The sequence below is a fragment of the Setaria viridis genome, chromosome 6, assembly GCF_005286985.2.
Source record: "Setaria viridis chromosome 6, Setaria_viridis_v4.0, whole genome shotgun sequence".
Classification (NCBI taxonomy): domain Eukaryota; kingdom Viridiplantae; phylum Streptophyta; class Magnoliopsida; order Poales; family Poaceae; genus Setaria; species Setaria viridis.
Window position 1 is genome coordinate 33,921,385 of NC_048268.2, and position 68,223 is coordinate 33,989,607.

The 68,223-nt window shown below is 46.4% G+C and overlaps 9 protein-coding genes and 1 pseudogene across 11 annotated transcripts in view; 4 read left to right on the plus strand and 6 right to left on the minus strand.

The window, feature by feature from the left end:
- Positions 1 to 1,158: 1,158 nt before the first annotated feature.
- On the plus strand, positions 1,159 to 3,695 carry LOC117861963 (uncharacterized; annotated as a pseudogene).
- A 9,139-nt stretch (positions 3,696 to 12,834) lies between these two features.
- Positions 12,835 to 14,769, minus strand: LOC117861511 (uncharacterized). The gene has a single exon (XM_072294532.1). It carries the CDS (start codon positions 14,516 to 14,518, stop codon positions 13,367 to 13,369), a length of 1,152 nt encoding a protein of 383 aa, XP_072150633.1. The 5' UTR covers positions 14,519 to 14,769; the 3' UTR covers positions 12,835 to 13,366.
- A 1,377-nt stretch (positions 14,770 to 16,146) lies between these two features.
- LOC117862220 (70 kDa peptidyl-prolyl isomerase) lies at positions 16,147 to 20,043 on the plus strand. Of its 2 annotated transcripts, none has more exons than XM_034745752.2 (13): positions 16,147 to 16,399; positions 16,851 to 16,937; positions 17,444 to 17,704; positions 17,784 to 17,858; positions 17,946 to 18,026; positions 18,127 to 18,321; positions 18,421 to 18,507; positions 18,606 to 18,781; positions 18,883 to 19,005; positions 19,127 to 19,273; positions 19,357 to 19,484; positions 19,574 to 19,692; positions 19,774 to 20,043. In XM_034745752.2, exons 1-12 carry the CDS (start codon positions 16,201 to 16,203, stop codon positions 19,674 to 19,676), a joined length of 1,662 nt encoding a protein of 553 aa, XP_034601643.1. In that variant the 5' UTR covers positions 16,147 to 16,200; the 3' UTR covers positions 19,677 to 19,692; positions 19,774 to 20,043. The 2 variants fall into 2 exon arrangements, with proteins under 2 accessions (XP_034601643.1, XP_034601642.1); XM_034745751.2 differs by having other exon boundaries at positions 16,149 to 16,399; positions 19,777 to 20,043.
- A 212-nt stretch (positions 20,044 to 20,255) lies between these two features.
- Positions 20,256 to 24,690, minus strand: LOC117862219 (uncharacterized). The gene is made up of 5 exons (XM_034745750.1): positions 24,525 to 24,690; positions 24,218 to 24,400; positions 24,008 to 24,124; positions 22,510 to 23,400; positions 20,256 to 22,008 (listed from the first exon to the last, which is right to left on the minus strand). The coding sequence occupies exons 1-5, from the start codon at positions 24,550 to 24,552 to the stop codon at positions 20,474 to 20,476; spliced, it is 2,754 nt and encodes a 917-aa protein (XP_034601641.1). The 5' UTR covers positions 24,553 to 24,690; the 3' UTR covers positions 20,256 to 20,473.
- Positions 24,691 to 28,443: 3,753 nt separating this feature from the next.
- LOC117861964 (MEIOTIC F-BOX protein MOF) lies at positions 28,444 to 31,763 on the minus strand. Its single transcript, XM_034745472.2, has 5 exons — positions 31,554 to 31,763; positions 30,898 to 31,371; positions 30,588 to 30,761; positions 28,969 to 29,110; positions 28,444 to 28,878 (listed from the first exon to the last, which is right to left on the minus strand). Exons 1-5 carry the CDS (start codon positions 31,761 to 31,763, stop codon positions 28,814 to 28,816), a joined length of 1,065 nt encoding a protein of 354 aa, XP_034601363.1. The 3' UTR covers positions 28,444 to 28,813.
- A 5,358-nt stretch (positions 31,764 to 37,121) lies between these two features.
- Positions 37,122 to 40,285, minus strand: LOC117862008 (MEIOTIC F-BOX protein MOF). Its single transcript, XM_034745519.2, has 4 exons — positions 40,142 to 40,285; positions 38,981 to 39,925; positions 37,359 to 37,538; positions 37,122 to 37,265 (listed from the first exon to the last, which is right to left on the minus strand). Exons 2-4 carry the CDS (start codon positions 39,881 to 39,883, stop codon positions 37,122 to 37,124), a joined length of 1,227 nt encoding a protein of 408 aa, XP_034601410.1. The 5' UTR covers positions 39,884 to 39,925; positions 40,142 to 40,285.
- Positions 40,286 to 42,451: 2,166 nt separating this feature from the next.
- On the plus strand, positions 42,452 to 44,203 carry LOC117861536 (probable glucan endo-1,3-beta-glucosidase A6). The gene is made up of 2 exons (XM_034745109.2): positions 42,452 to 43,598; positions 43,695 to 44,203. The coding sequence occupies exons 1-2, from the start codon at positions 42,467 to 42,469 to the stop codon at positions 43,730 to 43,732; spliced, it is 1,170 nt and encodes a 389-aa protein (XP_034601000.2). The 5' UTR covers positions 42,452 to 42,466; the 3' UTR covers positions 43,733 to 44,203.
- A 4,301-nt stretch (positions 44,204 to 48,504) lies between these two features.
- On the minus strand, positions 48,505 to 50,576 carry LOC117859696 (UDP-glucuronate 4-epimerase 6). The gene has a single exon (XM_034742862.2). The coding sequence runs from the start codon at positions 50,327 to 50,329 to the stop codon at positions 48,875 to 48,877; it is 1,455 nt and encodes a 484-aa protein (XP_034598753.1). The 5' UTR covers positions 50,330 to 50,576; the 3' UTR covers positions 48,505 to 48,874.
- Positions 50,577 to 56,544: 5,968 nt separating this feature from the next.
- On the minus strand, positions 56,545 to 59,423 carry LOC117859576 (RPM1-interacting protein 4). Of its 2 annotated transcripts, none has more exons than XM_034742707.2 (4): positions 59,007 to 59,423; positions 57,213 to 57,683; positions 56,941 to 57,135; positions 56,545 to 56,830 (listed from the first exon to the last, which is right to left on the minus strand). In XM_034742707.2, the coding sequence occupies exons 1-4, from the start codon at positions 59,010 to 59,012 to the stop codon at positions 56,801 to 56,803; spliced, it is 702 nt and encodes a 233-aa protein (XP_034598598.1). In that variant the 5' UTR covers positions 59,013 to 59,423; the 3' UTR covers positions 56,545 to 56,800. The 2 variants fall into 2 exon arrangements, with proteins under 2 accessions (XP_034598598.1, XP_034598597.1); XM_034742706.2 differs by having other exon boundaries at positions 57,213 to 57,686; positions 59,007 to 59,379.
- A 6,896-nt stretch (positions 59,424 to 66,319) lies between these two features.
- The window catches only part of LOC117859658 (uncharacterized), a 3,568-nt gene continuing 1,664 nt past the window's right edge, over positions 66,320 to 68,223 (plus strand). Inside the window, exons 1-4 of the mRNA XM_034742820.2 lie at positions 66,320 to 66,553; positions 67,288 to 67,355; positions 67,455 to 67,783; positions 68,193 to 68,223. The exon at positions 68,193 to 68,223 is cut by the window's right edge and continues 44 nt beyond it. Of these exons, the coding sequence (XP_034598711.1) occupies positions 66,459 to 66,553; positions 67,288 to 67,355; positions 67,455 to 67,783; positions 68,193 to 68,223 (523 nt within the window). The 5' untranslated portion in view covers positions 66,320 to 66,458. The remainder of the gene's footprint in view (positions 66,554 to 67,287; positions 67,356 to 67,454; positions 67,784 to 68,192) is intronic.

Consider the following 68,223-nt stretch of genomic DNA (forward strand, 5'->3'; position numbering starts at 1 on the left):
CCCGTTTGGTGGGGTTCTGGGAGCGGCTCCTCGAGCGGCTTCTCCTGAAACCCTGCCAAAGGGTGTGCTCCGGGCGAAACGGCTCCGGCTCCGGCGGCGGAGCCCCGCGAATCCCGCTGAGAGGAGCCCTTTCGGGGAGGCGGAGCCAAAAAAATGGCTCCCCCTGTATTCCACACTTAAGCACAGATCCACTTCACACCTAAACTATGTATTCCCTCTCTGTCCAAAAGAAACCCGGCCATCATATACAGCAAAAGATTAATGAGTGAATAAAGACAGACAATATGATATGCAAAAGTCCAATTGCTGGTGTTTGGTTGGGGAGGCGGGCAAGTGCTCAACAACCTGTTGGCGTGCACATGGTTGTTTCACGCATTCAAATGGAACATTCATGCCTCCAGTTGTAGTTCAAACACAAATGAGCCCAGCAGGGTGAGCGGGATCGCGGAGGGGCTCCGCTCCAGTTGTACAAGTGCAATCACCAGTTCACCACCGAGCGCGGCGTTGCACTGGCGCAGGTAGCAACTGAACAGGAGATGTACTCCGCTACTACTGACTACTGCCTACTGGTAGTCGATCTCTATATACTGGCGTGTACGAAGCACACGAGCAGATCAGCACAACACACACGAGCAGATAAGCACAACCACTGGCGGACGCACGGGGGGCTGGGGGGGGCTGCAGCCCCCCCCCCCTGGGCTGAAAAAATTTGTAACAGGTTTTCTTTTTAGCAAAAGCCTAGCCCAAAATAAATAACTATTGGCCTACATACTGCCCAGCACAACCATCGCACGGCACAGCAAGCGTCGCACTCCTGCGTTCCGCGCCGCCGCCCCCGACGTCTCGTCCCGTTTCGACTTCCACGATGGCGTCGCCCGCCCTCGTGGCCTCTCGCCTAATCGAGATCGGCGATCGCTGCTCTCCGGCCTCCACTGGACAGCGCCGGGCCGCCGCCCCTCCTGCCCTCCTCCAGTGAACGATAGCGCCGCCGGTCTCCAGTCCAGGAACTAGGACAACGTCCAGTGAGTGATCCTTCTTTATTTCGTTTTAGGTTTATCTTTTCGTTATTAGTCTTAGAAATTTAGTCAATGATTGGAATTCGATTGGTTTTATTTTGTAGAATGGAAAAATATTATGCTAAGAAAGATGTCGCTGCTTCTACTCAAGAGAGACAACTTGATCAAAAGAGACCCCGCATTGAGCTTGATATGAATGATATAGTTGCTGATCCAGGTCTTAGAAAGCCAATTGATGAATTCCATCATGATATTAGGGATGATGCTAGGAGAGCGTATCTACAGATGGGTCCATATCAACCAAATAGTGAGTATGAAAGAACATCGGGCAAAACTCAAACTAGAGGATTTGTTAAATCATGGTTTACTCAATTTGATTGGTTAGAGTACAGTCCTGCTAAGGATGCAGCCTATTGCTTTTATTGCTACCTCTTTAAGCCACCAGCTACAAGCAAGTTTGATAATGATGCATTCACCAGAGTAGGGTTTAGAAATTGGAAAAAGGGAAAGGATTCTTTGCTCAAGCATTCTCGATCAATTAATGGCTATCATAGTGTAGCAAGAAAATGGTCAATTGATTTCGAAAATCAAAGGCAAAGTGCAGAACATGTGTGGGCAGTAACAACTGCAGCAGAAGAGGAGGCATATAAAGCTCGTTTAACTATAATGTTAGGCATCGCTAGATTTCTCCTGTTGCAAGCTCTAGCATTTCGTGGGCATGATGAGTCTAAAACATCCAAAAATAAAGGGAACTTTTTGGAGATGCTTGATTGGTATAGAAAGAAGGATCCTAAGGCTGCACTTGTGACAGGTGAGAATGCCCCAGGGAATAATCAAATGAGTTGTCCGAAAATTCAAAAAGATTTGGTTAGGGCTTGTGCAGAGGAGACAAGTGAATTAATTAAGAATGAAATTGGAGACCGTTGGTTTGCAGTGCTTGTTGATGAGGCTCGTGATGCATCAATTAAGGAACAAATGGTTGTGGTTGTGAGGTATATATCATATATTTGTGTGTTTTATTTGTTTTGTTTTGTGTTTTCAATTGACCATTTGCCAATTTTTGTTTAATAGGTTTGTCAATGATAAAGGAAGTGTGATTGAGCGGTTCCTTGGCTTGCAACATGTTTCTGACACCACATCATCTTCACTGAAGGGAGCATTGGTTTCTATGCTTGCAAAATATGGGTTGTCTATTGCCAAGGTTAGAGGACAAGGTTATGATGGAGCTTCAAACATGAGAGGGCAGTTTCACGGGTTGCAAAGGCTGGTATTGAATGAAAACCCCTTTGCCTTTTACATCCACTGTTTTGCTCATCAATTGCAGCTTGTGGTAGTTGGTGTAGCCAGATGTTGTGCTTCAACGGATGATTTCTTCAATTATGTCACTTCAGTTGTCAATACTGTTAGTGTTTCTTGCAAGCGAAAAGATCAACTTCTGCAGAAACAACATGATATTCTTGTTCAGCAATTAGATAGTGGTGAAATATCTCCTGGCAGAGGGAAAAACCAAGAAACTAGTCTTGCTAGGCTTGGTGATACACGATGGGGTACACATCACAAAACATTAGTACGTCTTCTGCACATGTGGGGAACCTGTGCTTGAGGTGTTAGAGAATATTAGTGATGATGGAAGTGATGGGGAAAAGAAAACTATAGCATTTGGATTGATAGAAAAAATGGAGTCATTTCAATTTGTGTTCATATTGCATCTTATGATTAGAGTATTGGGGATAACTCAAGACCTATCACAATGTTTGCAAATGAAAAATCAAAACATTGTTCGTGCAATAGGATTGATTGGTTCTGTGATGAGAAATATAAATGCCATGAGGGAGAATGGTTGGGATAATCTTTTTGAGGAGGTAAAAGCCTTTGCTGTAAAACAAAAGATAGACATTCCTAATATGGAAGATATGATACCAGTCAGAGGTCGATCAAAATGTCGTGGAGCCAAATTAGTGACCTACTACCATCATTTTCATCATGGGATTTTCATTGTTGTCCTTGATCAAGTAATTTGTGAGTTGAGCAATAGATTTCCAGAAAGATCAACTCAACTATTGAGATGTGTTGCTTGTCTTGATCCGACAAATGAATTTCCAATTTTGAGATAGAGAAATTAGTTGAGCTTGCAAAGATTTATTATGCTAACTTCAATGATTATGAATGTGCGAAGCTAAGAACTGAGCTTGAAAATTTCATTGATGAAGTCAAACATGATGAAGAATTTTGCACTTGTATTGATCTTGGTAGCCTTGCCGAGAAGATGGTTCAAACTGATAGACATACACATTTCCCTTTGGTGTATCGCCTCATTGAGCTTGCACTGATATTACCAGTGACAACAGCAACAGTTGAAAGAGCCTTCTCTGCTATGAATATTATCAAGACCGACAGGAGGAATAAAATGAATGATGATTGGATGAATGATAGCATGTTATGCTATATCGAGCAGGATTTGTTTGCATCCATCGAAGATGATAAAATTTTGACGCGCTTTCAAGGCTTAAGAAATCGTAAGATGAACTTGCCACGTGAGGTCCCAAGGTGCGTATTATTTTAGTATTTTTCTTCTTGTTTGTTATCTTGATCATTGAAGAAGTGTATGACATTTAAAAATTATGTAGCATTGGGCGTGGCAGTTCAAGTGGTATTGGTTCAAGTGGTGTGAATTCTTGAAGATGCAAGACTCCATGTATTTGGTATTTTTCTATACTTATTATCATAATTCTATGTATCTTTACCTTTGAGCACTCTGAATCAATCTTAGCTATATCTATTAGTGTACTGGGTTGAGCGAGAAAAAAAAATTGGCCTATGATTTAGCCCCCCTCTGGTCCGTTTCTGGGTCCGCCAATGAGCACAACACACACACACACGCGATGGGGAAGAGGCCGAGTGTCCTGGAGTCGCTGCTGGGCCTGTTGGCCATCCTGGCCGTGCTTCTCGCGTTCCCCGGCAAGGTCGCCGGCGATGTGTAAGTACCTGCTGCCATTCCTTTCCATTCTGCATCTTAATTTTCGTCAATGCCATATTCGCTTCAAAGAATTATTAATGTTGATCTCGTTCACCGATACTGTGCTAGAAACTAAACGCATCTTTCTGCATGATGATCACTAGAATGCTCTGATATTGCTTGGACGATACTTACTGCCTCTGCATTCTTCTCTTGGCCCTCTGCAGAATGCCCTTAATTCAAATTTCATTTTATAAACATTGACTGATTACTGCATTAAATTAGTATGCGTCGTATGCCTACTGCGTAACGCATTAATTCAAATTTCGGGAGTCACTGCTTCATCCTTGCCGCCCCCTCGCAGGCCAACCTTGGAGGACTCTTTGGACGTGGAGGCCGCTCGAAAGCCCGACTACGTCTCCTTCCTGACGGCGTTCACCAACCACATCAACAGCACCACAAGCTACCGGATCGACGGCAACCCCACTACCGGATACAGGAGCTTTGCCAAGTGCCGGAGAACCCAAAAAACACTCAGCAAACGTTTTACTGAGTGTAACCCTAGGCAACCCGCACTCGGCAAAAAAACAATCGGCAAACGCGCTTTGCCGAGTGTTTTTTGTCGGACACTTGGTAAAGACTTTGCTGAGTGCCCAAAAAACACTCGGCAAACATTTTTCGAAAAAAATAAAAAAAACAATGAAGGAGGTCCTGGCAGGACCCTGCGCCTGCTCGACCGCCACCATGCCTCCCGCCGATGTCGCTGGCTCGCCACCCCCGATGCTACTCTCCCATTGCCGGTGGCGAAGCGCACCGCTTCCCTGCTCGAGCAACACGCCGCTGGCCTACTCCCAGCTCCGGCCCTCGGCTGCTCACCGCTGACCGACAGCTGCGCAGGGCCTTTCGTGACGCCGCTCAATCCCCTGCCGGCGTCCTCCTCGCCCCCGCGCAGATGTCGCCGGGCCTCTACGCCAGCTTCCTCTTGGGATCGCTAGAGAGCACCACCTGGACCAACGCCGGCAAGCTGTCGAGCTACACACGCAGAGGAGAAAAAAATTAGATCATCGCAGCGGATATGGGGAGGAGGGGAGGGGCGACGGCCGGATCCGGGGAGGAGGGGTAGGACGGCAGCCGGATCCGGGAAGGGAGGGAGGAGGCGGTGGCGGATCTGGGGAGGCCGGAGGGAGGAGGAGGCGGCGAATCCGGGGAGGGATGGAGGCGGCGACAACGGACCCGGGGAGGGAGGGAGGAGGGGGACGGCGCCGAAGAGGGAGGGGACGGGCGGGGCAGATCGGAGATGGAGGGGGCGGGCGGGGCGGCTCGGAGAAGGGAGGGGCCGAGGTGGCTCGGAGAGAAGGAGGGGGGGGCGCCGAAGAGGGAGGGGGCGGGCGGGGCAGATCGGAGATGGAGGGGGCGGGCGGGGCAGATCGGAAATGGAAGGGAGGGGCCGAGGTGGCTCAGAGAGAAGGAGGGGGAGAGCTGATGGGCACGACAGTTATATTAGAATAACTTCGCCGAATGTCCCGCATTGGACACTCGGCAAAAACAAAGTCTACCAAGTGTCCAACCTAGGACACTCAGCAAAGTTTTTTTTCCCTCCTCCTTCTTTTCAATAACGTGTTATTCTACATTTGTTTCGATGCACTTTGAGAAAAGTAGCTCATCACTCAACAATATATATTTGATTATTCTACTCATATTATTCCATTATTTTATGCGGTCATAGCTCAAATTTAATCTATATCAATTAAAATTCTATAATTGCACTTAATACATTAAAATTATCAAACGGTTCCAGAAAATTACCAAAATTTCACATGGCCCAATATATGTTCTCTATTGCCTATACAAAAAGTTTTGTAGTCAAACCACAATTCGACCGTCACTTTGACTCCAACTCTTATCAAATCCTTCTCAACGATACGATTTTGCTTCTGAGATGCTTCGATTTGTAAACATCGTACGTGATAAAATGTGCGAAACCTTCTCCATTTTTTACCATAACATCCACGTATGATACCATCACATCAAGAAAAATCTCATAATTTTTAGATTTTATTTGCTTTTTTTGGAATTTAAAAACCATTCGACCACACGTTCGTGGTCGTGTTTCCTGAACAAGATGTTCGAAATTTCTTTTCATTTCATGGGTAAGACCTTAAACTGGGCTAAATAACATGAATATCATTTTTCTACCCATTTTATTCTATTATTTGAATCACTAGTAGTTCAAAATTGACTTTATTCAAAAAATTGCTTGAAATGCAAATAATTAATTAAATATAGCAAACAAATATAAAAATATACTAAATTTTAACATGAAGTACCACATGTTGCATGTGGAGAGTAGAAAAAAAATTCAAGGTCGGAAGGGGAAAAAATTATTTTTTTGCCGAGTGCCAAAAAAACACTAGGCAAACAAGAGCGTTTGCCGAGCGTAAAAAAACACTCGGCAAATACCCTTGTTTGCCGAGTATTTTTTGACACTCGGCAAACTCCTTGTTTGTCAAGTGCTTTTATTTTGCCGAGTGTTTTTAGCTCAGCACTCGGCAAAGAGCTTGTTTGCCGAGTGTCCGAAAAAATACACTCGGCAAACTAAAAACACTCGGCAAATTTGAGGTTTCCGGTAGTGCCGGTGCTTGGGGAGCAGATCCTGTGGAGGCCCCCGGCTGTTTGGCTCCAGAACGTCCTCCACGACACGACCGGGGTGAACTAGGTGACACTGGCCGTCGGGTCAGATAACCTGTACATCAGCGGCTTCCGCAACAGGTTTGGAGAATGGATCGCCTTCAAAGGCGATGAGGGGAAGATCCCCAACTCCAAGCCGCTTACCTTCGGCGGCGGCTACCCTGACCTGTTCGAGAACGTGGGCAACGGCGGAGCTAGGGGGGCAGTGGGGGCCATGCCCCCCCCCCCCCCCCAACGTGGCAAAAAAAAATTAACCCCTTATGTAGCTCCTGCAGTTTATGTGATTATGGGCTAAAATATTGCTTAAATGGGCTTAGCAACAAGGCTTTTGTTTTGTTTGCGGTAGCCTGCTGCAGCGTGGAGACAATCGCACCACCACCGAGGGCTCCGAATGGATCGTGGCGGACTCCAACTCAGCAACTCATCGTTTCGTTTCTGTTCGCTGCCTTCTCGTCTCCCCAGACCCCAATTTCCAAATCTCTAACCCTATTGGACAGGGCGACGAGCTCACAAGCATCGGAGATCGACGCCTCATCGCCTAATCACGCGAGACATCGACAAAATCTCAAGACCAAGACACAGCGGCCGGCGGCCCCAAAGATCTTTATTTTATTTCTTGCAGTTTACACTGCCAAGGTAACTAGTGGCACTTTGACACTTTATTGATAATTTTGTTTGGTTAATTTTACTTTGATTTAGTTCGTTCAATAGCTTGTAGATGCTAATTGAGCAATTTTTTTTAAGGATAATCATGGTACTAAAAAGGAAGACACTTCATTCTTTTTTCCAAAGGAAAGACAGTGTGCCTGATTCACCTGAAAACCCTGAACAGATTGATGCTGACTCTGAGACAAATGAAGTTGTTAGCTGGTTTGTTGCACAGCAAGAGGAGGAAGAAAATGAAGAGGTTGTAGAGGAAATTCCAAGGCAATCACCATCTGAAGTTCAAAGAATCAATCCTGAAGGTGTTAGTGTCCTAGTGGTGGAACGAGATCCAAGTTTACATCAACAAATTTGGGATTATCCTCCTCATGAACAAGACCAAGTTGTCAGAGCGTACCTGAAGCATGGTCCATACCAATTTCTTAAGAATGAGTAGCCTTCTTCCGGTTCGAAGAAACACCCATACAGATTTTAGGCTCATTGGTTCAAATCTTTCCCTTGGTTAGAGTACTCACCTACAAAAGATGCAGCCTTTTGCTTTCCATGCTTTCTGTTTTCTAAAAAGCCAATAAGAAAAGTAGGATCAGACACTTTCACAATGAAAGGGTTTACAAGCTGGAAAAAAGTCAATAATGGAAAAGAATGTGCCTTCTTGGCTCACATGAGAAAGGACTGTGGTTCAGCTCATAAATACAATGTTCAATGTTACGAGAATTTGAAGAATCAGCCATGTCATATTGAGCAAGCCGTTGAGAAGCAAACCAATGAAGATATCAAGAATAATAGACTCCGTCTTAGAACATCAATTGATGCAATCCGATGGTTAGCTTTCCAGGCTTGTCCCTTCAGAGGGCATGATGAATCTGCTGACTCGAAGAACTAAGGTAACTTTCTTGAAATGGTAAAACTTCTAGCTTCATATGATGATGAGATCAAAGCAGTGGTTCTAGGTAATGCCCCCATAGAATGCTAAATACACTTCAGCACAAATTCAGAAAGAAATCTTGGATCTTATGGCTTGTAATGTGCAGAAATCAATTCGTAATGAAATAGGAGATGCTAAGTTTTGCTTGGTTGTTGATGAATATGGAGATGAGTCAAGAAAAGAACAAATGACAGTTGTTGTTCATTTTGTAGATAAAGAAGGCTTTATTCGAGAACGGTTTCTTGACCTTATTCATGTTCATGATACATGCTCTGCAACTCTTAAACAAGAATTGTGCTCTGTTTTAGCTTACCATAAATTGGATGTTCAAAATATTCGTGGACAAGGATATGATGGTGCTAGTAACATGTGAGGAGAGTGGAATGGACTGCAAGCAAAGTTTATGGAAGAGTGCCCTTATGCATATTATGTTCATTACTTTGCTCATCAATTACAGTTAGCTCCTGTTGCTGCATCCAAAGAAGTAACTGATGTTCATAATTTTTTTTGAACATCTAGTTTTTATTGTCAATACTGTTTTGTCTTCCAGCAAGAGAAACGATGACCTGCATGACAATCAAGTTGCTGAAATGGAGTGTCTAATTGAGCTTAATGAGCTTGAAACAGGAAGTGGTGCTAACCAAATTGGAACCTTGCATCGTCCTGGTGATACTAGGTGGAGCTCGCACTATGATTCAGTTTGCAATCTTTTGAAACTATACAAGCCTACATACCTGGTACTGAAAGATATTGCTACCGCTAAAGGTTCAGGAACTACAACTTCTAAACGAGCAAAGGTTGTTGGTGCTATTACATTAATGATGTCATTTGACTTTTTTTTTATTTTGCATGTTGTGAAAGAACTCATGGGTATCACAGACCTACTTTGCAAAAAGTTACAACAAAAATCTTAGGATATTGTCGATGCTATGGATGATGTTGCCACTACCAAAAAGTTGCTCTAGAATTTAAGAGATAATGGTTGGAGTGGCATTCTTAGTGATGTGACATCATTTTGCAATAAACAAGGAATACAAGTTCCAAATATGAATGGCTTCTATGCAGACTATACTCGATCTCATGCAACGGATGAGCTAACAGTTGAGCATCACTACAGATATGACATTTTCATGGTTGTTGTTGATCAACAAATACATGAGTTGAATTCTAGGTTTAGTGAAAAAGCTACGGAGATTGTTGTTCTGTGTTCGTCTCTGGATCCTAGGGATTCATTCAGATCGTTTAAAATTAATGATATTTGCTTGCTGGCTTCAAAGTTCTATCATGCTGATTTTACTGAACAGGAAAGAAATAACTTGAAACAACAATTACAACATTTCGAACTCAATGTGCCCACAAATCCAAAATTTTAGAATTTGTCAACTATTTCTGAGCTATGTCGTGGGCTAACGGAAACTGGAAAATCGGATGACTATCATTTGATCGACAGGTTATATAACATGATGCTTCCATTTTACTTATTCTCTTACTATTATTACTTTTTTATCTAAATAGTACTAAATATTTTCCTTTACAGGTTGATTCGTCTTATTCTAACCCTACCAGTTGAAATTTACAGGTTGATTCGTCTTGTTCTAACCCTACCCGTTTCAACTGCAACTACAGAGCGTGCATTATTGGCAATAAAACTTGTTAATACAAGGCTTCGAAATAAAATGGGTGATGAATTTATAAGAAATTGCTTGATAATCTACATTGAGAAGGAGATTGCAATGGAGTTCACAACTGACACACTTATTGATGACTTCAATGATATAAAGACCTGTAGAGTAAGATTAAAATGAAAAAGGTAATTAGATCTGCATGTTTGGTTGAATCATTAGTTAGTCAGAGACTTCAATGATATTGCTCTTCTGTATTGGAATCATTAATTTTTATATATTTCTCAACATTTTAGTCGTAACAATCTATCGGTCATGTTTGACCGGCCCCCCTATGTTGAATTTCTGGCTACGCCACGGCAGGTGCCATTAATGAAGCGGTACTGCACAGGATTGTGTTCTGTTGGATTTGTCACCCATAGGGTAGGCAGTGCTTTAGAGGCGACACCCAAGCCATACCTTCCCGGTAACGCGATGCAATCGGAGGCCGTACCTTCTCACACGGCACCATCAGCCGAAGGATGCCGGCGGATCGGTGATGCCGCGTACATCGGAGCTGGTGAATCATCACGCGCTTCCGGCCATTGCAGCTGGAGCCGGCAAATCTTCTCTGGATCGGAAGAGTAAAATATGGTTCTAGGGTTTGATATTGGACCGGACATTGCGCTCAAATTGGATGGGACGTCCGGCGGCGAATGGTCGGGAGGTGACGAGAGGGGAGAACGATAAGCCAAATGAGAGGCCATCAGAAGGAGGAGGGCTTATTTGTAACTTCGAGATCCTTTTGCAAATAATCAGATCGCGATTAATAACCGTGATCCAAATAAGGGGTATTTTGTTAAATATCGGATCGCGATCCAATTTAGGATTGTTTTGCAAAAACAGAAGCCGCGCCCGCCGCCATCTCTCATCGGAAGGAACCCAGTACCGGCACCAGAAGTGAGCCCTCAGCGTGCCGCCTCCTCCGGCACAGCGTGATCTGTGGCCGAGCCACCGTCGCCGCGTCCCCGGTGCTGCTCTGGTCAGTGGTCACCATGGCCGCCCTCCAGGCCAGCAACCGGTGGCTGACCAGGGAGCTCGACACCTGCTTCCTGCGCAACAGTTTCATACATGGCCCAGTTTCAGATACTTCATTCCATGTAGAAGATTACTGCCGTTGTCGTGCGCGTAGGAAGGCTGGAGGGCCGCGCTCGCCTCGCCGCAAGAACGCCAGTCGCCGTCCGGTGATAAATTGCCGTGAAATTTCAGCACTTTGTTGGGGGTGACGGAGGCTGCATTCACGGTTACGGGTTTGCAAAAAGGAGTGGTGCACTGGTGCTGGCCGTTGATCACCACCAGGTTCAGCCTCTTTGATGTCCTCCCTGAACTGTGGCACCACAGGTCCCTGAAGCCCTGAAGGAGAAGGATCCCTTCCGTGTGTCCAAGAGTTTAGCTGATTGATCAGTGAAACCAAAAGAGTTTCTCATGTGTTTATGCCAAGTTTTAAGCACAAGCACATGTTAAATGACAGATTCTGACAATGGCAGACGGCGTTGGAAATGTTGGACGAAGATGATGCATCAGGAACCCTGAACCTCGCGTGAATGCTCTCGGTGTTCAGTTGTCTTGTGTTACTCTGTTGGATGGAAGACGTCTCAGGAATTGCAATTTGTGTCCCGTGTGCGCTCAACTGAATCTCTGCGGCGCTTGCATGAGTCACTGAATATTCACGTTCAATCTGAATATAATCATAAATGCTCACCAACCAAGGCATCAATTTGAGAATTTAGGCCGAACCCTTGGATAGATCTACCATTGGAACATTTCAGGTTCAGGATTCAAAAGTGATGCAAGGGCCAGCTGCCAAATGGAATATATCTCCAAGCTGCTAACGTTTTAACCTTTTCCTGTTTTAACTGGTAATTGAGTGTAATGCTGAATGAAAGCTTTTGTGTGAACAAACTAGGAGTTGATGTCTTGGTAAATGTTCAGATTAAGAAATTGCTGAATGTTCAGGGTTAGGTATTCGATCTGTTGAGACTGCAATAAGCACAGCAGGGTTTACATTGCTTGTTTGTCGACCGTAAAATTACAAGATGGTGTACTCAAGTCTGTTGAACTGTTGAAGATTTTTTTCCTAGGAAATGAAATAGTTTCCAGCCTCTGCAACCACACCCAACCAAGTTTTTACATAATTATCAGTTTTCAAGCTGATCACAAATAAGAAAGTAAAATAGTAGGCAAACGATAGGAATAAATTAAAAGCAAAGTCTATTATTGCTCATCCATCCATTATTAGCAAAGATATAAGGTCACCACTTCCAACGCTTTGCTTGCTAAATGGACGGTCTCCCTTGTATCCTCACGATGCAACAGAGACCAGTATTGTAGCCAATACACTCCCCTGAAAACAGCCTGCATAAAAGAGAAAAAATATTTTTTTTTCAAAGACCAAATCATTACATGTACACCAAATTGCCCACATAACAGCAGCTACCCCAACAAAAATCAATCTTTTATTTTTTTAGTTATGTCTATTAACCAATTTTCAAGCATATGAGATATTGATTTTGGTCGAGTTAACCTAGTAGCTATATTAACAACTCTCCAAATGATTTTGGCATGATGATAATCAAAGAAGAGATGTTTAATTATTTTATTTTGCTCATAGAAGCACATTTTTTACTCCCAGATCAGTTCCTCTTAGCTAAGTTATCCTTTGTTAAAATAACTCAAGTAATGTACATCAAGTCATGCCTCGCGTGAATAACTCAGGTGAACTTGTTTTATGAACTAGCACGTGGTGCTCAGTTCAGTCAGTTACTCGGATCATATCGACATGCTTTTTCTAACTGAAGTTCCAGTAGTGTACTAGGCTACCTTCATATTTAAGGCCCTGGGATCCGAACTCGCCGGCGTACGCCGCGAAGAAGCATTCCTGTACGGCTGTACCATCGATTCTTATCGTCCGTTCACGCCTGCCAATTTCAATCCCCTAAATTGAAGTTCCAATTTCAGCAATTAGCAGCCAAATATACAACACAAACGTTTCGCACACCTGACGATTCTCGATCGGCATTTTACAAGGTATTCATTTATGGTTGCAAGGTGCAGAGTTTTTTGTGCCAACACTGTACCTCTGTTCGTACTACGTGGAAGCTGGAGTTTATGTACACGGAGACGCGCTTCCAGTGGAGGATGCGTCCGGAGACGTTTCAGCCACCAAACAGTGTGTTCCTCTCACAACAAATTAGTCGTTTCAGCTCTTCAGCTGAAGCAGACCCCGAACAGACCCGAATACGTTACCTGAATGTTGCTGCATGAGCAAAACTGCTTCAGCCCATGGCCATGGATGCCATGCCATGGACGGACCCTGGCCAACTTCAGAGCCGGCGCCCGTCCGGACGAGCACCTCAAGATTCCTCTCGCCTTCTTCGTCCTGACAGTCTCCCAGGCGGCGCGTTTCGGGCCGATACGTGCGGCGGTAGCTCAGGCCTGGGATATGCAGGTTGCGAGCTCAGGCCTGGAATGACATAGCTGGAGGACATCCTAGCCGGTCCAGGGTGGTAGCAAAGGCTACACGGTGTACCTCATGAAGCGCCAGCATGACAGTGATGGCTCCAGCACCGAAGGAAACAGAAGTAGAGACGAGATCTGCAAGCCTTCTGATCTTGTATGGCGCGGGGCAATTACAAACTACCTGCGGGAGGAGGGTCGCCAGTGGTGGGAGCTCAGCGATGTCGCCGGTGAAAGGGTGGAGGAGGCGGACGGCGCTGTCCTCCTCCCGTAGCAGGAGGAGGAGGCCGTCGACCGAATCGACGGCGCAGTGGTCACTGAAGTGCGGGAGGTGGGCGCGGACCAAGGTCCCCGTGTCGAGGTTGAGGAAGCGGATGTACCCGCGAAGATCGGGGTGGCCGGGGCGAAGGCCGTGGCCCTCGGGAAGCATCATCCAGCGGCGCGGGTGGAAGCGCGGGTCGATGACGCCGCGGCCGCGAGGCGAGGCGGCGCCGGACCGCCAGCCGGTGCAGACGGCCCGGAAGCGGACGTAGTCCAGCAGGTCGCCGTCCAGCACCCGCGACGCGACGAGGCGGACCAGATCTCCAGGCAGCGACGCCCAGCGGTCGGCGACGGGGGTGGCGGTGGCCCCCGGTGCCGGTGGTGGCATTGTGATCCCAGCACGGCAGCACCTCAATCCGGTTGGCAACGCCACGCCGCGCCGCACGCGCGCGCCTCGAGGACGCGCGGCGACGAGAGGCGGCGCTCTGGTGGTGCCGGCGGGGGATGGCCAAATCGGGCCTGCCGTGCCACCGGGCCAGCACGGTGCCGTGCCTGGGCCGGCAGTTCGGCACGATGGTCCGGCACGAAAAAACCATCGGGCCTGATAGTGCCGGGCCGGACCAAATCGGGTTAGTGCCGGGGCGGTCCATTTGGCCATGGGGCAAGCAGGCGGGATGGGGAATTGGCGTGAGTCGGTGGGAACGGACGGCCGCGCAACTGAGGAGTGGCGCGTTGCGTGGAACCGGCCGTCACCGTTTGGCCCATTCCTGCGCCGAACAAGATTATCAACAGGCTTGCTCAAGGCCAGATTCTGACGGCGTTGGAAATGCTGGACCCTTGGACGAAGATCACTCTTAACCCTCGCCTGAATGCGTAAGCGGCGCCATGCCATTGCACTCGCGTTAGTCTGTTGGATGGAGGAAGCCTCAGGGAATGCAATTTTGTGTGCCGTGTGCGCTCAACTGAATCTCTGCGGGTGCTTGCATGAGTAACTGAACATTCAAACTCAATCTGTATACATTCAGAAAGGCTCAACAACCAGCACATCAAGCTGACAATTTAGGACAACTCCTCGGATAGAACTATCATTGGAACATTTCAGACATTTTCAGGTTCATGAATCAGAAGTGATGCAACGGCCAGCTGCCGAACGGAATATATCTCCAAGCTGCTAATATTTTAAAATTTTTCCTGTTTTATAACTTAGTAAATTGAGTGTTACGCTGAAGGCGGCTTTTGTGTGGACGACAGTCTAGTTCAAGGTGCTTTGCCACAAGGCCACAAGGGGAGTTGATGTCTTGGTGAATGTTCAGATTAAGAACTTGCTGGATGTTCAGGGTTAAGTGTTCGATCAGTTGAGACTGCAATAAGCACAGCAGGTTTTGCATTGCCTGTTTGTCGACCGCAAAATTACAAGATGGTGCACTTCAAGTCTGTTGAACTGTTAAAGATGATGCACTTCAAGTCATGTACCTCGCGTGAATAAACTTAGGTGAACTGTTTGATGTACTAGCACACGGTGCTCAGTTCAGTCAGTTACTCATCGGTTCATATCGACATGCTTCTCACTCACTGAAGTTGTTCCAGTAGTGTGCTTGGTTACCTTAATGAGTTTTTCTCCTTACGGTTGGCAAGATTTTTAAAAACTTTGTCAGATTTCGTTGTAATATGACAGTGGACAGTGGTTTGCTAAAATTCGTAATCTGTATCGGACCGATTTATAACTGGTTATATGCCATGTGTTATTTTTTTTTGAGAAACTGAGAATTATTTTTTTCCTGCTCGCCTGTGAAATAGCTTTGCATGATCTCACAAGTATTCCTGATACTGTGATACATGCAATATTTGTGAGATCACAGCTAATAAAGCATGATCATTCATCCATTCATTCAGGTTATCTGTCAGACACTCAGACTGTCACTATCTGCTATCCATTGGAAATTGCTTGTACACCAAGCACGTACGACGAAAGAATACGTTTTATGCGTTGCACGCCAAATAAAGCGAAGTCTTCAGTCAGTTAAGTGGCGCACGCGAGACGCTGCCCAAATGTCTGGCACCCAAGAAAGGAATAAAGAAAAGGCTCCCCCAGGATCATCTCATCCAGCGTGAGCGCTCGAGATCAAAGCAAATGAAAAGTTAAGAGCTTCACAGACTTAACAGCATCCGTTGAGAAATAATCTCAAACACAATGTTTCCAAATCAATTTCAAAAAAAATGATGATCTCTATTTTTGAAATCAAAATTCGGCGCACGTTACCATGTTCGAAATCCCATCAACCGAGACGTGCCGGCCCTCGTCCCATTCCCGTTGGCTTTCTGGGCCTACAACTGGAGGCATCTGGGCCGTTGGCTTGCCCGTTTTTAATCCTCCCTCGGAACACTCTAGAACCCCACCCGATTCCATTTAAACCCCAAGTCTCTCTCCCCTGGCGTATCCTCCTCATCATTCCCCCCTCGTGCTCCCTCTCGAACCTTCCAAAGCGCCCGAACCCTAGCGGGAGCTCGGAACCCTAGCCGCGCGCGGATCTCGGCTCGCCCCCCTCGCCCCCCCCCCCCCCCCTCCTCCGCGCCATGGACGAGGACTTCGAGATGCCCCCGGCCGGCGCCGAGGGGATGATGGGCGACGACGAGATGGACGACTTCGGCGGCGACGAGGGACCGGTGATGAAGGTGGGCGAGGAGAAGGAGGTCGGGAAGCAGGGGCTCAAGAAGAAGCTGCTCAAGGAGGGCGAGGGATGGGAGACGCCCGAGGTCGGCGACGAGGTCGAAGGTATCCGCGCTTATCGCACCTCAGCTCCTCGCTCTCGAGCCAGTGGGATGTACTCCGATTTTTGTTCGTGTGATGGTTCATGGCCTATTTTGGAGACTTGGCTAATTGGATTGGCAATTGGGGCGCGGAATTAGTGGTAGAGTGAGGTTTAGTCCGTCTCCCATGATTTTGATGCTGCCATGCGTTAAGCTAGAATCGATTTGCAGGACTTTAGCTGCTCTATGCTTCTGATGTGCGCAAGGCTAAAAGCGGAGCAGGGTGTTGGCTACTGTTTCTAGGCATAAGACTTGTATGCCGTTGAATGATTCATGTGTCACAGTACGGCATAGGGGGTGTTTGGGGCAATGTGTTGCTAGTTGCTGATGTTGGATGATTTATGGATCATGTTTCATCCTGTTGCTGAAGTGATGAAAATGGGTAGCGTGCTGATGTGCTCTTGTTGGTGTTTCAGTGCATTACACGGGTACACTCCTTGATGGAACAAAGTTTGACTCGAGCCGTGATCGTGGAGACCCCTTCAAGTTCAAGCTGGGACAAGGTACATTTCTTCCTCCCAATGTGCTTGAGATTTCTGAGTCTCATGTTTATAATTTGGATATGGATTATGAAAATTTCATTAACAATGTAGTTGTGAGAATTATACATACTGATGCTTAAGAAGTATCGTTATTGATTCTGATCACTTCAATGTCATGTAGTTTCCCCCTCAATAATTCCCTAACATGTATTAGGAAATGAGTCTTTAAGTGTGGCATGATACTAGTTTTTATGCTGGCAGAGTGCCTGATTACTGGCTTTACCCCCAAATCATCTTATTGCTGTGTGTGTAAGTTTATCATGCTGTCAATGCTTAATCCCCCTAGATACATATTAGCTGCAAGTGGTGCTTGCCTCGATATAAGGGGCCCAAAATGTTTGAAAAAACATGCTGATGATCAAGTAAATTGTAGCTTGAAGGATGTACTTATTTTCTCCTTCCTGATTGTTGACATTGCCAAGTTGGGAAATAGATGCTCAGTGGCTATTTTGTCAAATTATGTCCAGGTCAAGTAATAAAGGGTTGGGACCAAGGCATCAAGACCATGAAGAAAGGGGAGAATGCTATTTTTACCATTCCTCCGGAACTGGCTTATGGAGAATCTGGTTCACCTCCAAAGATTCCACCCAATGCAACCTTGCAATTTGATGTTGAACTGCTTTCATGGACTAGTGTCAGAGATATTTGCAAAGATGGTGGCATATTCAAGAAGATTCTTAAGGAGGGAGAGAAATGGGAGAACCCAAAGGATCCTGATGAAGTACTTGGTAATTTTGCTTATTGAAACATTTTTTACGTGGGAGTTCCATTTTTTGTTCGTATAGCTTACACTCTTTCTTCCTGTAGTGAAATATGAGGCCCGTCTTGAAGATGGTACTGTTGTATCCAAGTCTGAGGGAGTTGAGTTTACTGTTAAAGATGGTAACCCTCTTCTCTTGAATCCTATTTTTATATGTTTGTTGAAGATGTTTAGATCTATATGTTGTTTGCTAACAAGTGTATTGCCAGGGTACTTCTGTCCTGCACTGGCCAAAGCTGTCAAAACCATGAAAAAGGCAGAGAAGGTGCTCCTTACAGTAAAACCACAATGTGAGCTCCTGTTTCAAAATTGAAACCCTCTTCTACAAGTTTCATGCTAGTTCTGCTAAATTATGACAATTATTTGAACCTTCCAACATAACAAATGCAGATGGATTCGGTGAGAAGGGTAGACCAGCAGCTGGCGAGGAAGGTGCTGTGCCACCAAACGCCACTCTTCTCGTTGACCTTGAGTTGGTTTCATGGAAGACTGTCACAGAAATAGGGGATGATAAGAAAATCCTTAAGAAAGTTCTCAAGGAGGGAGAAGGTTATGAGCGTCCCAATGAGAGCGCAGTTGTTAAAGGTATGCTCAAGTTCGATCATGGTAGTAGCTGTTGTTTTGCAACTCCATTCAGTTGATTAGTTTGTCTCGTGTTTCCTAATTATGTTTACTGCTCGACAGTCAAAATTACGGGAAAGCTTCTGGATGGCACAGTGTTTACAAAGAAGGGGCATGATGAAGAACCCTTTGAGTTCAAGACTGATGAAGGTTAGAATAGCCTCCGCCTTTCAGTTAACATAGATCAGGCAGTCACATTAATCCGGTTTCCTTTATAACAACATTTGTTGTTTGTAATCTACTTTCAGAGGAAGTTATTGATGGTCTTGATCGTGCTGTACTGAACATGAAGAAGGGCGAGGTTGCTCTTGTGACAATTCCTCCTGAATATGCATTTGGTTCAACTGAGTCAAAGCAGGACCTTGCTGTAGTTCCTCCTAACAGCACAGTGGTCTATGAAGTTGAGCTTGTTTCATTTGTGAAGGTACTCACATGATTGTGATATTCTTGTGTACCTGTGGTGATTCTGATTTAGTATTCTGCATGTATTTGCAAAATTGATTGATTTTACCTCCTTACCCCCAGGATAAGGAGTCATGGGACTTGAACAATGAAGAGAAGATAGAGGCTGCTGGCAAGAAGAAAGAAGAAGGGAACACACTGTTCAAGTTGGGAAAATATGCTAGAGCTTCAAAGCGTTATGAGAAGGTGCATAATTTGGCGTTCTGTTTTATACTGAAAATACCATTCTCCAACTTGTGAGTTCTGTATGGTTATCTACTTTGCCTGATTGATTGACTTAGTCTGGGATGTATTGTTCTGTTCTCAGGCTGCAAAGTACATCGAGTATGACAGTTCATTCAGTGAGGATGAGAAGAAGCAATCCAAGCAACTGAAGATCAGCTGCAACTTGAACAATGCTGCGTGCAAACTAAAGCTGAAGGACTACAAGCAGGCTGAGAAGCTATGCACCAAGGTACCTATCAGCTCGGCCTGCATTGCCCATTTAGTGTTTGTATCCTGCAGTGAACCAAAGCTGATCATGTAATTTCTTTCCAGGTGCTGGAACTAGACAGCCAAAATGTCAAGGCTCTGTACAGAAGGGTCCAAGCCTACATTCAACTTGCTGACCTAGAGCTAGCAGAGGCTGATATCAAGAAGGGGCTAGAAATCGATCCTGACAACAGGTATGGTTTTCAAAAACATTGATCCTACGGAGTGTTCTGGTTTACTGAACAGTACCAGATCTAACACTGAATGTTGCTGCTAATCTCAGGGATTTTAAGTTGGAATACAAGACCCTGAAGGAGAAGATCAAGGAGTACAACAAGAAGGATGCCAAATTCTACAGCAACATGTTCGCTAAGATGACAAAGTAACTAGCTGAAGACAAGAGTGAGTATCTATCTCCACTACATTCTGCTTCAGATTTGCTTCTGATAGATTGTGCCTAATCGATTGATTCGTCGTTAATAGCAGAAAGCCTTTGGGGTGGGGGGATGTACTGAAGCAGAGGATCGAAGCCTGACGCCCCTGCCTGCTGCCCAAGGACTTCGCACGTCTTTTGACATTTCGCATTCTGGCCTACTGTGTTATCTAGTAGTGCGCACGGATGATTTGATCTGTTAGGACAGCGATGAGGAACATTTATTTCGAGGACTACTATTGGCTCTGAACTTTCTGTTTCCTGGTTCTTGTTGGGATCACCGAGTGTTAAAAGTCTTGAAAGAAGTTGATACTCACTAACCTGATCTCGTCAGACCGCGCGCTCCTCTCCTAGAAATCTGCTACAAACCGACCGAATGAAAAAAAAGCACCGCCTAACAATTCGTTCTTTTTGTACAACCCTCGATTAACTGAGCGGTCACGATAGTGGTAAATGAGTTGCATGTGCAGCAGAACAACCGCGCTGTTTTGGCAGAAAACGCGAGTCTAAACGCCCCCGGAACGGCACGATATTTGCAGGTTAAACTTGAAATACTATTCTGCCATTCTGGACATGTCTAGTTAATTTACACCAACATATAACATACAAACGGCAAACCGAGTTCGCAATCCAAGTAGCAAGATCCAAACATGTCTTGCAGCGAAGGTCCTGAGATGACTATTCAATCGAGTTATCACCAGCGTATGGACAAGTCCCTAGCTGATGATTCAGCAAACAAATGGAGCACAACTATTGTACAGACGAGCAGCAAATAAACGGCACCCACTGCTGTTTCCTTCCCTTGGGCTTCTTCTCGACAGGCAACCTGGCAGGAGAGTTCCAGTCTTGCTGTCCCGAACCGACCTTGGGCGAACCAGGCTTCACCGGTGACGCATTGTCTTTCGACGTCCGCCGCCTGAACGACAGTACCCGTTCCTTGGTGCTTGTCTTCTTCTCCTTATCCTTGGTTTCCACGTTCTTGTCGGCGAGGAGGACCTTCAACGAGACATGGTTCTTGTCTGAGTCCATGACCATTTCCTTGTCGGCAATCTCTTCGTTCTGATCAGCAGCTCTCTTGAGGTCATCCGTGCTTTCAATGGTGCTGATCTCCTTTGAGGACATATCTTCAGTTTCTCCTATTTCTTTGACGACATTTGTGGTAGCAGGGCCTGTGGTGGCAATGTCTCCCTTTTCCTTCTTGTTTTCTGCTTCTGCATTGTCTGTGCCTGGAAGCCCGTTGCATTCACCAGAACTAGGATCTGCTGTAGTTTCTTCATTCTGTTTCTTTCCTTCAACATCACCTATACTGCGTATGGTGGCTGTAGTAGTAGTAGGATCCAAAACAGGTTCTTCATTCTTCCTTTCGTCAATATTATCTATGGTGTGCTCTGCACTTCTCTCAAGCAAAGTAGGGTCTGCAGTTGTTTCTTCGTCCTTCCTCTCTTCAACACTGTCAGTAGATGTAACCAAACTAAACTTGCTAGATGTAGCATCTGCCATAGTCTCTTCAATCGTCTTTTCTTCAACATCATCTGTGCCACGCACCACGATATTCTCATGACAACCAAGGCTCTCGGTCACTTCTTCCTTATGCATCTTTCCCTCATTAGTACTGCTGCATATCATGTTGATACCATCAGAAATGGGGCCTGTAGTGAATTCTTCATTCTGCACTTTGTCTTCAACATCATCTGTGCTGGTTCCTGCATTAATCTCCCAGGTAGCAGCATTGTTTTCTCCAGCAGTTTCCATGCTGCGTGCACCATCTATCTCACCACTTGTTTTTACATCAATCTCACCCTGCTTTTCTTCAACTATGTCTCTGCTACTTGTCACACTGGTCACTTCAGGAGCAAGATTCGCAATGAACTCTTCAATCTGTTCCTTTTCTTCAGCACTAGACATGCTTTGTACCACACTGGAAGCTGTGTTGGCTTCATGAGGAATGGGATCTACAATGACCTCTTTGTTCTCCTGCTTTTCTTCAAAGTTTTCTACGATATGTAGCTCATTACCTCCATATGAAGTAAGGTCTGTACCATCTTTCTCATTCTGCCTATTTTCATCAACATTATTTGTCCTAGCGACCATGTTGATTTCATGTGGCATGGCGGGAGTACTCAACTCCACTATGTCAACTTGAGATGTCACAACAGTACCAGCAGTCACATTTTGCTGCATGCTGCCATCCATTGTCACACCAGATGAACAGATATTCTCTGTAACGTTAGCTGTACCACCTACAGCAGGTCCAAATGCACTGGATAGTGCTGGGATGCCTCCCACTGCAGAATGCTCATCAAATTTCAGTTCATGAACAATGACTATACCATGCACAGAATAACTAAAGGTATTGATTAAAATGTTTTCAGGCCAATGATGTGTTCGTTGACTAGACGTACTTGTCAACTACAGATTTTAAATAATGCACTGGTTGTCAAATTGCACTTCAAACAGGTAAACATAATTAAACATAAGGTAGACGACCAAATGATATTTATGATCTTCATATACTTGACATGAGCAAAGAAAATGTCAGCTAATCATGTGTTACCCCTGAGCCCTTTTCAAAATTGGCCAGACACTACCAAAATGCAAGTGCAATGGAGACTATTTGATAGCTACACTACCCAAATTAGAGTGCACTGCTCAATAAATATTTCTGCTTCTTACCAAACTTTTTAAAGATAATAGGGGCGGAGGGGGGGGGGGGGCTTTATTTTGACCTTAGAATAAAATAAAGGCAATGTGAAATACAGTACGCCATAACATCCAGAAAATCTCACCAGAAATAGGATAGTGCTGTTCATCAACATTATCTGCTCCTTCAGAGACTGCCAGATGACCTTCTGTTTCAGAGGTAGAGTCGGGTTGTTGCTGAGGTTTGACATCGGGTGTCTCCGAGTGGGAACCAACCGTACCAAGTTTAAGCATGTCATCCTCTGTACCAACAGATTTCTCTGTAGAAGACTCAACGGGCACATCAATGTTAGCAATGTTCTCAAATGAGTCAGTTATCATAAGCTTGTTTTGCTGATTTGATTCAGCTTCATCACTCGGGATTTCTTTGTTGTGAATTGCATTGAGATTCTTGTCAGATGATTCTTCCACCACTCCAGTGTTACTGTGCTCCTCACCAATCTTAGTTTGCAGATTTTCTTGACAGGAGAGATCAAAGTCATCACCATCTATAGATTTGTCCTCACTAAATTTATTTTTGCCAATGGTGTTGATCGTATCATCTTCCTCAGTCACAGCAGTCCCATCCACTTGGCTGGCTACATCATCCATCTGTTCAGAAGTTCCACCTCCAGTTGCATTTGATTCCAAAGGCACAGCAGTTGAGTTCTGTGTTTCATATTCAGAGAGTGAGTTCTGTTTTCCATGTTCAGAGATTTCTGAAGTGCATTTTGCACCATCTTCAGGCTCTGACAAAAGAATAGAAGTGGGAACGTCCTTCAGCTGCTCAGAACCAACTGCTGGATCAGATGGATCCCCATCCTCAATAGGTGTTTCTTTTTCAGAGTACTGTGTATCCACTGTAGTCAGGTTATCATCATCCATCTTGCTGGCCTCAGAAGTGATTTCAGAAGGAATATTACTGCTACTGATGAGGTGATCTTCGGCGCTTTCATCTCCGATGACTTGATGCCCAGTACCATTTCCAGAAGATTGCTCTACAAAAGACAGGCACAGGCAATCATGCATTCAGACAGACATATGCGTAGACTCGAAAAATGCATCGTAAAACCATTAACAATGACCACAATATGCGTTGAAGAGAGTGTACATATATAGCACAGTGAAAATAATTAAATAGCTCCGGACTCTCTGCCAGTGAAGTATGCTAGCAGCACAGCATGGAGACAAGTTGGCGAGATGGTGGTATCCAATGGCAACATGTGGCCAGCCTCACTAATTTATTGAACAGGAATACAGGATTATTATACACAACCTGTGTTGCACAGTATGGAAGTTCCATAACCAGCTAAGCAGCTCCGAAACATTACTAGCACAAGCAATCTATTATCCTAACCCCAAAGATGAAAACAAAATGCTCACACTATCCTAAGCAAAAGGATAAGGACATGCTTTTTTCCAGACTCTACACCAGTACAATTTCACTGAACCAGAACGTTCTCGTCTAGTACAAAAAAGAGGAAATCGGGAAAGGAAAAAAAAAAGGTAATGCAATAACTTTCCACCTACCAAATCTTAACCAAGACATATTTCCCCTCGGAAACGAACAAAAAGAAACGAAGAACAAGAAGATTCAGAGCGAACCTGCGCTGTCCCCTCCATCCACTGCGCTCGCAGCCTCCGGCGCAGATCCGGGCAAACCGCCGCCACATTCCGCCGCGCTCGCTCCAATCCCCTCCCCTACTCCACCAATTACTCCACCTAGGACGCAGCCACAAGAGCACACGCATCAGGCCAAGAGCTCGACTCGGACGCAGCGACATACGGCAACGGGGGGCACGGAATCCACGGTACCTGGAAGGGACTCGCCGCCCTCGTGCTCCCCGGCGCCCTCCGCCGCCGCGTCGGCGGCGGCGGCGGACGCGGGCTTGCCGCAGTGCTTGCGGTGCGCGCGCCGTTGCTTGGCGCTGGGGTGCCCGTTCGGGTACTGGTACCCGCAGGCGTGGCACAGGACCCCGTCCCCTCCGGCTGCCCCTCCTGCGACGCGAAACCACCCCGCCGTCACATCTCACGAACAAGATAAAAAAAAAAAAAGCCACACACACAAAAAAAGGAAATAAATCTTCGCAATGCCGCCGGCGAAGCGGCAACGGGGGCTCACCGCCTCCGCTCTTGTGGCCGCTCTCCATGGCGCTCGGCGGTAACGGCGTGGGGGGAGAGACGGGGACGGCGACGACTCGGACGAGTGGTAGGTTGCTCGCCCGCCCGCTCCGCTCTGCTCTCAAGTGAGTGGAGTGCGGGGAAGACGACTAGACGAGACGAAAGCAGAGGAGAAGCGCCCTCACGCCGAGGGATAATGACAACCGCGCTTATCATTATGGCGGGGGCGTGGGGCCCACGCGACCCCTGGCCCACACGTCATCGGCACGTTACGGTGGGCGCGTCGGAATCCGACCGTGGGCAAGAGACAAGGGTCTCTCGCGGTCGGTCGCTCTCCTCTCGTGCGGTTGCGGTCCTCGCCTCGTCTCTCCTCGGGGGAAGAAGCATCCGGGCCGTCGGCGGCGGGCATCGACGGCGGAGGGCGGCGGCGGCGACAGCCCGTCGAGATGCCGGCGGGGCCCCACGTGGCCGGCAAGGCGGGGATCCTTTGCTCCGCCGGGTTGGTAACCCACCCGCGCGGCAGCTTTTTGGACCGGGCCGCTGGCCTGTTCACTTCAGCCCTTTTCACTTTTTTACCGCTTCGTTCCCGATGCGGCACCTCCCATGTTTTTTTGCAGCGTCGACCTGAGGCTGAGCTGACAACTCACGGTCACGGCACCGGCACGGCGGTGTCGATCAGGGAGAGGAAGGGGCCAACAGGTGTGCCCGCCGGGTACATGGCGGCATGTGCCGATTGGGGACGCCGGCAAGGACGAGCAAGTGTATAGGCTGGAGTGGGGGCGAAGCACTACGGTACGGAGCGGTGAATGGTCCCCGGCTCCGGCGGCCTCCGGGTGATATCCACATTTCCTGGCGTGACGGTAACAAAGTTCTGGGGGCAAATCACATTTCGGTGGAAATGGACCGTGGGGTTAATTTGATAATTCGAGTATGCTTGGAAAAATGTTTTCGGAAAAATAAGGCTTAAAAATCAGTACTCGCATCAATTACTTATTGGGGAAATGTGCCTGCCAAAGGTGAGAATTTTTGGTGCACTTGCTCTGTAGCTTTACTAAGGTTTCTCTACGACCTAGTGCCTCCATTTTTAAATATGTGACTAATTAGCTTACTTAAATACTATACATTTAACAACGGGTGGAGCAGTTTAGATAAATTTTATATCTGTAAGATGCTTTCTCAAACAATATTGCTGCTAGTTTAGGCTAGATTTTATTTGATTCTTTTAAAGCTCTACTGCCAACTGTTGATGTGTTTCTTTTATGCTAATTGTCAGGATTGTTATTTATCAAATATCATTGTATGACACGCACGTCATTTAGAAATAAAGCATGCATGCATTTGGCATTAAGAAAAAGTCATTGGATGAGATTGATATCCACACCATCATCACTGACTCTACATTTTTATAGATATCTGAAATTTTTTAAAATGATCTCTATAAAGTGCTTTCTTTTTTTTTTGACGGAAAACAGTAGGGAGGCCCCTACCTATATTGTGTGTGTGTTGTGTGCGTGTATATATATGAGCCTCAAATGGGAAAAAGCGAGAAATTACAAGAGACTACTCAACCAACTATTAATCCTCTCTTTGAGTGCTGGTTTTGCCTGTAGGGTGACCAGCCGAATCTCCTCCACAAAACTGGCTCTCCATGACGCAAAAGGATAAGGAGCCTCTGTCAAATACGATGCTATTCCGGTGGCACCAGATACACCAGGCAGCCACTATCACAATTTCTCTGAAATTGAACCAAATCTTTCTCTGGAATTAATGACCGTGTCCAAATCTTTCTCTATAAAGTGCTTTCGTTAGTAGTTTGTACAATTTACCGATAACTTTTAGAATAACATTTTTAATGGGTATAATAATAACTTTGCAATTGATTATATGTGAATATTTTAGTGTTTATGCCGGACTCGATCCATTTTAGGTTTCTTACTTGGTCACCGAGATCTCAGGGGTGCAAGCTAGATGAAAACCTCGGAGAAGAGACTCAAAATCAATACGGTATGTACTCCTTCCGTCCAAAAATAAATATTCGTTTAGCCTTCAAATTTTATCCCACAAACGATGTTCATTTAGCTCCTAGAGAGACTCATCTAATTAAAGCAACACTCACACCAATAAAAAAAGTGTATTGAGAAGTGCATAGAGCCAATAAAATGATCAATTGATGATTTTTCTCTAGTTCCAATGCACGTGCCTTTATTCACGATCAGAAAACCAAACATATTGCACAGCTTTCAACCACAACTAATATGAGTAATTAGGAGCAGCATGGTCACTTTTCACGTGTCCAAAATTTTCTAAAACAACACTTATTTTGGGACGGAGGAGGGAGTAGTTCATATAGCAAAGCTCTAAATCATTTAGAAGAACGACTGTCAAAATTATGCTTTACAAATTCAAAGAGAAACTAGAAGGTGAGACAACATCACATTGAAGTGAGGCCAGGACTAACAATGATGCTGATTAACTTTTGGTGAGTTTTACATTATTATTTGGTAGATCCACTGAAACGCTCGACAGAAGCTCGACCAGTTGCCAAACATCCTCCTCATCCATCTTTGTCGTAGTATCCTCTGGATACTGTTGGTACTTGCTAGTGTAAAAACATAAGACAATTGAATAGTTCATTATTTATAAAGAAGTTTCTCCTTGCAATGATACAACGTGAGTTTCTCCAGAATAGGAGATTTCTGAAGAAGGTATCTCAATGTTTGGAAGTCATCACTAAGATCAGAGTTGTTCAGTGTTAAGGCCCTGAGGTTCGTGAACTGTGGCAACATCGTGGATTGCTGACCGAAATAAATCACTATTTTTTTTCCTCGCATTGTAATCTTTCTATCACTGGGCTCCTCAACTTGCAAGGAAAAAATTGTAAACAATGTCGCCTTCCTCTTGCTAAAAAAATGCATAATACAGCTGAAAAACCTCCTCGGCACTGCCTTTCTTTTCTCCTCCTAATCCTCTTCCTTCACTCCATCGCTCATGTAAATAACAATAAACGCTTGACTTAGAGGGTGTTTGGCTCTTTAGTCCGGACAAACATTTATGTTACATCGAATATTCGGACGTTAATTAGAAGGACTAAATATGACATAATTATAAAACTAATTACATAGATGGAGGCTAATTCACGAGACGAATCTATTAAGCCTAATTAATCCATCATTAGCACATGTTTACTGTAGCACCATATTGTCAAATCATGGACTAATTAGACTTAATAGATTTGTCTCGCAAATTAGTCTTCATCTGTGCAATTGGTTTTATAATTAGTCTATATTTAATACTCCTAATTAGTATATGTGAAATTGGTTTTATAATTACTCTATGTTTAATACTCCTAATTAGTATCCATATTCGATGTGATAGGAATTTTTGGAGGTCCTAAAGAACTAAACACCCCTTAGTTGCTACTTGGCCTAGGGAGCCACTGCCAACCTCCATGGTCTGCCTAGCTGGGCCGGCACCAAGGGGTGGCTCCTCTGCTCCCACGGTTCGTTCCTCCTTTGGTTATGGAAGGTGCACATTGCGCACAGCAGCTGATGCCTGATAGAGCCTACGCAACCGTGGGACAAGCAGTACTGCAACAACGTGTATGCGAAACTCTTCATTGCTTCTTGGGACGAATGGTGCATTTAGTTGGAGAAAATTATTCGAGACTTGGGATGAAGGGTGCATTTAGTTGGAGAAAATTATTCAATAAGGGAATGGAGTATAGAGTTAGAGGATTTAGATTATCTATGATTGGCAGTTCACATCATATATGTAGCCAAGCAATAATAATCCCTGAAGCACAAGGCTACGCAACACATGGCTGCACTTTACAAGAACGAAGAATTCATGCCTACAACAAAACATGGCGATGGATAACTCAAGCTGAGCTAATCAGAATCAACAACGCATTGCAGACAGCATTTCGCTCAAGAGATCAATAATTTACGTTCTTCCCTTATTCTGGATTCTAGGCTACATTATTCCATCAAGGCACCACAACACCATGAACCACACCCTTAACTAATCTTGAGAAGGTCAAATAGATTTGTTGCCTTATATCTACGGAAGACAATGCGTCCGAAAATAGTTGACAGGTAGAAACTTCAACATAGGCCGCCTAGAGTCAGGCTGATAGGTTCTTCACTTCTTCATAATTGGGTGAACGTTATAGTATTCTTTGGTGCATACATGTCCAGCAAAAACCTGACCAGTTCTCGAATATTGGCATCATCTTCGCCGCACATGATTTCAGTAGAACTTAGCTTCGGACATTTGAAACGCACCATGTTACTAACTCGAGAATATATCTTCTTTGACCTGGCCTTTCCTTCCCCTCACGTGGAAACATCCGAGAGCTGTTTCCATTGTAAAGGATTTGCATAAGTAACGGAGGAAGATACATTGTACAAGAGTTCCATTAGCTAAGACACAAACAAATGAAGTACCTTGCAAAGGTTCCAAATTAGGAGAGTTCCGCAAACAGTACTGCAGTATCCCAAAATTATCATGTAAATCGCACTTATTAAGGAATAAGGTTCTCAGGTTTTCGAGCTTAGGATATTCCACCGGTTCAACAACTTGTGAGACCTGAAATCAAGACACAGCCTGTTAAACCAACCAACTGCACTGCACAGATAATTACTAACATACGGGTTTCATATTATTGCATTCATGCGAAATAATGTCACTAGCACGTTAAAGATAGCACCTCATTTTTGGTATTAATATTGCTTAACACAAAAATCTTTTTTTTTCTTTCAAACAATGTAGGGGGCAGGTGCAGTGCTTCTTTATATAAGAAGGGGACAGAGTTCAGAGAGACTGATGACATCATGATGCGCTCCCGACAAAGGAAATTGTATTGCATAGCAGATTGTAGGCAAGAAATAAACAAAACTAACAAAACATTCAGAGGGTAAACTAAGATAACTATCTTGCAGAATGCAGTAGGAATTGAATAAGAATGAAATCACAAAGATATGTAAACTGGCACCAGACAATTTGAGGCTGATTAGTAAGCATGTTGATGGTATTTTTCCAACTTAGGCCATGTTTGGACGGAGGATAGTCCACTCAAATCCATATGTATTGGGATGGATTGACAACAAAATTAGTTCATTTTCCACTCCAATCCACATGTATTGGGAGGGAATGCCTTCTATGCAAACAAGCCATCAGGTGATTTTTAAATGAAAATGAGCAATTTGACCAGGAAACATTTAGTTTTGGTCCAGTGAGAAAAAAAGGAGAACTTATACACTCGGTATTATGTATTATCTGCATGATCGAAATCTTAGCAGCAGGCACAAATGAAGAACATGGAAAAGTTTCTATAAACAAGGGTTCCTTTCCTGAGCAAACAGAACAGGTGAAAAATCTGAACACCACGCTCACACATTCTAAGGGTGCGTTTGGCAGAGCTTCTGCTCCTGATTCTCAGGAAGAACAGGGGAGCTCTACCAAACGGTGTCAGACAGGCAAACGGATTCTAGCCTGATTCTGAGAAGTGATTCTCTGGAATGAACTAGGAGCTGGGAGCTGAAAAAAGTAGCTTCTTCTGATTCTGAGAAGTGATTCTCTGTCATGGAAAAAGTAGTTTATCAGAGAATTATTAGAGAATCACTTTCAGCCACAGAATCACTTCTCATAGAGAATCACCTCCAGAGAAGCTCTACCAAACAGGCACTAAAATTTCCATTTTCCTCTCATCACCTGGCAAAATTTTCAAAATTTGAATCTTCCCTAATGTCGATTCAATTTCTTATCCAATTTTTTGTTAACTGTAACCAACATGTTCATTTGATTACTTATCAAGTCATGCAAAAATTCTACAGCAATGCTGACCAGTAAGAACCAGTTCCCATCGAGTTACAAAACCATGGATTATAGGTGATATCTGTTACCTACGGCACAAGAAACAAAATAACAAATTAATTCATGTAAGCCAGCTTGTTTTGGCCTTTTGCTTCATCCTGCTTGAACCTTCCAAGTACTTTCAGTAGTAACAAAATCATGTCAGACATTCTTGCAGATAGACAGGAGTCACAGATTCAACCGAACCTACCCGGAAATTTTTCAAAGTAAGCTTCTCTAGATTAGGAGCTTTTTGCAGAAATCTCATAACAGCCTTGAATTTGTGTAAATCACAGTTGCTGGGGTTGTAAAAACACGAGTCAAGACACAAGGTTCTCATGTTTCCAAATATTGAGACTTTATCAAATTCCTTATCCAGCATTGCCTGAAATAGAGATAATGAAACTAAATCAAAGTCATGATCGACTATACTAGTTAGTTCAGTAACACAAAACCTCCACATGACATGGCACTTAACAAAAATACATAAGAGTAAAAACTAGCATGGAAGGCATAAATACCATCGTCTGAAAACCTTTCAACTCTAAGTTGGTCACACCGCATAGGCTGCCAATAAGCCTGGCTTCACTTCTTGGAGGGAATTCACCAGGGCCAATAGAGATAAATGCCCTCTCAAGGGAATTCCGTACATATAACGAAACCCCATTTTCATATCTGTGATAAGGATTGTCCAGGCGCAGGGAAGCAACACGAGGAGCCCTGATAACAAATACATCTGCAGCTGCAGGTTCATTTGTACAATACTGAACAACCAAATTCTTCAGCTTGTCGGATTCAATGCGAGAAAACCTAATGCTACATTGATCGAGGACCAAATCTTCGAGGTCTGGACACCAAGAACGGAGCCGCTCCGCGAAAGAATCATCCAAAGAGACACTGGTAAGCTCCAACCTTTTAAGGCCACAACCAGCAGGGAAGCTCAGATGGGGTAACTGATACCGAGATGGATCAGGATCCTCAACGTCATACAGAACCTAGATCTCTAGCACCAGAGGGTCGTCCTTGACGGCACGACGGATCCATCTGTCGATCTGCCGAAACGAATCGGGGCCAACAAACAATGCAACCAACCGGAACGCGTCCCGGCACCGCTCGTTGTGCAAGATCAGCAGGTGGTTGGCGAAGTCCTCCATCCTCTCCCAGGCCTCCGTCCAGCCCTCGTCCTCCGGAAATCCCGCATGTCGAGGTTGATGCCGGGCGCCGAGCGCCACAGATCCGTCCACCTCCTGGACAGCGCGGTGGTCTGCACGGCCTGCTGCGCCGGGAGGAGGGAGAGGACGCAGCGGAGGAGGTCGTTCGGCAGGGCGCTCAGGCGGTCGTGGATCGAGCCGCCGGCCGCGCGGGCCCGATTGGCGGCGGCGGCCATCGCGGCAGCCTTGTTCAGAGCGGCGAAGCGAAGGGGGCGCGGCGCGGGCGGGATCGAGCTTCACAGCACAGGCCTTCCCGTCCCGTGCCGGATCAACCCTGCCGTTCGCCGATCGCCCCGGAGAAGAAGCCAGAAAGGGAAGAAGCAGAACCGGCGGCCCGGGCGTGATTCCCCTCGAACCTTCTTTGGGGGGCTGACGGTTTGATTAGGCCCAATGTTTTATTCGGCCTGCTGGGGCCTGGGCTGGCGTAGTTTGAAATAGCCTGGCGGGCCGGAGGTCATTTGCTGATTCTTGGGTTTGGTCGGCTGACATTTGACTGGTGGGCTAGTGCCATTAAAATATCATTCAGGCCTCTTTGTAATGGAGTTTTTTTTTTCTATTTCCAGTCAAATTCCCGTGAAATCCCTGCGTTCAAAGGAGCCCTCGGTTGAAAATGTGTTGGCCCGAACATAAATATTGTTCGTCCGGGATGACTAGTTAGGCATTTCCAGCAACCAAAAATATTATTAATCAATTATACAAAAAATATGAATTTTATATAGGAACAATTCAAAGTACTATACAACAAGGAATATTTGGAAATAACATGAAAAGGTTGTAAAGATATTGCACGGACATACTAGAGAGAGCAGTATTGTGATAGTGCGGGAACAATTCAAAACGCATTATGGGATATCTAAAAATTGAGAAACAATAGAATCCGACTATTAGAACAATGCAATTGTACCATAGAAACAATTCGTAACATATCATGGAACATCTGAATAATATAAAAAGAAACATACAATGCACTAGAAAAACATAAAATATAATGTGAAAGAGAATCAAGGTATAAAGGACAATGGGTGTTAATTGCCAGAAAAATAAAAACATTCCAAGGAATAATGGATTTCACCGTACAAACAAACCAAAAATATAGCATGAAACATTTCAAAATATAATATGGAACCTTTTAGATATTGTACAAGAAAATGTACTAGTAGCACTTCGAACATATTATTTCTTGAAATTAAATTCTTTTAATATGAAACCAATGTACAAAATGAGTCGGCCACAAGGGACTTCAAAACGGAAAGGAACAATAAAAAACAACTTGGGTTAACGTTATGTCATAATGGGTTGACACTTCTAGCTAGGCCAACTACAACGCTGGTACGCACTAAACCATGTAATTAGCAGATGTGATCATGTATTAGCAATAATTGATCATTAGATCAGATCTAACATTTCTTGCCAACCATATAAAGTAATAATACCAAATCTTCTTATATGAAAACGGGGATCCTTCCAAATATTAGGCAGAATGGTTCTCTACGTTCGTGTTCCGTTAGTGCTCATCCGACAGTATAAACAAACATGCTAAAAAATGGACCATTTTTCACCCCATACATATGCTATGCTAGTGGCAGCCACCGCAACTGTTGTCCAGCATACGCGCAGGTTTCCCACTAGCACCGGTAGAGAAACGACTTTTGATCCTTGGATAAAAATCTTAAAACAAATTGGATCCGAGACTAAAGAGGCATTAGTCCTATGTCTAAATTTCATAGTCCCTCGAAGCCCTTTTAATCCTGGTTGGTGGTTCCAACCGAGATAAAATTAGAGCTTTTAGTCCCGGTTGGATCCACCAGCCGGGATAAATGGATTTAGTCCCAGTTGGTGGCTCCAGCCGGGACTAAAAGGACCGATTTAGTCCCGGTTGTAGCCACCAACTAAAATATCCATAATGCCAGCCTTTATCTCTCTGACTCCTCTCTCTCTCTCTCCCTTATCTGCTCCTCTCCCTCAGCACAGATGGCCGGCGCTCCTCCCTCTGCTCCACTCCCTTCCTCCCCGCCTCCCTCCTCTCCCTCTGCTCCCTCCCTCCCCGCCTCCTTGACCTCCTCCTCCTAGCTCCCTCCCCGCGAGATGGCCAACGCAGGTGGGCGTGGGCCGAGCTGCCCGGCGCGGCGCAGGCGGCCTGGTGCGGCGTGAGCTGCCAGGCGAGCTACTAGATTTGATTTACCTCTGTAATGGCTTTGTTACCTGAGTAATGGATTTATTATGCATAAGTCCAGACCAGAACTGAGAATCTCCGGGTTGTCTAGTTACCTAAGTAATGGCCTGTCACACACCATCCTCACTTAGGAGTTTAAAAAGCCACTTGCTCAAAAGGTGAATTTCCGAATTCAAAATTTCTAAACCTCCTAACTCCTTTGGAGTGCACAGAATACTCCATTTGGCTAATCTATATTTTCTCTTATGTTCATCCGACTGCCAGAAGAACCTAGACCTATAGTAGTCCAACTTCTTGAGAACAACTTTAGGAGCTTCAAAGAAAGAGAACATGAACATAGGTCAACTTGAAAGGACAGAGTTAATCAGAACTAGTTTGCCTCCTACTGAGAGGAGCTTCCCTTTCCAACTAGCAAGCTTCTTCTAAAATCTTTCCTCTACCATTAACCAATCCTTTCTGGTTAACCTACGATGATGCATAGGAATTCCCAAGTGTAGAAAAGGGAAGGATCCCATTTTACACCCAAACAACTTTGCATACTCTCTTGCATGAGCTTGTGCCTCACCATATAGAAATACTTCACTTTTATGGAAATTGATTTTAAGGCATGATAACTGCTCAAAAGCACATAGTACTAATTTTAAGTTTTTTGCATCCTCTAGATCATGTTCCATAAAAAGGATAGTATCATCGGCATATTGTAAAATTGAGAGACCCCCATCAACCAGATGTGGGACAACTCCTCGAAATTGCTCATGCTCTTTGGCTCTAGTAATAAGAATTGCAAGCATATCCGCAACTAGATTAAAAAGAAGAGGTGAGAGAGGATCCCCTTGCCGTAATCCTTTCCTAGTTTGGAAGTAATGCCCAACATCATCATTTACTTCAATACCCACACTTACTTTACTAACAATATTCTCTATCCATTGACACCATATTGGAGTGAAACCTTTCATTCTAAGTGTTTGTTGTAGGAAAGACCAACTAACCTTGTCATATGCTTTTTCAAAGTGTAATTTCAGCACCACCCTATCAAGCTTTTTCCTATGTAATTCATGTATAGTCTCATGCAAAATTACTGCTCCTTCAAAATGTTCCTTCCTGTCATGAACGCTGTCTGGGACCGTCTCACAATTTTCTGAGCAATTGTAGCTGCCCTATTTGCAACTACTTTCGTGAAAATTTTAAAACTCACATTTAGGAGACAAATCGGCCTGTATTGCTGAATTTGTTTTACCTCCTTTCGTTTTGGCAGCAGTGTTATAATTCCAAAATTAATACTATAGAGGGGTAGATTGCCATCCCGGAAGTCATTAAACATCGCCATTAAGTCATTTTTAATGACTTCCCAAAACTTTTGATAAAACTCAGTGGGAAAACCATCCGGCCCTAGAGCTTTATTATGTTTCATTTGAAAAATAGATTCTCTAACCTCCTCTTCAGTAAATCCGGATGTAAGGAATTCATTCTCAGCTTCCGAAACTTGAGGAATATCGGTCTTTTGAGACTCATCCATAGAGAAGTTATTTATCTATGATGGCCCAAAAGACCTTTATAATAGTTTGTAATATACCTTTTAAGGTTATCATCACCTTTTATTATTCCTTCCTCTTGGTCAATCTGAAAAATCCTTGTCTTTCTATGTTTCCCGTTTGCTACCAATTGAAAATATTTTGTGTTTATGTCCCCTTTGAGTAATTTAGTGGTTTTTGACCTTTGGTACCATTTAATCTCCTACTCTCTAAGTAGGAAGGCTAGTCTTTCTTTGAGTTCATGCTTTAAAGCAATTTCTTCCTGTTTCAAAGGTTCTGATTCAGCTTTTTTATCTAACTCATCTACCTTCTTAATGAGCTCTTTCTTTTCCTTTTTTATATGCTCCGCTTACATTTTTGACCCACCCTTTTAGAAACTGTCTACATCATCTATTTTTATTTTGCCAAACCTGCATAGGAGTTGAGCCTTTACTCTCCTTATACCACACACCTCCAGAACCATCTCGTAAAAGCCATCACGTAGCAGCCATCCTAGCTCGTAACAAAACAAAGGCTGACTACTACTATGTGTCCCGGTTCCATTATTGAGAAGTAATTGTGTGTGGGCAGAGATTTCTCTACTCATTGCCACAACAGTTGACAAGGGAAACTTTTGTTCCCACTCTGTGCTTACCAAAATTCTGTCAAGTTTTTCATATGTAGGAGTGCTCAATGAATTGGCCCAAGTAAATTTTTATCTAGACAACTCTAGCTCCCTTAAATTGAGGCTGTCTATGACATCATTAAACAAAAAGGGCCATCGATCATCATATCTATCATTATTTTTCTCACTAGGATTACTAGTAATGTTGAAAACCCCACCAATCAAGAGAGGTAATGATTCCTTGCTGCAAGTATGAACTAGCTTGGCTAGGAAAGCCTCTTTGTATTCAGGCTGAGCAGCTCCATAAACTGCTGCTAGAATCCATTTGAAACCATCCTCTTTATTTCTAAGGTGAAATTTAATATAAAAGTCACATTCACCAATGCTACCGATATCAAAGACATCTAAGTTTACTCCCAATAAATTACCTCCCGATCTGCCATGAGGTTCAGTCCAATGCCACAAAAAATTCCTCCCACCACAAAAAATTCCTAAGTGTAATGTGAGAGAAGTTCTTTTTACTGGTTTCCAAGAGAGCAATGAAATATAATTGTTGCTCCTTAGAAGTATCATAAAGAAATCTAGATTTAGCCAAGTCACCAAGACCTCCGCTATTCCAAAAAATTCCTTTCATTTTGAACCCTTCTTAAATTTCTTAAAAAATTTCACTTTGCACTTGTTCTTCTTAGAAGATAGTGCACTAGCTTTTTTTTTTCTTAAAAACAGCCTTGAAATCACAACTTAGGTGATAGCTGTCATCATCAAAGATCTCTTCCACTAGATCACCACATAAGTGATTGAGAAAAGTACTGTTAATTAATTCCTCCTCCTCCTCACTCTCACTGTTACGTACATACTCTTCCTCTAGATCATTGCAGAGAAAAACATACTCTTCTTCTAGATCATTAGAGAGTTGCTATATATATATATATATATATATATATATATATATATATATATATATATATATATATATATATATATATATATATATATATATATATATATATATATATATAGATGGGCAAACCAAGCTTACATCACAAGATGACAGCAAAGAACATTGCAGAGAAAAGCATCACTACTAGTCCAAGATAGCACACAATACAGCAGCGAGCCCCTTAAATAATCATCTTGATAAAAGTTGAGAAGTAGATTCATTTCCCTTACATTTACAGCAGGTGGTATCAATCAAGCTCGTAGACTTATTGGGTTCTTCACTTGCTCATACTTTGGTAAGTGCTAGAATATTCTTCGGTGCACGGTCTGAGATGCCGAGCAGAAAATGGACTAGCTCCTGAATATCGTCACCATTATTATATACGAGTTCAGCAAACTTTGGCCTCTTGAAGATAGCACTTCCTCGGAGCTGTTTCCATCGCGAGGGATTCATGTAAGTTACCAGCTGTGAGCTACTTCATGCAAGAGGAACAAAGGACTTTAAGAAAAGTGAAATAAGTACCTCATGAGACCGCATGGTGACTTTCTCCAAATTAGGAGAGTTCTGCAGCAAGGGGCCCAGTAACTGGAAATTGTCACTAAAACCAAAATAGTTCATTTCTTGAAAAAAACTGCAGTCAAACAGCAGCAAGGTTCTAAGGTTGAATGTAGGGAATTCAACTGGCTTTACATCTGGCAGCATCTGAAATCAAGAGAGATACAACTAGTTAAGTCGTTCACGCATTACATGCGTGCAAGCAGATAAACGAATATCATGTTTTGTTTAGCGTTTGGTTCAGTACTCCCAAGAGAATGTTGCATGAATGTTAGAGGTTGTCGATAAATAAGAGCAAATATGCAGTAATGAGTTTAACTAGATTGATTTTAGAAGCCTATCTGAAACATAACAGTTAAGACTGATCAGATGTATGTAATGGCTGATTATTCTGTTTCTGTTCCTATGTATTTAGGTAGTGAAGTCGTTCACACATTACATGCGTAAATAGATAAACGAATATGTTTTGTCAGTACTCTTAAGAGAAAGCTGCGTGAATGTTAGAGTCGATAACTAAGGGCAAATCTGCAGAGATGACTTCTACTAGATTGATTTTAGAAGCTTATATGAAATATGACAGTTAAGACCCAATCAGATGTAATGGCTGATTTCTTCTATTTCAGTTCCTATATATTCAGGTAGCGAAGCCCAAATTAATCAAGTGTCCAAGGAAAATTCTGTGTTTCTTTGTTTTACCAAATAGAAATGGGTGATTCTTTTTACACCGCCATTTTAAGTGCATCTTAGATCCAGACTAAAATTGTATTTGAGTGACACTACCTGTCATGTCATTGGCACAGACTGGTGGTGTAGATAAAAATTACAACTAAAATGATGGTATATATGAATGAAATTATTCCAAACTGGGAAGCAAGATCATCCTCTAATAAGGCGACTACATCGTCTCTATGGCAATACGCAACAACTTAAATAGTAAGCTAAAATAAGGGCTGAGTAAATAGTAAATTAGTAATATCATTTAAGTAAAATAAGTTTTATGTAGATGTGCAAGAAAACGACATTCCAAGATATGCTGAGAAGACCCTCAGGCTACGTTGCTATAAATTGGTGATACTATATACAATGATGACATTTTCCACCTCACCTTGTTGTTCTGATGGTAGGAAAAAAAAAACCATGTTCGGTGAAAAAAAAGAAAACTTGTATGTATGACTGACAATAGATGGATAGCCTAATTCTAAGAGTTTGGCATGGGGAATAACTAATGAGTGTAGAATAGTCTACAATTAAGGTTGCTCATTTTCGAGCTAGGAAGGAAAACCTCCTTGCCCGCAGAACAGGTAAAAAATAAAAGTGAACATCATCACTTGCACCCTGCAATGTTTGCTGCAGGTAAACTTTCTACTACGTTTCTTTTTGTCCTTAGATTCCCACAGGAAACCAGTAACGGCAAAAATGTCTCAAAATCTGAGCATACCCTATTTGTGATGTAAATTTTATATTTCTTTTTTCCATGATTCCAGGCGATAGATTCATTAGGGTGCTTCTCCTAAGAGGTGCTAATAACAGAAATTTAACAGTGACTTTCAACACACAAATATCTTTCTATCAAAGAAAGAAAGGCGTACCTTTTGAAGAAAGCCCGACAGCTCCAGACTTGTCACATTGTATAGAGTGCTAAGAAGCTTGAGTTGATAATTTCGGAAACTTGTCTTGAGTTCGGGGTAACCGATAAGTATCGACGCCTTCTCAAGGGACAACATCTCGTTTAGTGAAATTAACTGGGTACCCCAGTCGAGTATTCGCAGGGAAGTAAGACGAGGAGCCGTTATAACCAGCTGGTCGTCGTCATGGCCGCCGTTATCGATGTAGCAATCATCTATAACCAAGCTCCCCAGTGAGTTAGAGGTGACACTGCGACAACAGATCTCACATTCTTCCAGTTCCATAACCTCAAGAGCCACGCACACCGAACCGACCACCTCCGCAAATCTTTCGTCCAGGGACACGTTGGCAAGGTGTAGCCCTGTGAGGCTGGGCCCCAAATCCGGAGGCATCTTGATCCAGGTATGAGACCCGCCGCCGAAGATCTCATAGCGAAGCGCTTTGAGGGAGCAGTAGTTGAAGGCGTAGCGCATCCATCTACCAGCATCCATACGGCTCGCGTGAGTATCCAGTAGATGCAGGGACAGCGTGTCCAGGCCTGATCCGTCCTCACGATTGAGCAAAAGCGAGTCTCCGAAATCCTGGAACCTGTCGAGCTGCTCCTGGGTCGGGTGGAGTTCCTCCTGGGTCGGGAGCCCGTAGCTGCTCTCGAAGAACTCTGTCCGGTCGAGGTCGAGGCAGGGGGCGGAGCGCCAGAGGTGTCGCCACCTGCGGGACAGCACGCAGGTCTGCACCGTCTGCCGGGCCTTCATGCGGGACATGATCTCGTGGAGGAGGCAGTCCGGCAGCGCGCTCAGCCGGTCCCCGGTGGAGCTGCCTCCATGGGTCTCCTTCCTGTTCCTGTTCCTGTTCTTGTGGGGCTCCATGGGCGCACAGTGCAGGAAGCAAGATCTGCGGATTGGCAGTCGCTGTAGGAAAAAAAAAACGCACCGTGTTTAAAGAAATCCAGAAGCTAATTCGACAACAAGTTGTCGAAACTGGATGGACTAGGAAAAGAGCAAAGTTTGCACAATGACGATTGATTTGAGGAATTCTTGGGCTATCATGCATCATAATCAGGGTAAAGTATTAGGAGGGTGGTGAAAGAAGAAGGATCGGAGGAACATACGCAGAGGCTGACTGACCGGAGATGTGCGTGGACTCGGCCGTCCACCCGTCCAGGTGCTTGCAGCGATTAAAGGATCGCCGGGGAACGATGACCTAGCCGAACCGCCGCCGGAAATAAACCTGCTCCGCCGGGACGGTGGGAGTAAATAAAGGAGAAAACACCGGGTTTTTTTATAAGGACAGTTATGACCTGTTTGGATGACGACCTGGAACCGCGCCTGGGATTTCAGGCCTGCTTCGATGACTCTTACTTATTTTCAGCACCCATCATATTGAATGTTTAGATACTAATTAGGAATATTAAACGTAGATTATCTACAAAACTCATTACATAAGTGGAGGCTAAACGGTGAGGAATCTATTAAGCCTAATTAGTCCATGATCTGACAATGTGTTGCTACAGTAAACATTTGCTAATGATGAATTAATTAGGCTTAATAGATTTATCTCGCCGTTTAGCCTCCATCTGTGTAATGAGTTTTGTAAATAGTCTACGTTTACTACTCCTAATTAGTATATAAATATTTGATGTGACACGTGCTAAAAGTAATGCCCCAACACCTTAGCATGGGCCAGGCTGAAAAGCATAGCTAGCTCTAAATTTTGAGGGTTTTACTTTTTTTACTATCCTTAAGAGCGGTCTCTCTCTTCAACGATTTGGAATATTTATCACCTGGGTGTAGCATCCCCAAATTTTAAACATTTAAAAATAAGGATCTTTAAAAAAATTCCTTCAAATAACCATAAAAGATAACCCTCTCTCTTAATACTCCAAACTATTTTGAATATTTACACTCAAACAAAAGAAACATGAATGCTTTGAGTACTTTAGAATTCTATGAATAATCCAAGGTCCGAACCCAACTCCAATTTGAATTATATTCAAATTCGAATTCAAATCAAACCAAAACCCAAACTAAATAAACCCAGCATGGGGCCACAAGCCCACAATTCTAGCCTAGTGCACGCGCCAGCCACTCGACTCGCATCCTCCATCCCGTAGGGTGGAAAACCTATCCATTTTTCGGAAGATTTTTTTCTCCCTCATTTGAGATTCATGCAAAATAACTCACACCATTGGATCTCCACAACCCTAACACACATCACTCTACCCCTGCCTCCTCCACCCCCGCTATTGCCGCCCCAGCGCCGCTGTGCAGCCCGACCCTGCTGCGGTCTCGCCCCCGACGCCGGCGTGGCCCCCACACGCCCCCGGCGCCACCGAGCCACTCGTCGTCGCCGGAGAAGAAGCTTCCAAAAATGTTGGCTGAACTTTGTCGAAAAAATGTTGGTTCATCTTTTCCTGAAAAAATATTTATTCAACTTTTTCTAAAAAATGTTGATTCAACATTTTTCTAAAAAATATTGATTCAACAATTCTCATCCAACATTTGTTTCATTCCCCTAAGGCTACAATAGAATAGAATAATTAGCTAATTAGCGCCAGGCAATAGTTATAGTAATGGATTTAATTGTTATACACCTTTCGGAATATAGATAGGACCCCGTAGGATGCCGGCGAGTCGGATGCGATGCCCACACTCTTCCTTGCGCTTTCGGCCCATGATGCCCTGGCCTGCCTTCTTCTCCGCCGCGCCTCCCCCGATGAAATCGCTGAGACGCTGACCACGCCCGCCGCGCGCCGCACGTCAACCACTCCCGGCGCTGCCCCCGACGTGCTGCCCTGCCGATCTCTCCGCCACCTCATACGCACAAGGCGCGAAAGCTTTGCCCTTCGGAGTTCGGAATTGTGTCTCTGTGTATTCTTCACGTTTTATTTTCATTTTCTTTTTTCTAATTACTCTCTGGCTTATCCAACCACTTAACCCTATATAAACAGTCACTGCTCCCTTCCACCTGATCGAATAACAAACTCACAAACCCAAGCAATAATGGCGGCCGCCACCGTGGCGCCGTCCGCGTCCTCCTCCCACCGCGCCGTCGCCGTCCTCCTCCTCGCCGCCGCCCTCGCGTGCCATCTCAATGCCGTCGCGGCCACCGACCCCGAGTGCCATTGCCCTGGTGACTGATCACGTCTCCCCTTCCGGCCGCCGCGCCATCTAGATATATACATCCTCACGTCGAGTTGTTTATTACTGCTGAACAGCTAGTGGTAGTTGAATGGTTTCTGCTGTTTCGCTGACGAGTCTCTTGGCGCGTTGCGTGCAGGAGGGAGGTGCCGCGGCCTCGGCGTCAACTATGGCACGGTGGCCGACGACCTCCCCTCGGCGGCGCGCTCCGTGCAGCTCCTCCGCGCGGCGGGCGCCGGCGCCGTGAAGATCTACGACGCCAACCCGGACATCCTCCGCGCGCTGGCCGGGACGGGGCTGCCGGTCGCGGTCATGGTGCCGAACGAGGCCATCCCGTCGCTGGCCTCCTCCCGCGCCGCCGCGGAGGGCTGGGTCGCCGCCAACCTCGCGCCGCACGTCCCGGCGGCGCGGGTGATGTACCTGCTCGTCGGCAACGAGGTGCTCTCCAACCGCGCCGCCGCGGGCTCCACGTGGCGGGCCATCGTGCCGGCGATGGCCAACCTCCACCGCGCCCTCCGCGCGCACGGGATCCGCAAGGTCAAGCTCGGCACCACGCTAGCCATGGACGCGCTCTCGGCCTCCTACCCGCCGTCCGCCGGCGCGTTCCGCGGCGACGTCGCCGAGGCCGTGATCCGGCCGCTGCTCCGGTTCCTGAACGCCACGCGCTCCTTCTACTTCGTCGACGCGTACCCGTACTTCGCGTGGGCGGCGAACCGCGACACCATCTCCCTCGACTACGCCCTGTTCCAGGGCGCGGCGAGCTCCCACTACGTCGACCCGGGCACGGGGCTCACCTACACCAACCTGCTCGACCAAATGCTCGACGCCGTCGTCGCCGCCATGGACAGGCTCGGGTACGGGAACGTGAAGCTGGCCGTCTCAGAGACCGGCTGGCCGAGCGCCGGCGACGCGGGCGAGGCCGGCGCCAACGTGCGCAACGCCGCCACGTACAACCGCAACCTCGCCGCGCGGATGTCCAAGAACCCCGGCACACCGGCACGGCCGGGGGCCAAGATGCCGGTGTTCCTCTTCTCCCTCTACAACGAGGACCAGAAGCCCGGGCCGGGCACCGAGCGCCACTGGGGGCTCTACTACCCGAACCAGACCAGGGTGTACGAGGTCGACCTCACCGGCCAGCGGCCGTCGCGGTCGTACCCGCCGCTGCCGCCCGCGGGCGACACGGACAGCTCGCCGGCGTGGTGCGTGCTGGCCGGCGGAGAAGGCAAGGCGGCGAACGAGACGGCGGTGCAGGCTGCGCTGGAGTACGCGTGCCAGCAAGGGAGCGGGACGTGCGCCGCCATCCAGCCCGGCGGCGCGTGCCACGAGCCGGACACGCTGGACGCGCACGCCAGCTACGCGTTCAACTCCTACTGGCAGCAGTTCAGGAACGCTGGGGGCACCTGCTTCTTCAATGGACTTGCGGAGACCACCACCAAGGATCCAAGTGAGTTCATCCAACTAAGCACTCGTCAACTGAGTGTGTTGATCTTGTTCCTTCTGCTCCTGCATTTCAGCCATTGATCTGTTACGTGTTTTGCAGGCCATGGATCATGCAAGTTCCAAAGTTCTCTGGACTAACAACGCAGCAGGAGCTGATAGCATCATCACATAGGATTAGCTAGTGAGGAAGGCCATCGCCATGGATGCCCTTAGAATTGCTACCATTCTTTCCATTTCTCTGTAGGAACTTGATGAGCAAAGCATCGCTGTAATTCTAGTCAGTGTAGCACTGCTCTCAGGTTAATTACATTGGTTTGCAGGCAGCTCTCCTGCCTATATCTCCTATCCACAAAGCAAAACTACTTTGAATTGCTCTCCGAGCCCATCGGCGGCGAACTTTGGAAGCTTTGGTTTTTGTTTAAACTGCTCCTCCTAGTTCGCCGGCGGCGAATTCTTTGTTGCTCTGTTTGTTTAAATTGCTCCACGAGTTTGCCGCGGCGAATTTTCGATCTGCCGAACCCTATCAAGTTTTAGAGCAAGTACATTGGTGTCGTCTAATAGGTGGTCTCATGCATTGATACGTAATCTTGAGATGATTCAACAGGCAACCAAAATATTATGAGTTGCATAGCAGCAATAACTCGTACAATGGTTGTTAAGTTGTCTCGTAGTCCTACAATTTAGCTCATGAGGTGGTTGTTTTCGCGAAGCAACGACCTCTTTCTCTCTCCTCGCTCTCTCTTCTCCACATCATCAAAAATCCCACGTGGCACTGCATGAGACGACCTATGAGACCGCTGACGTGTAGCACTGTATTTGCCCTTAGGCCCTTTATTAGGCCTGATGATTGTAATTCCGGAATATCCGGGATTCAAGGCAAATTTGGAAGAGTATTTTGAACTTTCCCATTGCAGAATGCTTCGCCATGTATATATGTATACCAACTAGGGCGCGCCGCCACTCGCCACCCCAACCCCAGCAGGCGTCGGCGCGTCGCTGGTCCTTGTCTAAGCTGCTCTCTGAAAATACATCAGCCGCCGGCCGCCGGTCGCCGGTCAACCTGAGAAGAAGGCCAGAAGGGTAAGTACAATCCATCTGCCCGTAGAACCTTTTCTGTGCTTTTGGTATTTAGGCCTTGCATATTTTAGCTAGCTCTAAACCCTTGAGACCCCTCTTCCATGATCACCACTTACAGCCGCTTAGAGCCGTACACCGCAGAAGCTTCCGGAAAGCAGCAGGAGCAGGAGGCCCGAAGCCTTCCGCGGCAGTTCCTCCTCCCCGATCTCGGATCAACCTGACGCTAGAGGCCCCGACTTCGCGAGGAGCCGAAATCCAAACCCGGGCCGAAATCGGGCGCTCGAGGGAAAACAGCAGCAGGCCCCCGCGGCCGCGCGAGCTGGTCGGGGCAGTGGCGTGGTCCCGGCGGCGGCGCCGTCCGGTCCGCCGGTCGCGGGGAGGCTCGTGGGCGGCTCGTTCCACCTGGAGTGGGAGGTTCCGTGAGGACGAATCGCGCTGGCTCCGCTGCTCTGCTCTCGCTCGGAGCTCTCTGCTGGCCGGGTTGGTTTGCTTCTGCTTCACCGCACCCAGCCAGCCAAGGCGGCGACGGCCACTTCTGAAACGTTGCGTTCGGAGACGTGGGGCGAACCCCATTCCGGCGACAGGTGTCGGGATGCCGGCTGCTCCCACCCGTCTCGTGCTCGTGCTGGTTCGTTGGGCAATTCCGTCTGTTCACTTGTTTAATTCGGCTGCGTTCCGTGGGCCGCGCGGACTGGACTGGAAACGTTTGCCGGATGGGCTTTAACTGAACCAAGACCGCAGTTAGCCCATATTGTTGTGGTTCGTGATGACTTTTGGGCCGCTTAATTTTTTCAGGAGGGAGAGTGTGTTTTTGGGGGCGGTCGGGAGTCACCGAGTCAGGATCAATCGAGCATGCAGAAAAGGGCACTGTTCCACAACTCTGGATCTAGAGTGAGTTGGTGTCCTAAGCGTAGATTCTTAGATTAGTGGGTACTAGGACCACCTCAATTTCCAACAGGCACGAAGGGAGGTCCTCGATTGTCTCACGAGCTTCGGTCGGTCGATGCAGGTGGCTCGGCCAGATCAGAAGCGTTGCCGTGCGGCTGTGCAGCACAAACGAAAAAAAGGCGTTGGCAAAAAAGAAGGGGCACTAGTGCTGTACTGCTGCAGGCAACTCAATGAAGAAACCTCTGTGAATCTGTGTGATGAGTGATAGCATACATTGGTTACCTCGATATCCTCGATGCTGGATCATGAAAAGCTCTTGTGAGATAGTGTTGTCTGATGCAAGATCTGCTGATAAAAAAGCGAAAGCTCGAGCTCATTCGTCCAATGATCCATGCATGGCTTCAACCACAAGGGACGAGACAGGAAAAAAGAGGCATGGCAGGTGTAGATGTACTGCAAGTCTGCAATGCAATACCACAAAGATAACAGCTCCAAATTAAAATCTAGCTTTTGCCACTAACCACTGAAGTGCAACTCCAAATGCTGATCTGGCCTATTCCTATTTTGATGGTCTGGAATTGGTACCGTGTTTTGAGTTTTGACAGACCAGGATTCCAATTCTCGTGGAATGGGAAGAGGGGGGGGAAAGGGGGGGGGGGGGGGGGGTGTTTACATGTACTGCCTGTTCAGTTATTCAGTTATTATCATAGGAGTCCTGGATGTGCAGGAACCATATGGTTAAGTCACCTGTCCTGGAAAACAGCTTTCAATGCCCTTTCAGAAGTTAGACGCAACAGTAACAAGCACCAGCAAAATTGAATTCACTAACCAATTCTTAGGTTTATGGGTCAGGGGGTGGGCTGCTGGGCCATTGCTGCAGCCTAGCTGGGTTTCTTGGTGATGTACAGGCAAACCTATTTGGCATCATGAAAAGGTTAGAAGGAACAAACACACATGGGGTGAGCAATTAGCAGTCACTCAGGGTGGAACTAGTTGGAAAAGACAAGCTGCAAACTTGCAATCTCAGTGGTCAGGGTATTCAGATACACATGCAGCTGCATCCATGGCTCTTTTTGTCAGTGAAAAGTGAAAAGCTCAGGTCACAGAATTTGCAAGTTGTGAAGCAACAAGGGGACCGGAGTTAGATGAGGTCAAACACCTCCCTAACCTCATGCTGATGCAAGTCAAAGACTGCTAAATCCTACAGCTCACCATGTCCATGGGGACCAAAGCTTCTTGTACAATAGTGACAATAAAACCAGCCAGGCCTAGTTGTACAGTACCAGGCCAGGCCAGTGGGCATTGGAGACTTTGTGTAGTTGTATGTATTGTAGCTCAAGTGGTACCAGTAGATTGCACTAATTTATCATGCTGTCACTGAGTACTTAGAAGGACTGATTAGTTGGAAAGTTGCAGTGTAGCTCATTGTAGTAATGCTGCTTTTATCACCTGACCTTTTTGACATCAAGCAGGTGAGAACGGGAGTGCAATGACAGTTGCCAGCATCAATCCTGAAGATGCCCAGTCCAGAATCAGATTCAAACTGTCTTCTTTTCGATGAAAAAGATTACCACAATTGAGACTTTGCTCTTTATCACCATAATTCAGACTGTCATTGCTCAAAAAAATTCAGAGTTCAGATGCAGACTCTTAGTGCTCAAAAAGTTCAGAGTTTCAGAGACCTCGTTGCCACGATTCAGACTGTCAGTGCTCAAATATCAAGAGTTTCAGAGACATTGTTTCGGTATGTATCATGTATGTATGCATACTCAGTGGTTCTAGTGGAGATCGTGTTCACACTTCATTGGTTTGAAATTGCAGGTAGACGAGTGCCATGGTGTGAACTATGAAGGCAGGAACTGAGTGGACAGGGATCGTCCTCACGGCATGGATGGGCACATGCATGGATAATGGGGCGAATGGCCATGGGAATGAGCGGAGCTCCGTAGGAATCCGAGGTGCACTCACAGTGGAATGTCTTCTGTTGGCCTGTTCGCTTCAGCTTATAAGCCGGCTGAAAAGCTGAAACGGCTGATTTGTTGTGAGAGAAAAATACTGTTTGATGACTGATAAGCCGGTTGAATAAGCTGAAGCGAACAAGCCCGTATTTCGTCATCCTTTCATATCACTATTGCTAACTTTTCAAAAAAAAATATCACTGTTGCTAATCCAACAATGCCTGTTTGGAATTCGAATCCAGTCATGCAGATAAAACAGTTCCAGTTCGCGCACAAATGCGGATCAGCCAGGTGTCCGCATAGGCCAGGCACTGCAAAAACAGACGCTGCCTCTCGGTTCACACTGCCAAGAATTGCAGTGAGGATGATCGCACGTACTTGATAAGGGCCCGTTTGGATGACCAGAGATTTTGAGAATCCAAAATCCAAAATCTGATCGGCTTCCAAACAGAATAGATTTTGCCTCGAATTTTATGAAGCTAGATTATGAATTCTCAGAATCCCGGAATCCGGAGCGGACTAGCTTCCACTAAAAATCCAGATTCTTTGCATCCTAACTTGGACAGTTGCAAGAGACCAAGAAACCAAGGACTGTACCACCGTACAAGCTGTCCTTTTTCCCCGTCGTCTACACCATGCGAAAAAGGAGCTGTACCAAGGCCCAAACAAATTCATTTGCTGTCTGCTCTCACCAGCCACCAACCTCACGCAGTCACGCCGCGTTGCAACAAAATTCAGAGAACAGAACGCGCAATCGCTCCACATGCAGTAAGATACCCTGGTGCAGAGAACCGCAACAAAAGGGCAAATGCAATGCCCGAATTTGCACAGGTTTATATATGGGGGAAAATGCAGGAACTGCATCAAGTCCACCGCCAAAACCTAAACAATGCAGTTTTGGCAGCCTGCAATCGCTTGGAGTTACATCAAGCGCCGCATCTTTGAGACTTTGAGTTCTTGGCATGATTCAAATGTGACAGTGAAATCTAGTATCTGACCAAAAAATAGTAATAATGTGAGCAGAATAATCTGAAGCAAAAGGAAGCCAGTGACCTCATCTTTGGTCAGCCATGGCTGTCCTTTGCTTTGCTCTGTTGTCTATCTATACCATACCCTCACTCTCTTTTGTTTCTACTTTTTCTCAAGCTTAATTTAGCCATGGATCCTTTTCCCTGCCACTAAGCACCGCCATGGTAGCATGCATCATGAAGAAGCAAAGCGGCAAGGCTTAAACAAATAAGCACTTACAAAGTTACAGGACTCTGCTAGCTAGCCTCCAAGGACAAGAGAATGCATGCACACTTGGTGGACGACGGCCGGGCCGGGGAACATGCCGCGGCCGCGGCGGCGCGGCAACTCACGATGCGGCAGACATGGCCATGGATTTCCTCTTGGTGGTCTTGCCGGCGAGGACATTGCTTCCCTTGATGCCGAGCTTGTAGTACTGCACGAACCACTCGACGAAATGCCGGAGGCCGGCTTCGAGCGAGGTGGCGGGGCGGTAGCCGAAGTCGCGGGCGGCGTGGCTGACGTTGGCGTGCGTGAAGGGCACATCGCCGTTGCTCGGCATGGTGACGACGCGCTTGTGCGCCTTCTTGCCGAGGAGCTTCTCGAGGATGGCGACCATGCGGGTGACGGGCACCGGCGAGGTGTTGCCGAGGTTGTACACGCGGAGGGGCGCAGGGCCCCTCTTCTTGCCGGACTTGGAGCCCGTGCTCCTGCCGGCCGTGTCGAGCGCGCCGAGGCATCCCTTGACGACGTCGTCGATGTAGGTGAAGTCGCGGCGCGCGTCGGCGCCGTCGGCGGCGCGGAAGAGCGTGATGGGCTCGCCGGCGACGATGCTGCGTGCGAATGAGAAGTATGCCATGTCGGGGCGTCCCCACGGCCCGTAGACGGTGAAGAAGCGGAGCCCCGTGATGGAGAGCCCGTAGATGTGGTTGTACGCGTGCGCGATGGCCTCGCCGGCCTTCTTGGTGGCCGCGTACAGCGACGCGGGCCGGTCCGTGCGGTGCTCCTCGGAGAAGGGCGCGTCGGTGTTGAGTCCGTACACCGACGACGACGACGCCCACACGACGGCCGGCTGCGGGTCGGCGTGCTTCGCCGCGGCCTCGAAGACGCTGACGAGCCCGGCGACGTTGGAGGCCACGTACGTCTGCGGCGCCCGCATCGCGTAGCGCACCCCGGCCTGCGCGGCGAGGTGGAGCACGTGGGTGAAGGGCGCCGCGGCGAAGAGCCGCTCCAGGAGCGCGCCGTCGTTGATGTCGGCGTCGAGCACCGCCACCCCGCGCGACGCCAGCAGCCGCTGCCGCGCGCGCTTCAGGGACGGGTCGTAGTAGGCGTTGAAGTTGTCGAGGCCGACCACGCCGTCCCCGCGCCCCCGGAGCGCAAGGGAGCAGTGCGCGCCCACGAACCCCGCGGCGCCGGTGACCAGCACGGAGAGCCCCCCGTCCCGCCGCGGCGTGGCGCTGCGCCGCACCTCACGCTCCCACGCCGCGCCCCCGTAGGAGGCGCCCGAGCCCAGCAGGCTCCGGTGCGACGACCGCGACCGCGGCGAGGACGACGAGCCGGAGGAGGAGGAGGAGGGCGACGCGGAGGAGAGGGTGAAGGAGCGCGAGAGCAGGGACGGGTAGTGCACGGCGAAGAGGACGACGAGCGCGAGCGTGGCGAGGACCATGGCGCGGAAGAGGAGGTGCGAGGACGCCGACACGAGCTGCTTGGCGCCCGACGCGCGGCGGAGCAGCACCGCGGCCCCCGCCGCGTGCCGCTCCAGCCTGACGCCCTTGGCGGCCGCGTCCACCACGCCGGCCGGCATCCTGCTGCGCTCGGCGGCGGAGCGGCGGGTGTGAGCTAGGTAGTACGGCGAGGCGAAGCGGGGAGCGAGCGAGCGAGAGGGGGAGTGAGCTGGAGAGTGAGAGTGCGATAGTGATGGATCGTGATGAGAGCGAGAGCTTGAGATATAGCTGAAGCAGAGGTGGAGTGGAGGAGAGGGGGGGCGCGGGTTTGGTTGGTTGCGGCTGTGGTATATTAGGGTGGAGCTTAGCTTCCAAAACAGGTGTGGTTAGCTCGGGAGGAGGGGATCACGGCGTCGGGGTGGGGATGTCATGTCGCGTCGCTCGCAGCCACTGTGTCAGAATTCACCGCGTGAGGGCTCGAGGCTGTGCGCGGGAATGAGTGAGCTGTTGTCCGCTTTCGCCAGGTAGCTGCCGGCCAATCAACATCACCCAAGTATCCAACTCAGAGCCCTGCTCTCTCTCTTTTTTCTCTTGATAACCCAAGTATCCAAAAAAACAGTGAAGATCTATTCTCAAGCTGTCTGCCCCCCCCCCCCCCCCCCCCCTCTCAAGCCCGTGAGTACTCCTTGGTCCTAAAATAAATTGCACATCTCACTTATCGAAAAGTCAAATTTTTTAGTTTAATTAAAATACTACTATTTATGATGTATAATAAGTATTATTAGATTGAACATTTAGTATACTTTCCTAATAAATTTACTTTGAGATAATAATGTTGATACTATTTTCTATATCCTTAGTCAAATTTAAAAACGTTTGGCTTCTTGGGAAGCGAGATGTGTGTTTATTTTAGGACGGAGCAGTTTGTTGAGGATTTTTTTTTAACGTAGTGTGTAGGCTGTTTAAGTGTAGAGGTGAGAGTGAGATCGTAGGAGATGTCGGTGCTACCGTGCTAGTGAGTTTTTGCTGCTCTTTTCGAGCTGTGGTCTACCGTAGCCGTAGCCGAATGCCGTTCTCCTGTTTTCGGGGGCAAAAAAACTTTGACCATGGTGTTTTCTCCCCAATTGGGTGGTGGTGTAAAACCGTGGTAGTTTAGCTTCTTGCAAGCGTAACATGGGCAGCATTGATTATGATAACCAATCAAGGATTCAATTCAAGGTCGTCTTTGTTTCCTCGTGATCATTGACCTTTTCTCATCTTTGCTAATACGTGGGGCGCTACGGCGGCTGTACTGTCGAGTGCCGAGCTGGACGCCAGTTTGTAAAGCTGTGGGAACGGAAGGACTTGATGCTCGTAGCACGTAGTAGCCGAGAAGACTTTGATACCACTGGCTAGGAAGACTTTGATGCTTCAATGGACAGTGACGGAGCTTTTCGCAAATCATGGATGGAGTTTTAGTGGCAGACACTATCCTTTACTTGAATTTTTCTTTTTGTTTTGAGGAACTATGTGCTATAGTTCTCCTTTTGCTTTTGGCTTAATTCGTGGTTCTAACGTTGGACAGCTATATGTATCGATTGATACAGAGGCTGGAATATTAATACAGATTCTTTTTTAAAAAAAAAACGGAGAGGAAGGTTTGGGTTTCCATTGATGGATCTCTTCTGCTTTTCTCATCCCTCCCTTTGAGGAAAGTAGAGTAAGGGAGCCTCCATACTTCACCCACGAAGATAAAGGAAAAGGCATCTTTTGATTGAAACGGTGAGATCGAACTTGCATCAAGTCATCGGTCCACTTCAGAGTTCACCCGATTGACATTCTTGCAGTTGCAGCTAGCCTTGTGTTTCAGGGCGTGTTGGAACGAGGTGCTAAACTTTAGCAGGATCACATCGGATGTTCGGATGCTAATTAGGAAAACTAAACATGAGCTAATTACAAAACTAATTGCACAGACGGAATAATTCGCGAGATGAATCTATTAATGCTAATTAATCCATCATTAGCAAATGGTTACCGTAGCATCACATTGTCAAATCATGGACTAATTAAGTTTAATAGATTCGTCTCGCGAATTAGACTCATTAATTTTATAATTAGATTATATTTACACTCCTAATTAGTATCAAATATTCTTCGATGTGACAGGTAAAGGTAAAGTTTAGAGGGCCAAACACCCCTCAGTCGCGAGGCTGTAGCACCCCTGAAGAATCAAAGAATGGCTCTGTGTTCTGCACGGTGTGTTGCGTCATTTCGTCCGTGTAGTAAAGTCAGGTGGTCACATTACATGATTCAAAACCAGAGTATTTTTTACGACAAAGGTCAGCAATCACGCATCAGCGGCTGATCGGCGACCAGTGTGCCCCGGATCGCACGCAGTGACGTGTGGGCCCACGCGGCGGAGGAAATGCTGCCGTGCCTCGGGAGTAGCGCCAAAGAGCAGAGGGCGGCGCACCCTTTTGACCAAATTACCACAATACCGCATGGTGTCCATCGCCATCGCCACGGTACTCCTCTTGGAGCTGTACGGGATACGGATACGTCTACACTACTGCTGTACATACGCGGACTCGAGGTAGAGCAACTGCATTGACGTGTCATGAGTACCTACCACTCTGTAAACTGGGAAGCTGGAGTCGCCTGCGTGACCGTGGGCGCGTGCTCCGTTGTTACCGCTGTTTTGAGAGCCGGAACACGCGCGCAGACGCAGCAGCAGCTTCGGTCACGCAACGCCAACACGACCGAGCGGACAAGCCTCGGCTCGGCTCGGCTCAGCCCAGGTGCGCGCACGTTGGCGAACAGTTTCCCCGACGGCGATCCGGCGGCGATGGATCGACGGGCCGTCGGTGCCTGATGAATGCTCTCGCTGGGGCCAGAGTCTCACAGCAGGTTCAGCTCATCACCAGCTGCCGCCGGGTTGGGTTTAAAGAGCCTCACATGCCCGATCGATCGGCACTGTGCCCCTGACTCACGGCCAACTCGGCGCGCGGCCGCGGGGTACCGCGTGTGCACGCTACCGTTTCTACGAAACAGGCGATCGGTCACTCGCGATGGATGGCAAACTTGCCAAAATTCAACTCGAATTCGTTTCTCCAAACAGCTGTTCTGCTCTGACGATTGCAGAGGCCAATTTGACTTTTGCAGAGAGATTTAGCCCTTGTGTAGTTCACCCCCAACTCCTAACTTTAGCACTAAGCAAAAAGAAGATTCCCCATCACATCAAACTTACGGTACATGCATGCATGGAGTACTAAATGTAGATGAAATTAAAAACTAATTGCACAGTTTTGTTGTACTTTGCGAGACGAATCTTTTGAGCCTAATTAGTCAATGTTTGGACAATAATTACAAATACAAACGAAACGCTACAGTGTGCTACAGTGCTGTAACAATAATTTGGCACCTCCAAATTTTGGCAACTAAACAAGGCCTTAGAATTTATCCTAGCGAGGTGTACAGAACTCGTTGGATTGGAGGGTGTTTGGATACACCTCTAGTATCCGTCACATCGGATGTTTGGATATTAATTAGGAGTATTAAACATAGACTATTTACAAAACTCATTGCACAGATGGAGTCTAATTCGCGAGATGAATCTATTAAGCCTAATTAATTCATGATTTGATAATGTGCTGCCACAGTAAACATGTGCTAATCATGGATTAATTAGGCTTAATAAATTCTTCTCGCGAATTAGTATAGGGATTCTGCAATTAATTTTATAATTAGCTCATATTTAGTCCTTCTAATTAGCATCCGAACGGGATGTGTGACACCACTAAAGTTTAAAGTTTAGACCCTGACTTTAACTAGCCGACAGCCGGTCAGAAGGCATGCTGAAGTGACGCGCTTTACCGGGCAGAAAGTGAAACGCCACGGGATGTTTGTCGTCACTGTCCAGGAAGATCAACTGTCAACTGAGCTAGCTACTATAATCCTACCACTAGTTAATTAAATCAGCTAAACCAGCAGAGAGATTGCCTAGGTATTCGTAACCAGGTGACAGCATGCACGGGATACCGCGTGGTAGATGCTACGTTCGTCGATCGCTGAATTTACTACAGGGATAGGAGTGATAGAGAAAGTCTGAACCTGGCGGCGGATTGGGCCCGGATTCTAGCTGGGCTTGCATGGGCTTACAACTGGGAGAGCCTGGATTGCCTGAATTTTTTGTTCGAGCTCGTCGTATGCGTGGATGCTGTCAGCGTTCAGAAGCAATGTCCATGATTCGGAAGAAAAGCAGCAAGGGTTAATTCAATTCGATCTCTACTACTACTAGTGATGCATGCAATCTAACACAGCATCAGCATCAGCATGAGAGAGAGAGAGAGAGAGAGAGAGAGAGAGAGAGAGAGAGAGAGAGAGAGAGAGAGAGAGAGAGAGAGAGAGAGGGTCGGTTCTGTCGGTGGCCTCTTCATCCTCGCCAGTGGCTCCACACTTTCGATTCCATGAACCATTGCATGCATCAAGCCTCGAACTGACCTTTCAGCTTTAGTAGCAGACAAAAACTCATGCACGGGGCATGTCCGCTTGTGCAAAGTTAATATGAAATGACAACGCCAATCATTTGCAATCTGTTCCAACTTCCGTGAACCAGAATCATCAGGTTAATAGCCCAGGTCACTTTATGTTGCAACTCAGAGATCCCGGTGTAACCGAATCACTTCAGTGCGTTTTGTAATGGGTTTGTGTCGCTCATCATCATCCGATTGCAATTACGGATTCCATAGCATCAGCTTTGTTGCTGCTGCTTGCTCTTTTCCAGTGACAGGAGATGAGGTGAGCAGCACGTCACCAGGCAGGCGGTGGCCCCAGGGGCCAGGCTCACACATGGTGCTACTGCTAGCTCAGTTGATGGAAGGTTCTCTCTCTCTCTCTCTCTCTCTCTCTCTCTCTCTCATGCATCGATGCATCGATCTCATGGCTTTGTTTGGAAGCATCAGGGTTCAGGTTTACGGAGAACATGATGGTTGATGAGTGAGAAGTGTCTGAATCCACATTGCATGATTCCATTCGCTCATGCGTCCCTTATCAATATCCGGACAGGCCCAATCGAATCCAAATCCAATGCGGCATCTAGTCCGGTCCGGACACCGCCCTGCTGAGCTTTTCTGGACGAAGTGGACAGCTTGGCCCTTTCTCGGAGGGAAAGAAATAAAGAAGAGGCATATTTTCATGTGCGGGATGAGATGAAAAGAAGATAATGCAAAAAGAAAAGGGAAATTCGACTGTGCCAAGGAGTCGAAGATTCAGCTTCACCGACAAGGGCTGAATCGAGCATTGTCGTCTCTCGGGCAATCACGCACAACTCTCCCCACTTTGGGCCTATCGAATTCTTGATTCTCTTGGGTGCGTGGGTGATCGAGGCCCAAACGGCCTGCGGCCCAAAACGCGTTTCTCCCCAAATTAGGACCAGTTTGGTTGGAGGTCAGGAGGATTTGCCTGGTGAAAAAAGCTGTGCCTGAGAACACTAACGAAATTATATTGCATCTTAGTTAGAGATTATGCATATATAATTAAATCAATCAATTCCTTTATTTTTAGTATTTCTGTATTCGTTATTTAGTTTTTTAAGAGATATTTGATTTTTTATAAAAATATATTTGCTAAATATTCTTCCTTTGCTCATCAATTTATAGAGAAAGAAAAAGAAAGCAGCGGTACCTAATTGGTGTGACCTCCCTAGTGCCAGGCTTATCTGCTTGCCTGCGCCAGGCGTTCAAAAGCGAGTGCCGGAGCCAGGCAACTAGCGTTAATCTCCATTTAGGCACAGGCAGCACCATCGGTACTCAGGACCCCAGCCAAACAAGGTGCAGGCAAGTCACAGGCAGCACTCCGGCCAGACAATTTCTTCCAGGGTTCCAACCAATTAGTCTCTTCAGACTTCAGACACAGACGTGTTGGCTTGGCTCCTTGGCTATCTGACACTCTGATTGAACGAGAGATGACTCAGGTTTCATGAACCAAGATCAGGATTCAGGGCACGATCTACTCCCAGATGCCCAGCCTTTTCCCCATGTCATGAGAACCGCATCTGTAAAATTCGAGAAGTAGATTTCAGGCTTGCTGTGCAGCTACCGGACGATAAACTTGATAACATCCAGCACCTGTCCGATACTGGTGTGTGAGCCTGTTTGGTTCAGAGTGTGTCTGGAACTGCAGCACCTCCTCCTCCCCCCCACTTCGGATACCAGTGAATGGAGTTCTCAACTGGGACAACAACGGGGAGTGATTTTGTGTCCATGCCTAGACGGCTAGACAGTAGACAGTTGTGGCTTTAGTAAATACAAGGGCAAACATTGAAGCTATATACGTTTTGTTTTCTGACAATGCAACACTAAGCTTTTGAGAGTACCAAGAACAAAATCACACACCAATATCATACATTCACTGTAAATCCAGTACTGAATAACCAACACAAACAATGCAATGCTTACTCTAGCATAACAGTAACCATGGACAGCTCTATATATCACTTCCAAAAAATAAAGCTATCACAAAAAGATTATGGAGCATGAAGTCTAGGCTGAATCACAATCGCTCTTTCTCCAAATTCGGAGTCCCCAAAGGAACCGGCATTTGTATCCATCACCATCCATCATGCCATGCCATCTCTATTTGCACCATCCAAAGCATGAGAACTTCTGCAATCCAACCAAATGCAAAGCTCAATGAGAACACAGAATGAGCAAGCAAGGAGGTCGCCGAAAGACAGTAGTTGTGTTATCTGCGTATGGTTGTGCCTGCCACTCACCGATGATGAGACGTAGCCGTCGTCGTAATGCTTGTTGCCGTTGCCACGCGCGGCGTCTTTGCCGGACGCCGCCGGCTTTCCGGCCTGGGTCTGCTTCTCCTCCCTCACCTTGTCGAAGATGTGCGTGTAGCCGTCCGCCGACGCCGGGTTCGAGTCCCAGTCGCCGAACTTGGGCACCGCCGAGCCCCTCGTCGGCTGCATCGATCAGTAAGCGATGAACTTCCAAGCTCATGTCAAGGCAGAGCACCAAGGGACAGAGAGCAGAGCCTCACCGTCTCATTGCCGCGCAAGCCACCCTTGGCCCGGGACCGCTCGACGGAGTTCGCGACGAGGCCGTACCCCCCGCTCTCGGAGCTGTACGGGTGCACCGGCGACTGCTCGACGCTGTACCCGCCGCCAGTCCTCCCACCGCCGCCTCTCCTCGGGGCCTCGCCGCCGGCGTGGCGGTGGTAGGGGGACCCGGCGTAGGGGTTGGGGGACAGCGGCGGCGCGTCGCTGCTAGGCCGGCGCTCGTGCCGCGAGGCCGGCGGTGGTGCCGGCGACGACGACCTCCCGGCGTCGGAGCGGTTCGGCGACGGCGCCGCGATGGAGAAGGCCTCCGGGTTCTCGGCGGGGTCGTTGGGGTTGATCATCTTGCCGCCGGCGCCCTTGCCCTTGCGCGCGTTCTCGAAGTAGAGCGTGTACGGCACGTTGCCATCGTTGTCCCAGTTGCCGAACTTCGGGACGTGCGCGTTCTTCTGCTGCTGCTGCGTGCACAAAAACATCCAATTCAACTCGAGAAGAATCAGCCGTTGCCACCATTTTCTCCTAACCACTTGTGCAAATGCAAGCTCATAGCACGAGAGTTATGCTTAACAGTTAACACAATACCTTACGACACAATTCTAATGCTACTTGAAATATAGAATTTTTCTTTTGGAAAAAAAAATAGAGGAAAGTGCTGACAGGGTCAATGTTTTTTTTTTGGTCGTCCTCCTCCTAGAGAGGTCAGCAGTCAGAGTTCTAGGACCAGTTGCAATGGTAGAACATGGACAACAAGTCAAGTTGACATGCATGGGGCTAAGTCAATGCGGCTTAATTGATCGACCAAGGAAACAATCAAACGGCAGGAAAATCACACGCCATGGCTTCCGGCCGCTTACACACTGCGTGGACTAATCAACTGAACATTTGATGATTATCTAATAATAGAGAAACTAATCACATGTTCTCTACTTGGCTACTTGTGCAAATCAAGTTCAAACAGGACACGCTAGTGCAGTGGTTGGTACTTCAGGTTTGACAATCTGCCAAGCTTCTGAAGGCAGGCCGACAGCGATGGCCTGCCTGGCTGCTGACGCCTCATACGTTTCCTTCAGTTTCCGAAATGGAAAAACTATTCAAATCAAGAGTGCCAGAGCATCTTACGTGCACAAATTGTTTTGGATTGTAGCATTTATATAACTGAATCTTCATGCATACGAGCTGTTCTATCTTGATAATGTTTTAGCAGGTAAGAGCGGCTGGTGTGTGATTAAATAAGAGGAATATGACCAGGACGTCGTATTCCAGTGAGTTAACCTGGCAACATCTCTAGCATTAAATAAGGGAGTATCATTTATGAGATGTGAAGACTGTCAGGGTAATGGCGGATTGTGATCGAAAGATATTTCGCAAGTTTCAGGGTCTCTGTCACAAAATTGTGGATTTCTACACCCCAAAGAGAATCACCAGTTCACGCAAGAAATGAGCTCTAGTTTTCTCAAAACGCCAAGATAAGAATAATCGTAGCGACCATCTTGTTCCTTGGGAAAATTCAGGCTCAGATATTGCATAAGGAAACCATACAGCGAGACCGGCACCTACTACTGCACAAAGAACGAATTGAACTCTTTTCAAGCGAATCAAGGGACTTCCAGTTCTTGGTGGGGAAAGTTGTTCTTGCAGACGAGATAAAAACTAGGCTACGCTACACAATCTAATCGAAAACTGCGCTTCACAAATCACAACTGAAAGGAACCGTGAGGAACATCGAAGGTTGTCGCCATGGAAGAAGAGCACATGCGAGGAGGAAGAGAGGGACTTACAGCCATGGCGTTCCCAGCGCCGAGAAGAGGAGGAGAGAGAGGTCAGATCAGCTCCGGGGGTCTCCGAAGTTTGGCTCTCGAACGGCAGCCGGCCTGCAACTGCGAGAAGGGGGATGGATTTATGCGGCTGTTTGTTTGTTCCTACTGGCCCCTTGGCTACTAGCTTGCTGATCGATCCTCTTCCAGGCCGGCCGGCAGGAGTATAACTCCAAGAAAATGACGAGGAGAGAGGCCGGTTGCAATCTTTATATACAAGGTGTCACGAGACCCCTTTTCTTGTTGCTCTCTTGCATATCAGCCCCTTTGAAATCTTTGTGGCTTCTTGTCTTTTTAAGGAAAACGTTTGTGGCTTGTGCTTGTCATTTCTGATGTACACCAGCCCCAGCCGTGATCCAGAGGTTTAGGAAGCATTACTGACCGAAAAAAATCCTCAAAGTTTTTTCAGTCCTTTCCTGGGAAATAGAAGATCGTAGGGGGGTCTGAAACGAAAAGGCGAACGCAAGCGTGACCGTTGACGGTACGAATTGACGAGCTCAAACGCATAGAGCGCCAGCCAGCCAGCGCACCAGTCCACCATCCACGCCGGATCAACGCTTAACAAAAACGTTCGGCGGCCATCTTTGACCGCTCGCCGCTCAGCAACAACTCAAAGCGATCCGAATGCTTCATTCCAGGCCAGCTGCCCGGAGCATCCCCTTTTCCTCCTCGTGGGTCACTCTCCAGCGTACACGCACGCACGCACCTCAGCACAGCAGAAGCAGAGCAGCAGTACCGAACCCGCCGGCCGCCGTCGAGGCACCTTCTTGTCGGGGCTCAGGGCAGGCTTTTCGCCCTCAGGGGCACGCGCGCGCGGGTGCCCGCGAGGCCGCGACGCGCTGGACGGCAAGACCAAGACCGGCAGGTGTGGTGGGAACGCGGAGCGTACGCGTCGTCCGTTCCCCTGGGCGCTCTCGGGCGGAGACGCGAGCGCGAAGCGGTTTGGAACGCGGGATCACGGCGACGTGGGGTCGAGACGACTCGTTCCCCCCGCAGGTCGTTTCGTCTGCATAAGACGAGACTCCCCGATCGCGATCGGTTGGTGGCGTGCGCGCGGGGGTCCGTCCCCCTGCTGCCGAGTGCTGCGTGGCTGCCGACCTCGCCGGCTCGTATCCTACGCCGCTCGTTCGTGTCGGCGTGCCCCTCGTCAACTCCTCGCTGCTCGCTGCTCGATCGCGGCGGCTTTGGCCGGGCACGACGCACGCGTGGGTCGTGCGCCCGGAGACCGGGAGAGCGCCTGAGATTGACAGCGTCCACGCTTCCGCGCTGTGTGACGGCGACGACGGGCATAGCCATGGCTCCATGCTTCTGATTACTGTACACAAACCCGAGGCAATGCCCAGGTGTGAAATTCGGTCCCATCATCGCCGATGGCTGTTGGATCATTTCACAGGGGACAGGACCTGCTAATTATGTGACCAGCTCCCCAGTACAGTAAAGAGTAGGACGGCATTTTTTATTTTTCCTGGACCGACTTTGTTACAACGGCCCGGCCGCGGCAAGGCGTTTCCTTTCTCAACTTCATATACCACCCTTTAAGTTGATTAAGTCCTCCAACTACCAATGTGGTATACCTTTATTAGTGAGCTTTAATTCTTTTCATTGAATTATTGAATAATTAGGTCAAGCCCATAAATTCCAACAATCCCCACCAAGAATTTCAAGCCACACTAGAAATACTCTCAAATTCACTATAATCTTTGATATACCAATATTTCAATAGAGACGGTTAAGTTGAACATCCATCTAGAATTAATGTTCCACTTATGCACAACTAAGCAATGGACTATGCCTTGAATTGTCAGTCTTGTGCAAACAAGCTTGGCCAAAACTCTTTCACGCTGCGAAAGTATCCCCACGGTTTGGAGCTTCTAAGTCATACTCCAGACCTTTCATGGGTTTCTAGAGATCACCCAATCTCATAGACTATGACCAGTATTCAGACCCATATAGGTGTATTCCTCACGTAGGACAACATCTTTGCTTCAAAGTAAACAACACCCTTGTTTCTAAGAAGTCAATTGGAACACATTAAGGTATAAACCAGCCTGCCATACAGAATTAGAAGAGATATGCATCTTCACTAGAATGAGCCGTTTACAAAGGATCTCTTCTCTCAGTCAGACTATAGCTTGTTTCACCACTCTACTTCATGGGATCTCCGATCACATAGAGCAGGTTACCACTATAGAAAGACTCACATGGGTCTCAAGCCCAATTCCATAGATGCATTGTCAATCACATTTTGTGAAAGACCCTTGTGAATTGATCTGCCAAGTTCTTAACCGTTTGGATATAGTCCGAGGCTATCATTCCGGAGTTTCTCAATTTCCTGACAGACTTCAACCACCTCTTTACATGACTAGATGACTTCATATTATCTTTTGATCTGTTCACCTTGACAATCACAGTTTGATTACCACAATTCATTAGGATAGTCGGTATCAATTTTTCAAGTATTGGCAAATCTATAAGGAGATCACGAAGCCACTTGACCTCAACAGTGGCGGTATCTAATGCTGTGAGTTCTGCTTCCATTATTGACCTCGTTAAGATGGTTTGCTTGCAAGACTTCCATGAAATAGTGCCACCTCCAAGTGTAAACATATATCCACTTGTGGCTTTTATCTCATCAGTATTAGAAATTCAATTTGAATCACCATAACCCTCTAGTACCCTTGGATACCCGATATAATGAATCCCACAGTCTATAGTGCCTTTTAGATAGTGCATTACTCTTTCAAGAGCATTCCAATGATCATCTTCCGGATTTCAAACAAACCGGCTTAGTTTGCTCACAACAAACAAGACCTCAGGTCTCGTAGAGCTAACTAAGTACATAAGTGAACCACTGATCTAGGAGTATCTCAGTTGATCTCTCATGATTTTTTTGTTCCCCCTTAATACTTTACTAGGATCATAAGGTGTAGGAGCAGGCTTGCAGTCGCTATAACCAAAGCGACTCAAGATCTTTTCCACATAGTGGGATTGCAAAAGTGTAACCCCACCATCACCTTCTCTTACTAGTTTAATATTTAGCATAACATCGGCTTCTCCCAAATCCTTCATCTCAAAATTTTGAGATAAGAAATCTTTGACTTAATCACTTTAAGGTATATCCCAAAGATCAGTATGTCATCAACATACAAGCACAAAACCACTCCTTTGCTCCCACCATAGCGATAATATACACACTTGCCAGCTTCATTCATAACAAAGCCAACCGTTGTGAGAGTTCTATCAAACTTCTCATGCCATTATTTAGGTGCTTGCTTGATGCCATACAAAGATTTCAATAACTTACACACCATTCCTTCTTGACCCTCTACTACAAATCCATCTGGCTGATCCATATAGATCTCCTCTTCCAACTCTCCATTTAGGTAAGCTACCTTCACATCCATTTGATGAACGAGAAGACCATGAGAGACTGCCAAGGAAAGTAGCACTCAAATAGTAGTCAATCGAGCAACTGGCAAATAAGTGTCAAGAAAATCTTCTCCTTCTTTCTGGGTATAACCCTTGGCCATAAGCCTTACCTTGTACTTTTCAATAGTACCATCAGGCCTAAGTTTCTTCTTGAACACCCACTTGTATCCTACAGGTTTGCACCCCTAAGGACGATCAACAACTTCCCAGGTACCATTAGACATAATTGAATCTATCTCACTCCTCACTGCTGCCTTCCAATAATCAGCATCAGGAGATGAATATGCCCCTTCAATGGTTCTAGGTGTGTCACCCACAAGGTACACAATGAACTTATCTCCAAAAGACTTTGCAGTCCTTCGTCTCTTACTCTTTTTGAGCAGTTCATTGCTATCCTCCTCAGGATTTTCCATAGGTGTATGTTCATTATATTCTATCAGCATGGTAGAGCTACATCCTCAATAAACTCCTTCCTAGATGAACTTGTTTCATCTCTTATTGGGAAAATATTTTAAAAGAATGTAGCATCTCTGGACTCCATAATTGCGTCGACGTGCATGTCTAGTACTCCAGATTTTATTACCAAAAAATCTATAACCAACACCATGAATAGCATAACCTAGAAAGACACAATCCACTGTCTTAGGCTCAAGCTTACGTTTCTTGGTTATTGGCACACTGACCTTTGCCAAACAACCCCAAGTCTGTAAGTAAGATTGGGTAAGCCTCTTCTTCTTCCATTCCTTGAATGGTGTTACCTCTTTATTCTTTGCAGAAACATGGTTTAGGACATGACATGCAATCAATATTGACTCAACCCGCCATTCCTTAGAAAGACCAGTTGTATCCAACATAGCGTTAACCAAATCAGTTAGAGTGCGGTTTTTTCTTTCGGCAACCCCATTTAACTGAGGTGAATAGGGAGGTGTCCTCTCATGTATTATACCATGTTTCTCGCAGAATGAAGTGAAAACATTTGAGAAGTACTTGCCACCACAATCCGACCTAACACGTTTGATCTTTCTCTCAAGTTGGTTTTCTACTTCACCTTTATAGATTTTAAAGTAACGTAATGCTTTATCTTTTGACTTCAACAAATAGATGTAACAAAAATCTAGTGCAATCATCAATTAAAGTCATGAAATATTTTTACAACCTTTTGTCAACACGCCATTCATTTCGCACAAATCGGAATGAATTAATTTTTACCTTAGAATTTTTGACTAAGGTAAATTTTGGAATTAAACTCAAACCAGCAAGCTGCATCATACAACCAAAATTAATGTGACAAAGCCTCGAATGCCAAACATTTGATTCATCAACATTAACCACATTGTTGACTACATTATTACATTCATCTGACAAAGACAAACGAAATAAACCTCCACAATTATAACCTTTTCCAATAAAAGTACCAAACTTGGACATTACACATTTATTGGACTCAAAGACTAACTTAAAACCATCTTTACACAGTAGAGAGCTGCTAACAAGATTCTTGTGAATGGTAGGCACATTGATGCACATTCTTCAATTGCATGATCTTTCCCCAAGTAAGCTTCAAATTGACCGTACCAACACCAAGAACACATGCATGTCAGCCGGTTCCCATCAACAAGGAGCAAGTCCCTCCGACTTGATAAGAAAAAAAATAAGTAAACATTAGCACATACATGAATATTAGCCCCCGTATCAACCCACCATTCAGGTGATTGACAAACTAAAAGAACCGTAGGTAATAATTTACTGTTCCCTAATGTTCCTCTAGCGTCGCTAGTGACCATGTTGGCAGATTTCTTGCCACCTTTGCGATTCGGACACTTAGCAGCAAAGTGATCTGGACTCTCGTATACATAACAAACTCCCTTCTTCTTCTTCTTCTTCTTCTTGAAAGTGGTTGTTTGATTAGTCTTTGTTGGGTTTCGTGGCGGCTTGGATTTCTTCTTCTCGTGGGAGAAATTGTTCTTTTGCACCAAGTTGGCACTAGATGATCCAACAATTCCTTTTCCACGTGTATCTTTTGCTCTCGCCTTCTCTTCAACATCAAGAGTTCCAATAAGACCAGCTATGCTGAACTCCTATCTCTTGTGGTTTAGAGAAGTAGCAAAATCCTTCCAAGAAGGTGGCAACTTTGAGATAATACCTCCAGCCACAAACTTGTCAGGCAACACACATGGAACCTCTTTGCTATAGTTCTCAAGGTCTTTTGCCAACGCATGAATCTCATGGGCCTGTTCCACTACAAAATGGTCTTCAACCATCCTATAGTCATAGAACTGTTCCATAACATACAACTCACTGCCGGTATCAGCAACCCTAAAGTTAGCATCAAGAGTTTCCTACAGTTCCTTGCCACTCATCAGCGATAGGTACATGTCCACAAGGTTTTTAGGAAGAACACTTATGATGCCGTCTCAAAATAGGTTTTTGGCTACCTTGAACGCCTCTTGCGAGACCTGTTCGGGCTTCCCTGTATGGCACACATAATGTTCATCGCTGTCAACCGCAATGTGATCTTCTCACGCCAACGCTTGTAGTTTGAACCATCGCACATCGAACACACATGTTTGATATATGCAGCAAAACTAGCTACTGAAAGTCTATCAACATCATCAGGTTTTTGGATTGTTAGATATTAAGGCACATTTCAGTATATTTTAATTTTAAAATTAAATATGTAAAATATTAATATTATCATGACTATATGAGTGAACGAGAATAGGTGTACGTGTTTATGTTTAACACTAACATAAGCATGAACAGAATAACACACATAGGTTTCAGTTTGTACCGGAACCGGCCCGTCGTTATCACCTGGATTAGTCATAATAAGCGTGGGGTGACCTCAGTCGATGTAGTCGTATAGAATCAATGCAAGAAGATGTTCGCAGTGCAGTCCCATGAACGGCCTTCTGGAAGTAGGCGAAGTAGTCATTCGGACGACCTTCTGGAAGTAGAGGACGTAGTCTTTAGAGGAGGATAAATCTAGACGTCATTAGAGGGAGCAATGACCATTAATACGTTGGTCAATCAAATCACCACCATCAATCACCAGTCATCAACACTGTTAACGGTCCAGCCATTAATCTCAATTGGTGCAAAAACTTCCTACTCCACGCAACACTGTACCGCACCATCTGACCGTGCCATGCCACACCCCACAACCATGCCCGAGGTGAGCGAGCGCGCGCTCGTGGCTCACCAATTCCTTTTTCAACTTCACATAGGGTGTACAAACAGTCCACCCTTTAAGTTGATTGAAATTCTCCTCAAATACCAATATGGTATTAACCACCTTTAACCCCTAGTGAATTTTAATTCTTTTCATTGAATTATTGAATAATTGGGTCAAGTTCATAAATTCCAACAGGCGAAACCAGAAACATGAGATGAGATAGAGGGCTGAAAGACTGAAACTGAACATCCTAGGTACCAACAATTTCCCTGTACCTTGAGCTCTTCCTTTCTTCATCTATGGCATGCAAGCAGTAGGGGGGCTCGAGCCCCCTGGCCCCTGTAAATCTGCCGCTGTCTATAGAGCGAAAATCGTTTGCAGAACACGCTGCTCATCAGTTACCTAACAACTCAACAAGCTTGCCAATTTGGCATCGCCATTTTTTACTGTTCAAAAAAAGGTTTTCTGCATTGGCTTGGTCAAACTTCAATTTGCATTACGGATCTTGCCACCTTGGAGCCCAAATAGGTAGCTAGCCTGTATTAGACGTGGGCCTTACGTATTCCAAAATATACCAGTATTGGGCTGATTTTGCTCAAGTACAGGCCCAAATCATGCCAATTCGTCAGTCCCTTCTTCACAGATCAGAAATTTTGGAAAAGCACCTCCAAGCTCCCCATATTGCCGTTCCAACTCTCTCCACCGCTCCCTTGTCCCTTCCCGTCCCCCCGTCGTCCTCCCCTCCTCGCCGACGAAACCCTACGCGCTCCCAAGCCCTCCCCGCCGCCGCCACCGCCGCCTCCGCAGTCCCGATGTACGCCGACAGGTCTTCCGGGCGGAAGCGCTCCGTCAGGGACCGCCTCGGGTCGGGCGGCGTCTCGCGCTCGCGGTCTGACGACGCAAAAAGGTGCGTCCTCGAGCTCGCGCGGTTTCAAATCGTTGCCCGTTTCGCCATTCCCGTGCCTGCTGGCGGCTACGTGCTTGCGACTTCTGGTTGGATCGGTATTCGGACAGAGATGGTTGCGGAAATGCTGTTTAGAGCCGAGGAATCAGGCGGTTTGTGGTCGTGGTGCTGGTACCTTTAATGCTCGGTTGCAAAATCTTATTACCTTCGTCACTATCGTCAGTTGTGTTTTTCTATATGGGATTCAATCGGTAGTTAGTATATGCAATGGTTGCGGTTGATTGTGTGATTCATCAAATAGAGAGAATTGTGCTACCGTTACTGCTGCTACAAATGTTGTCGTCTGTCGTTGTTTGGAATTTCTTTCTTAGTCCACTAGCGGATAGATCGTCACAGTATGCACACACGGACACGGGGTTTCCATGTTTTTTTTTCTACAAGGGTTTGTCCATTTTCCACTTTTACAATGGAAAAATGCCCTGGGGTTGCATGAGTTCCTCCAGTTGATGTGCATTTATGTTTTATGCACTGATGACAACTTATTGTAGCCTTAACCATGCAATGCTTTAAATGGCTGTTGTGTTGCACCTTCCCAGAAATGTCTCCGCTCCTTTTCTTGGGACTGGCTAGGAAAGCACAAGCAAATTGCTGATGTGATCAGTTGGTTCATACATCCCACTTTATTCAGAAGGAAAATAATCCTGCTGTTTATATCATCTATGTTGGAATTTTTACAGGTTTCGCCGGGATGATGGGACGTGGAGGCGCGAGCTTTATAAGGATTCTGGAGGAACTCAAACTTCATGTAAGGCCCAACTGCACGGATAGTTTTGAACATGCCTTTATTTCTGCTTGCCTCTGGAGATTTACTGTTAGCTTGTTGCTTCTGCTGTGCATGGTTCAGCTGGACCTACTTCCAGAGATGTTCAACCAAACAAAAAATCTCGAGTGGAGCAAAGGATTCAGGTTGTGAAGAAATCATCAGTTCCAGATCTTCGTGAAAAGTTATCTGGCATCCCGAGTCAGCGCCCTCAACTTAGCAGTACTGTTCAGGTCCCAAAGCCTGCAAGAGAGATCGTTAATAGCGACAGACCTGTTCAGAAGAGAGACCCCCCTCCAATTGCGGCCCCTCCTGTCGTTAAGAAAGTCAGTGCACCTGCACCGGCACCGGCACCGGCACCGGCACCGGCACCGGCACCAGCGCCACCTGCGCCGCAACAATCCCAGGAAAAGGTGAGATAATTGAGGATTCTTTGTTGTGTGTTCTTACAGGATTTTGTCCCAATCAATTATTACAGTTCCACTATTTGTTCTTATATAATGGGAGTAACATACCGTTACCTTTTCTTATTCTGCATGTGCTGTGCTGTGAATATAATGGACTAAATGACCATATCATGTTGGAAGCCCTTTGATGTTTGTGCAACCTTTATTATGATTCTGATCCGGTGATCCTTTAGGTTTTAGTCTTATGCATGATTGATCTTCTAGACCTTTAGCGTGTTTTGCATTCCAAAGTTCTGTTTGCCTAGTCTGTTATCTATGTGCTATTTGCGGTGTCTAAATTCTTGTATGGAACGTGCTCTTCATCTTTAAACCTTTGTTTCAGTGCTGTAATAATATTTTTCTTTGAAATGTACAGGTTGATGCCTCACTTGAGAGTTTACTGAAGT

Coding starts and splice junctions, on each gene's coding strand:
- LOC117861511 (XM_072294532.1), bottom strand. CDS start 14,518: ATGGCATGGCGCCGCTTACGCATTCAGGCGAGGGTTAAGAGTGATCTT.
- LOC117862220 (XM_034745752.2), top strand. CDS start 16,201: ATGGACGAGGACTTCGAGATGCCCCCGGCCGGCGCCGAGGGGATGATG. Junction 18,508..18,605: donor TGAGTTCAAGACTGATGAAG/GTTAGAATAGCC, acceptor ATCTACTTTCAG/AGGAAGTTATTGATGGTCTT. Junction 18,782..18,882: donor AGCTTGTTTCATTTGTGAAG/GTACTCACATGA, acceptor CCTTACCCCCAG/GATAAGGAGTCATGGGACTT.
- LOC117862219 (XM_034745750.1), bottom strand. CDS start 24,552: ATGGAGAGCGGCCACAAGAGCGGAGGCG. Junction 24,401..24,524: donor CGGCCACAAGAGCGGAGGCG/GTGAGCCCCCGT, acceptor TTCGCGTCGCAG/GAGGGGCAGCCGGAGGGGAC. Junction 22,009..22,509: donor ACAGCACTATCCTATTTCTG/GTGAGATTTTCT, acceptor AGCATTCTGCAG/TGGGAGGCATCCCAGCACTA.
- LOC117861964 (XM_034745472.2), bottom strand. CDS start 31,763: ATGGCCGCCGCCGCCAATCGGGCCCGCGCGGCCGGCGGCTCGATCCAC. Junction 31,372..31,553: donor GGGATTTCCGGAGGACGAGG/GCTGGACGGAGG, acceptor CTAGAGATCTAG/GTTCTGTATGACGTTGAGGA. Junction 28,879..28,968: donor TAATTTGGAACCTTTGCAAG/GTACTTCATTTG, acceptor CAATGGAAACAG/CTCTCGGATGTTTCCACGTG.
- LOC117862008 (XM_034745519.2), bottom strand. CDS start 39,883: ATGGAGCCCCACAAGAACAGGAACAGGAACAGGAAGGAGACCCATGGA. Junction 37,539..38,980: donor TGTCGGGCTTTCTTCAAAAG/GTACGCCTTTCT, acceptor TCTTGATTTCAG/ATGCTGCCAGATGTAAAGCC. Junction 37,266..37,358: donor TCACCATGCGGTCTCATGAG/GTACTTATTTCA, acceptor CGATGGAAACAG/CTCCGAGGAAGTGCTATCTT.
- LOC117861536 (XM_034745109.2), top strand. CDS start 42,467: ATGGTGCCGAACGAGGCCATCCCGTCGCTGGCCTCCTCCCGCGCCGCC. Junction 43,599..43,694: donor GACCACCACCAAGGATCCAA/GTGAGTTCATCC, acceptor CGTGTTTTGCAG/GCCATGGATCATGCAAGTTC.
- LOC117859696 (XM_034742862.2), bottom strand. CDS start 50,329: ATGCCGGCCGGCGTGGTGGACGCGGCCGCCAAGGGCGTCAGGCTGGAG.
- LOC117859576 (XM_034742706.2), bottom strand. Junction 57,136..57,212: donor GCTTGCGCGGCAATGAGACG/GTGAGGCTCTGC, acceptor TGATCGATGCAG/CCGACGAGGGGCTCGGCGGT. Junction 56,831..56,940: donor ACGGCTACGTCTCATCATCG/GTGAGTGGCAGG, acceptor GTTGGATTGCAG/AAGTTCTCATGCTTTGGATG.